This window comes from Ptychodera flava, chromosome 3 (assembly GCF_041260155.1).
Source record: "Ptychodera flava strain L36383 chromosome 3, AS_Pfla_20210202, whole genome shotgun sequence".
Taxonomy (NCBI): domain Eukaryota; kingdom Metazoa; phylum Hemichordata; class Enteropneusta; family Ptychoderidae; genus Ptychodera; species Ptychodera flava.
The window spans coordinates 25,709,890-25,781,978 of record NC_091930.1 but is presented as its reverse complement, the minus strand read 5'-3'; the positions used below and the strand labels follow the sequence as shown (position 1 = coordinate 25,781,978).

Sequence of the window (72,089 nt, the reverse complement as noted above, 5' to 3'; positions counted from 1 at the left end):
ATTTGTTTCCTTTCGCTTCGTCAAATTAGAAAAAAAGGCAAAATATAATATACGACGCAATGAACAGGCGATATTGGGTATAACAAATTTATCATACACCCATGCCCAGAATTATTAATACTTACGATAAAAACTCAAATTTCAAGGCTTTAATTTATTACACCTTGCGCATACATATCGGAATATTTATGTGAACAGGCTTCATTCATAAGTTACACGATGAAGTCAACATCACGCGCAATATTCGCTGCAAGTCCTCCTTATGTCAATGAACCGAAAGAAGAAAGACACCGGGATTCAAAAACTGTCTAACAAGGAGGGGGCGTTTTAAGGTGCTATATGCTATAAGTACGATTGTAACCGCACAAAAACTGCCCTTTGCTCTAAGTATCTCTGGATTTCGATCGCCTTCGTATGGTACGGAAAAGACCGTCATTCTGTATGTTTACACAGCCAGTTACCATGTCAACAGGCGTCGCGCGAGCGACATCGCTGTCAGGCTACCTGTTCGGAGTTAGACCGTGCCATGCGGACATCAGAATGTTTGCTAAAGCTTGTATAAAAAATACAAGAACTTTAACAGACAAACCATGGGAAAACATTACAAGACTCAACATGCTACCTCCGTATTTAGCAACCCGAAATATCCGTGTACCTAACGAGTGTGGCCGCGTCAAGGACAAGGGATTTCCACTGTAGTGGCCGTATCCCTCCGACCTGCAGGCGAGGGAGATATGGCCGCTAAATGAGGAATCGCGAGTTATTTATTATATAAGCAATAACCCCCGCCGCAGGAGGGTATCCTCGAGATTTGGTACAATGCTCGACATATTGCACGAGCCGATGGGCGAGTTATATACGTCGCGGTTAGTAACAAAATTGAGTGAATACACGACTGCGGCGGGGGTTATTGCTATTATTTTATATCAAATTATGTGCCTTGGTGTCTTATTTGGGTATTTTCATCACTTCAAGCCCCAGATGCAGAAAATGGACGTCTGAGAGATCGAAAGTCGGAAATTCTGCACCCGAAACCGAGCATTTTTAAAAGTTAGGATTACGTACAGGCACACGATAGCCTACGATAAGTACGCATTGCGTTCATCAACATTGCATTTTATTCGCATGCAACACGAACACTATACTTGTCAAAATACCTTCTGCAGTCACACAGAAAATGGGTCAACAGTCCAAATCAAATGAAAAAAGTAACAATTTTTTCGTAATTTTACATAAGAACGATAGTCCTGGCCTTTTGGCAAACTAAAAATAGATTTGTCTCATTCTGTATACGGTATACGTCGCCGTCGCGTCGCGACATTAAGAGGTGGTACAGTGAAAGTAAAATATCTATTTTTGATGAATAATTTGGACGTTAATTGTACCAGAAAACAAACAGTTTTGTAATAATCCAGACTTGCGGCGCACAGTAAGTGCGACTACCCACAATTCCCCCTGATTTGTGTGCTCAGACTTATTTGCTAAAGGCTTCTTCATTTTATCAGTTTCTGAACAATTTGAAACTTAAATTTAATTTTAGAATTATTGGTTAAAACTTTGGTCCAAAATTATTGATTATGTTTACAATTCAGGAGTAAATTGAATAAGAATTCCACGTTTGAAGGTGCTAAAATTGTCCACTTGTCAAGGTAAAGTTATCAGCAACTAAGATAGTCTCATCATACCACCTGCCAGACATGCAAATTTCCTTTGTTACAAACATTCAAAAAAATCAATACCCTTTCTTTTGCCAACACAGATGCAACTTATTCCCTTAGTTTCCTTGAAAATATTGCATATGGCTGTCAAAAAACTATGTTGACAAAATCACAAAATTGCTATCTCCTCCGCGGAAAAGGGGTTGCTCTTCACATTATTCACAGTGGGAATTAGAGAATTATGATTATCAAAACTATGGTCCCAGAATTTCGAAATATGGACTAAGCTGTTCTGTGTACAGAAGAAATTTGCTTCAGTTCAGTGAGTGATCTCCGTGTGTACGGATCATAGAGAAATGTGGGTAGCCTCACTTACTGTGCGGCGAGTGTGTTGCCCGATGCAGCGATAGCTGGACGCTGACACTGCTCGTTGCATTTGATGTCAAATTAGTCCTGTTTCATAAGTCAGGTCCATGACATATGTACCGACATCAGTGATTGGTTCATCTGGTAATTTAAGGTCCATTTGCGTTACGCTGATAGGTGGGACCTCATGCGATATGTCTCATTACTATGTATTATTCACTCTACAGCTCCCTGATTGGTTAATGTGTAGGGCCGATCCTCCAGTGTTCACTGCCTCATTATGCAATGTCCCACGTGCTTCCTGGCTACCGCTGAAGTAATACGTTATTCGTGATTTTCAAGGGTAGGCCGAAAGTTACAAAGAAAAATGCCCGACAAATCTTCATGCGTTAAATTTACATGTTTTTACTTATCCCTGTCCCTTTATGCATTACAGGCATGTTGGCTCGTTGTTTTCCAATTGCTGGTTATGTACAAAGGTCACGCTTTTCATTTTCATTTTGATTTGACGGGGGCATTGGCCGCATCGACAACAGTCAGGCCTGTGAATGACGAGAGGAAACAATAATCTAACGTCATTTACAGAAAAAGGTTAATCCCTACACCGTCCTCATAATAAGCTGTTGTGTAATCATATAATATATTGCATTTGTTATTTTTCGTTTTGTGTGTGTGCGTGTGTGTTTGTGTGATTGGGGTGTGTGTGTGTGTGTGTGTGTGTGTGTGTGTGTGTGTGTGTGTTGTTTTTGCATAATTCAAGATCTGTCGATAAGTTTGCCAATTAAACATTCCAGAAGGAACCGGAAAGTAACTTGACATATTTTACATAAAATATTACAGTCTCATGCCAAAGAAATGCAGCTAATTAAACATTTAATCAGTCCGTCGATAAAAAAATATTAGTTTTGTTGGAAATATTTTGAAACCAACTCAGGGCGTGTTTTTCAGAGCGTGTTTTAATAGGGTAATTTTATCAGCATTGATTATAATGTAGCTTTTTCGATATAAAAAATAAACATTGCTTGCTTTTGTTAGAATAACCAAATGCTCTTTCGATTATGGATCATGATGTGTAATAGGCCCGGTCATTGTTCCGAAGAGACCTAATACACTCTGATAGTCGCTTACCGTTTAATAATCTTGCTGTGGACTAATGAAGTAAGAAGCTGATTTTTTGAATTTTTGCTATTTCGTAATTGTTACGTATTTTACGAGATTATTTTTATTCTCCACGGAATGCCTACTATACCGCAATAACATCACGCGAACATTGACCAATCGTTGACCAATAGCATCACGGGGGGACTGACCCTAAGAGTTCACGGGGTTTTATAGATAAAGCAAGTGAGACAGCGACCACTATCGTAGTATGCTGCAATAGTTTTTGGTTAACTAGAGTGTTCTAAAAGGTTGACCGTGCGAACCAAGCTCAATGATTTTCCCGAGAAATAAAATTCATCTTTTTTTTTAAATTTTACTGACAGGTATGCCTTGTGTAAAAATGTTGCAAGAAGATCAAAACAGAGTAAGGCAGTAACTGACCCGTCAAATGCACTATGACATTGTACCATCAGATCGGCGGTGATCGAAGAGTCTCACCGCACTCAGACTTTGGAGCACTTCTGAGAAAATCAACATCATGTGGAGAAATCACTGTGTTGGCCATGTGTTGCTGATGAGGAGTGATATGAAGTCGTTCTGGAAGATAACTTTTGTCACTCAAGGTGTTCTAGTATCGGAAGAGAGATTTGACATCAGTTCTTTATCGTCTCTTTTTATGATACCGCTGATAACGTGTTTCATTCGTCGCATTAGCTTGGCATGGGACTTTTTTAATTTTTTCAGACATGCCAGGTTGCCCTTCGGTTGCCTTCAGTATGCGTCATGAACAAAGTTACTGACAGCTCCTTTTTAGTCCTTGCAAACAAACATAACAACTCAACAGGCAATGCTTACACAACATTTACTATTGGGATGGTGCTGAAATCTACTTTTTGTAAAGGACATTGTTTTGTTTGTTTATTATGGCTGAAAGTGTACACATCTGATAAATGCAGTGACTCTAGCCTTGTAACGCAGCCATGTATATGATGCACACCGTGACTACTTGCCCGTGACGTCATTAAACAGTGAAAGATACAAGGACGGTCTTTCAGCGTGTACTCTTATGATAAATTCATTTTTTCATAGACAGTGCCTTTTACGAGAAAATGCAATTTTTTTGGATAATATTAGTATACCAAAGTTCGCAGACAAAGTAGTTTACAAGAGGTGTGCCAACAGACACACGTTGATTGACACCTATATTGAACACTATTGGAACTATTTAGGGATAATTGGATGGTGAAGTAAAGTTTATGTATTCTACAAATGTGATCTCGTCTGCTTTTCTTTACATTACACACTTGTTTTTAGAAGTAATTTGTATTATTGCAACATAAAACTGTCTGGTTCCTAAAGCTCTTGAGAAATTTAAAGATTATGAAAATCAAATTAATCCAAATGAGTTCCAATCGCGTTATTGAGGTGTACCGCATAAATGTTTTGTAAAAATAATGTTGTCTTCTTTTTCTGCATTTATTTACTGAGTTTCGCGTTGTCTATCATAAATATGAATATTTTTATCATCTTTAAAAGAACTAATATAGATAGGTGCTTGTTGAAAATGTGTTTTGATTCTCGGTTATAAGGCAGGTGGGCATCCTTTGTCTTTAGCAGCTGAGGTTGATAAACGTTGTTTTGGTCTTAAGTCATCATGAAAACGCGAGTACTGGACTATACGTTCATTCATTTGCAAACTGTGAGTTTGTCGACATCCGGCCATGGGCCAATAGAGGGCCGATATTTCACGAGATAGCTTTTAAGAGATCTTGTCAGAAGGAGGTTGTCAGTGAGGCCGCGTGTTGGATCAGTAAGGGAAAACCAGCAAAAATGTGAGGGTTTTTATGAAATTGAGAGGGCAAGAGTGGATCCATTAAAATTTTGTTAAGATATCACAAGGATGCGAATTGTTTAAAAACATCACCTTCACAACCACATGCAATACGTCAGTCATTATGCTGCCCTAGAGGTCTTGGCAATTTTTCTTATTTCTGTACAATCATGGGCTTCTTTATATTTTTTTTCTCGCTAATCCATTGACTGTTCGTCAGGTCGCCGTTTTTTTTGCAAATAAAGTGATGCTACCAATTTTAGGTGTCAAAACCTAAACCACTAACCCACCACCCTACAAGTACAGTTGGACCAAATATTAAGTCATTTCGTCACGTGAATCTACATACACCATCGACAACGTGCACCCTTCTTATTCAGGAGATGGCTGCACAGTTATCGATGTATTCTATGACAGTGTACACGCTACTGGCCATATGGTGTCACACAGCTAAGAGTAGAATGTTAGTCTGTTGTTAATGAAGTCAGTTAATTTATTGGGACGTTCAAACGAATGATTATAATCTCTTTGCCCTTCATCATATTAAACTGACATCTTTACGTGCAAAACATTTGACTATATTTGTACTTATCGATTTTATATTCGATGGGCTTAAATAAACAATATATTGATTTATCTTCTTCTTAGTCATTTTGGCGCAAAGATAGACAGAACTTTTGTTTTTCTCAGGCATCACTAAAGTCTGCTATAGAGCATCTTATTGCTGAACGCTATTTCCAGGATAGGCAACAGGCTCATTTTACAAAGCACAGTATTACAGCACTATTTTGGGCAATGTATATATATATATATATATATATATATATATATATATATATATATATATTATATATATATATATATATATATATAAAATATATAACACCACGATTATTGAAAGATAATCGGATTTATATACATGCAGTTCTAGATTTAATATTTTCAAGGGTAGAACGCCCTCTACGGCGAATAGAGATCCATTCATTAGTGCCTTAGATTGGGGTCACAACAGTGCCTTGCCTCTTTTGAATCACACCGCCAAACATGCAGCTAGCAGTTTGGTTTTATCAACAATTTTATCCTCGTTTTTACATTTTTCAGGCAAGCTCTCCTTTTTACTGAAGGGTCCTACCCTTATATGAGTTCCGGGCATCCAGGCACAGGTTTTTGGCAATCAGTATCAAGCCAAAGGTGTTAATTTTAGGTCATTCTTTCGTAGCGAGGATAAAGGCGTCCATGCCATTACCGCGTAACGCACCTGCTATGCCGAAGTCATTCAAAATGAGCAGTTCTGCAGAAATACAACTACACGGCATCGGAGTACGGCGTTTAGATTTACGTGTCGTCCAGCGTTTTAACCCTTATGTGGTTGTTTTGCAGCTAGGTGCTAATGATTTTTCATCACGTTCAGCAGCAATAGGTCACTTAAGGTCAGGAAAACATCACATTGGAGACCTGAAAAATTCATACAACCCCCCTGTTAATGTTATAGTTTAATAAAGTTTTCAAGACATAAGCCATATTGTTTAATTCTAAACCAAGAGCAACATAATAACAGGCTTGATTTCTAAATAGACATATCCTTTGCAAACATTACTGCTTTCTGTTGCACATTGCTTTGACTTTTATTCATTATTTTTTTCGTTTGTTTCAGTTATTGTTCACTGCTGTGTAAAACGTTGTTCCCCAAAAATTCAAATCGTTTTCCGAAAGCTTGAAAATTACCGACATGTATTCAAACGAACAATTATTTTTACTTATATTTGACAGCCGATAGCTACTTCAGCTATAACGTTATTTAAGTTGGCTATGAGGAAAGAGTTTTGTCATGTCTTGATTCTCAGGAACTTAAGTTAATAATACTTTACTTGAACGATTTCCAGCCAAATGTATATCCATTTTTTCATCTTTTCCTAAACACTGTCGATTATGTGACGATCACCGTATTCATAAGCAAAATGCGTAAGAAACAAACAATATTGTCATCCATGTAAAAAAGCAGACAAGTTTATTAATGTCGAATCATAAGCATTCTGATTTTCCGATTCTGCCTGAATCTTATCTGTAAAACGAAATCATAATCTATTTATCATCACCATTATCATCAGCAGTAACAACAACAACAACAACAACAACAACAACAACAACAACAACGACGACAACGACACTGCTTTATTATCATTTATTATCATGAAAAGTGATCGATGCAAGAAAATCCTTCTATCCATCCATGATCCATCCGTTACTACAATCAACATAAGCGATATCTTTTTTCTGTAAATATGCGGTAGTATTCTGTCACGTGTTACCTTGTGCTTGGAAATATCATACATACCCGCTTTCGTAAAATGCATGTATTTATATTGACTGGCGCTAATCGAGTGTGATGCTTCGCATTTGTATTTACCATGATACTTGACCTAATTAACGACCAGGGAACTTGTACCCTGGAGCCGTGCATCATAAGTGGTTGGATAACAAGGATTCTTTTATTGGACCTGTGATTTCAGCATCGCGCAATTTACACGCAGCTATTGCAAGGACAGGTAGACCAGGCACCGAAACCCGGTCAACGATACCGGCTCTTGCAGAGTCGGCTGACATCTAATCATAATCTGGTTTGAATGAAAGTGATCACACATAAGTAAATGAAGTCACGTGATGCATTATGATCAAGTCTTACGTCGGCGATGACATTTTATTTCTCGTTTGAGTGACGTTTCACACAAACATTATTTAGTGTGACCAATTTGTACCGAGGAATGAACCAAATACATCAGCTCTTCGTTGTCAACGTGCTCTTAGTTGCATCTGAAGGCACATATTCAGTCTGTACTTTGAAACCTGCTGACTACTGAGTTCTTTTAACAACGAATGTATTCGACGTCAGGTCCTGATAACGATCACCAATCTATAAAAACACAGGCATGCATAGATAGTTTTGAATGACAACATTGCCAAATTATCACTTATTACAAAACGTGACTATCTCGAATTCTTTTTGTCTCTTCACTGCCGTCAAAATCGTTGAAGAACTTAATACACATTCTGGCATCTTATCTAAGGGCGTCAACTTTACTGATATTGTCGATTAGCTCGGCCCAAATAATTCCCAACAACAGACAACATCTCCCGCAGAGATCAAAGGTAACCTCCGCGGATTCGGATTCCTCTTGTCTATTCTGCATGGCGACGGATCGAGACTACCTACCCTTCCGCGATATTCGAAATAGGAGTCGTCATCAATACAACTTTGGAAAAGTCTAGAGAAACTGAGCAAGTAATATGAATTCGAGTTAACGTAATTGATTGGTTAAGACGATGTAAGATGGTGATTAATTTATAATTTGATAGACTATGAACAAATGTAACATTTCAACGGAATCTGATGTAAATGTAAAGGAAAACAAATATTTCCGCAGTATAAAATCGGTAGGTACAAATATAGTCAAATGTTTTGCACGTAAAGATGTCAGTTTATTATGATAAAGGGCAAAGAGATTATAATCATTCGCTTGAACATCCTAATAAATTAACTAACTTTATTAACGACAGACTAACATACTCTTAGCTGTGTGACACCATACGGCCAGGAGCGTGTACACTGTCATAGAATACATCGGTAACTGTGCAGCCATCTCCTGAATAAGAACGATGCACGTTGTCGATGGTGTATGTAGATTCACGTGACGAAATGACTCAATATTTGGTCCAACTCTACTTGTAGGGTGGTGGTGGGTTTGAATCGTTTTAACACCTAAAATTGGTAGCATCACTTTATTATCAGGAAAAGGCGACCTGACGAACAGTCAGTGGATCAGAGAAAAAAATGTAAAGAAGCACATGATTATACAGAAATAAGGAAATTGCCAAGATATCTAGGGCAGCACAATGACTGACGTATTGCATGTGGTTGTGAAGGTGATGTTTTTAAACAATTCGCATCCTTGTGATATCTTAAGAACATTTTAATTGATCCACTCTTGCCCTCTCAATTTCATAAAAAAACTCACAGTTTTGCTGGTTTTCCCTTACTGATCCAACAAGCGGTCTCACTGACAACCTCCTTCTGAAAAGAATCTTAAAAGCTATCTCGTGAGATATCGGCCCTCTATTGGCCCATGGCCGGATGTCGACAAACTCACAGTTTGCAAACGAATGAACGTGTAGTCCAGTACTCGGTTTTTAATGATGTCCGGAGACCAAGACAACGTTTATCAGCCTCAGCCGCTAAAGATAAAGAATGCCCACCTGCCTTATAACGAGAATCAAAACACATTTGCAACAGGCACCTATCTATATCAGCCCTTTTATAGATGATAAAAATATTCATACTTATGATAGACAACGCGAAACTCAGTAAATAAATTCAGAAAAAGAAGACAACATTTTTATTACAAACATTTCTGCGGTACATCTCGATAACACGATTGGAACTAATTTTGATTAATTGGATTTTCATAATCTTTAAATTTCTCAAAAGTTTTAGGTACCAAACAGTTTTATGTTGCAATAATACAAATTACTTCTAAAAACAAGTGTGTAATGTAAAACGAAAACCAGACGATATCACATTTGTAGATTAAATAAACTTTACTTCACCATCCAATTATCCCTAAATAGTTTCAATAGCGTTCAATATAGGTGTCAATCAACGTGTGTCTGTTGGCACACCTCTTGTAAAATACTCTGTCTGTGAACTTTAGTATACTGATATTATTTATAAAAAATGCATCTTCTCGTAAAAGGCACTGTCTATGAAAAAAATGAATTTATCATAACAGTACACGCTGAAGGACCGTCCTTGTATCTTTCACTGTTTAATGACGTCACGGGCAAGTAGTCACGGTGTGCATCATATAAATGACTGCGTTACAAGGCTAGAGTCACTGCATTTATCAGATGTCTTCCGCTTTTCAGCCATAATAAACAAACAAAACAATCAATGTCCTTTACAGAAAGTAGATTTCAACACCATCCCAATAGTAAATGTTGTGTAAGCATTGCCTGTAAAGTTGTTATGTTTGTTTGCAAGGACTAAAAAGGAGCTGTCAGCAACTTTGTTAGTGAAACATACTGAACTCTCGTTTTATACTGTTTCCATAGGCCCCACCAGAACTAGTGTCAGGAATTTTCTACTAACTTCTTTGGGTGATATTATGTACGAAATGAATTCTTTTAACGAATGAAAGCCGATCGCTTGTTCTATTACTCGACCCTAGCCTACCACGATGTGAGCGTAAATTATGTTCAACTATATTACAACATAAAAACGTCAATCAATCGAAAGCATGGGTGTTCATTTGAATGATCTCATTCACCTCCCTGACATATTTTGATGTTAGTTCTTGAGTAGAATGTAGGCAATGCACACTTTCTATTGCCAGGTTCAAGATCTTCCCGATTACATTCTATGCCATTAATTTTTTATATGAATTCTACGAACTGTGAAGTGTTGGCACATGGAGTCTAAGTTAAATACCGTATGAGAAGTAACACATGACACAAACCAGGAGCAATCAATGTAATAAAATAATGATTTTAATTAACAACCGTCGCTAAATCTTCAATACACTATCAACAATCGCTCTTTTTGCATCAAAAACCAGTTTCACGTATCTTGCCTGTAGAGGGCGCCGTAAACCATGAAAAGCCAAGCCTGATCAACAGATACAAATTCCAAAATGCACATAAAAATACCCCTGGTAATCATTTCGCATGTCAGAAAGTTAAGTCGGGATTTAACGTCGTGATTTCCTCTTCTAATCAAAACACTGGAACAACCTTTATCAAAGGAGAGGATAGTGTAGCCGTTCCCTGAAAATTTGAATATGTCAGTTCGGCGCCCTCATGGATATTTCATGCAAATTAGTAAGCGAGATAACATTGACATGATTTCATAACTACCGTATAGCAATTATTAGTATTGTAGTCATGTATTTCGTTCACTTTCTATGCAAAGTATATAGCTAAATAGATCAAATTATTGAATTTTATAGAGTTTTTTCGGAGTTATGATGAGATATTATGCCGACCAGTTAATTACTAGTAGGCTAATGTTTTTTCTGTGTGTGAGGAGACAGATTTCGACCTTGGAGTGAAGAGTCGATACAGACTAGATAATATAATCAAAAGTGATACAAAATTCACCTGAATCGTTTTAGGTGCATTCCGTATCACTTTTGATTATATTTAAACTGAATTACATTTCCTTCTATATATATATATATATATATATATATATATATATATATATATATATATATATATATATATATATATATATATATATCAAATGTTTGATACTAGCTAACGCAACACCTGTAGTTAATATTCAATAAAGGTCATGTTTGCATAATAGATCATGACATCTATAAAAAAAATCGCAATGCGCATTGTCAATATCGTCTGTTCTTAAAACGTGTTTGTTGATATTTTAATTTTTCAAGCGAATATCACGCAATTGCGATCAAATACCAAACATCACATAATTGGTCATATATACTGAAAACTAATTTCGTTAGGAGAATAGTTAATACAAGTTAATACAAACATATGTATGTATGTTTTGTATGTATTGTATTGTATGTATGTATGTATGTATGTATTTATGTATGTATGTATGTATGTATGTATGTATGTATGTATGTATGTATGTATGTATGTATGTATGTATGTATGTATGTATGTATGTATGTATGTATGTATGTATGTATGTATGTATGTATGTATGTATGTATGTATTTATGTATGTATGTATGTATGTATGTATGTATGTATGTATGTATGTATGTATGTTTGTATGTATGTATGTATGGCAATTCATGACTGTGCACGTTCGTTCAAATGTCCGACAATACTCTCCCACGTTCGCTTAGCACTGTTAACGTTGTCAGTCTTAACCTCGGTTACAATAATTCCGTTTCGCCGTCAAGATTAAGGCTCTGCTCGATACCCACACTTGTTGTTTTTTGTATTTGTGTATGCATTTAAATTTACACCATACGATAAATCGGCAAAAAAAATGTGCTGTGCCGGACGATGTCTTGTAAATTCGACCTTGGGGCAAACTATGAATATGCGAGAAGGACATTATAATGCTGTCCCCATGGGTTGATTTCAGCAACTTCTTTCGTTTCATCGCAAATATTTCCTTTACGTGACACTTCAACAGTGCCAGTAACACTGTCACTAGTGCAAACGAAGTAATCACCCTAATGGGTATTTAGGATACTTCCTCGTTTCGAGTGCATTCAGATTCTAATGTTGACAAGCCCAACTAGCACAGGAGGATAATAAGGTAATGTAAGTCTTTACTTCTACACTTTTCAGAAGTTGTAATGTGTCGTTGATGGTTTGACATCACAGTTGAGAACAAAGGATTTAGGCTATTTAACAACACTTAAACACTTTTGACCAATGACCTCAAATCACCTGTGTACAACAAAGCCGCCGTTCGCTGAAGACACTTCCCCTTGCATAAATCAAACTACTCCTAAGTTTAACGTACATAACTCGATGTGAAGTCAGTTTAACCATAGCTACTCAACTCGAAGCAATTTTTATGCACGTGGATCACCTAGTGACGTCACGTCATTGTCCCGAGACTTTATAGTTAAGTTCACATTGCAACATATCACGTCGGCACGATTGAACGGCAAGGTAGGCTGATGACACAGAAGGAAGTGTTTATTTACATCTCGGTTAGTAATAATCAGATTCAGCGGGAGCGTACAGTGACTCCTTAAGTTGGTAACAGTGCATTAACTTGATGACTTACAGTAACTTACTCTAGCAACTTTGCATCCTGAATGCCATAAACGAGAAACACATCGTGTCTTCGTGGAAGGATATGAATCAGGCCAACTTACATCCTTCCAGGGACATAGTTCTGCATGTGAGAACCCGAGTACTTTTTCGCACATTTGGAGAAAAATGAGTTTCCGTGGCACGAAGACAATAAGCAGAATAGCCCGCATAGCCTGAAGGACCAATAAAGAGTGCATTTTGGTAAATTCTCCAAGGGATTCGAACACACAACGCTCGGCACCCAGTCGAAGACATCAGAGTCAAAACCGCTCGGCTACATACCTACTCTTAGGAGTTGGTCCTATAGCCGGGCTATTATTTTGCTTGACCCCTTGAAAACCTTGAAATTTTCATTTAATATTTACTTTTATCGAACGTTTATTTGTGTTCTCCACAAAATTACAAAATACACTGTCAAGCCTCTAGTGCGAAATCATACTTTACCGTCCTTATCAAGGCTGTTTGCATGGATGTGTTATTTGGACTGCCGATGTGCCATATTCAATGGGTAGCAAAACAATCAGACCCTTCCATAAAAGCAACGGAAACAACAACAACAAAAAAAGGAAACAAGAAACCCAAACAAGTGCTCTACAGTACAAAACTTGAATGAGTTTTCTGCTTTATATAATTATAAAAGGAACAAATACAAAATACGCCCGTAAAATTTATGCATATAAATATCAATACTGCCGCCAACAAAAAGAAATAAATTTACTTTCGTTTATCATTGGCCTATTTAGATGATTCAACCAAAGGTCAGACAGTGTGCATAGTCCTTCAAACAAAATATGGGGCCAGTTGAGGGTAATATCACCTGGTTGTACTAACGATAGATATGCTTAGGTGTTTGCCTATAGGTAAGGGTAAAATTCGGTAATTTGAAAGATACGTTGTGAATATTTTTTCTCAGTCAAATGGTTAAAGTCGTAACTGTTTTGAGTTCGGAGACGGAAAAGGGATGTTTTTACGGTTTAGAAATTTTGGTCATTAACAAAAACTATACCCTATCTCAAACAGGGGGAAAAAACAGACCCGATTTCGAAGCTGCATTCATTGTACACATCTGGCATTGCGTGATTATCGGTTCAGGAACGAATGTTTACGAGGGACAGCGTACTCTATGACTCGTTATGTGCATGTTATGCGAACGAACAAAAAGCACGTAGTTGTCTTTGAAATTAACCGTAATGTTGCCGGTGAAAATTAAACGTTCTTTTGCTCACTCCTGTAAGGTGAAGAAAGACTTTTTGGTCACTCAAATATGAAATATCGGTACAGTTTGAACAATTGAGTTGTCAATCCAACACGTTTGTATCGCGAGTTCGATTTAATTCCGAATTGAGTAACAGATTATATGCTTGCTTCCTTCAGGAAATCATGAATGTCATGGCTTATTTAAACCGATTTCCGCGTTTGTTACATGACAAACCGTGTAAGCAGACTGGCTTTGAAACGGCTCCGTAAGAAATTATCTAGCAATATTTAAATGCGGAATGCTCTCTTTGCCTCGTTTCCCTATGCGTGGTCAAAAGTATCAAGTTCAAGAAATCCTTCAATTTTATCTGCATAGCAGTCTTGCTAATCGCTAATCGCTGCTACAAACAACAATGGCTGGGGGTTTTTTGTCATAATTGCCTCAAAATTTAGTTCATTCACTTCATAATACATTATGATTTCCCTCAATAAAAATTCGTCGTTACATTGTCAAATAAAATGAACGACAGTACACTGACAGACGCGTAGACAAATGCTCACGAATTTTTGTTTTCATTCAAGGCTTTAGACAGTATTATCGACATTGAGGACTTGCTTGAATACAAAGCTAAGGCTCACGTCCACACAAAGTGTTGTCGATGTGGTGCGTGCTTGTTCTGATTATGTCACCGTGGTGCGTTCTATTGTCGTTTGGAAGTCGTTTTCGACGTGAAATGGCGTTTGGCGTTTGAAAATTTAAGTCTTTATCAGTTTTCTGAAAGCAAAACTATTAAGTCAAATGATTGTGTGAGTCGAGAGTGTGAGCTGGCACGTCTTAATCGGAGCTGTTCAAAACTTTACACGTACGGAATGCGTAAGCTTACGCCACTCTTTCGCGTTTTCTTTACATTGCCAACTGAGAAACGACAGTCGACATAGAAAAAAAACCATTTTATCCGTCTCATATTTATTTATTTATTTACTCATTTACTCATTTATTATTTGTTTTATTTATTTAAAACACGCTGTACGATCCCCCGGGAAATTAAGAGAGCACATTTTATTAAGATTTGAAAAAAAAACAGTAACAACATCAGGCAAGCCTGAGGGTTACAAAACACAATTAAATAGAATAATAGTAAAAAAAAAAGATCAACAACAGTAAGATACAACAGACAACAAAAACAGACAACATAAAAAATGTAATTAAAATGTTAAACTAGACATTACAAGCGAGTGGAAATTAGCGAGATTCGAAAATTCGACAGAATTGTTGCCATTAATCAATTTCTTTAGTTTTAAAGTTCTTATAGATATTCCCTATTAATGTATTTTCCTCACTTTCTCAAAAAATGAAGTTAGTGTAAAGCATTTCGTTCCAAATTTCTCCCGAGTTACAGCGATAAGAAACTCCTGGGGAAATATCTGAGTAGCGTTCATCAACTGGCTATTTGTGATTGCCACAACGAAATCTTGTAAAATTAATTAAGGGGTTAAGGTCATTTTACACAAATATTTTTCGAAGGTGAAGTTATTCTTCAAAATGTGATAATTGCTGCATAATTTGTTTGTATTTACTTCTGTTCGCCAATTTTTCATAAATGTATGTAGGTCTCAATTCTAAACTGTGTTTAAGCCATGAGGATTTAACACGTTCAATTCAAAGTCATTCCATATATTAGAAAATCCCCAGTTGTCATTTATTTTTTTATCTTGAGTATCTACTCTAACTTATATATGTGTGTATACTGCGCGGACTACATATAAGAATGGACAATTTGTTTTTGTTTAAGTAACAAGACGAATCCAAAACGAGGCAATTTTTCTCTTCTACCTTAAAATCTACCGTAAAATCTATATATAATCTTACAGAGACTTTCAACTATATAGTAATCATCACGACTTGTTGTTAATCAGACATTCAACACACAAATGTTCACACTTTGGACCGCCCTTTTGACGTCATATTGCCATCATTTACTCCTAACTTTCTCTATGTGTAGCATTTCATCGACCATGCTATCCAGAAAGATACGCTCAGCCTCGTATTGTAGCTTGTTATTCATTTTTTACATTAAAAGGCAACTACACAAAGGTCAGGCCAGGCTCCACCGAACCATTAAGGAGGCCTGCCAAGGGAAATTCAGTTAGTTTAGCAGCAAATATTTTTCTTTCCTTGTACAGTCGTTAAGGAAAGCCTGGGAAAAACCAGAAATTTACATTAGAATATAATAATTGATGATTTTAATACCTTATAATGAACACAGTGACTCTAACGCGTTTTCTAACCAGGAAGCTGTTCATGTCGTCGCGTTATCTACTGATGTGACTTTCAAGCAAAAGCATATGTCAACCTGTGTCGTTTTGTTCAAACTCAATTCTACTATTATATCAGTCTAGCCTGTTTGTAGGGAACAGTTGAATTGCAGTGTCTTGCATGGCCTCCACCTAACATATACTCTTTGTTTCAGTTATTGAAACACTCGTGCATTGAATATTGTAATCGCTCATTTTTAAAATGGGTGTTCCTACCCATATTCAAAATGCTTATTTGTCGTTAATTTGTGATCTTAAAATACCATTCTTGTTTAACTTTTCCACGGTCCTCTCCAAGAGAGACGGCCATCGATGGCGTGCTACTTCATCACCATATAGGAAGACGACACAAACATTTAAATCTGTCATGCTCTTTTTCTTTCATTCAATGAATCTGAGTCACAAAGCTGGATAATTAGGGAGTCCGATCATATGAAGTGTGTCCAACCTCTTTACAGAAGTTGTGTAAACATAAAAGCCAATTCACTGTACCCCGTCGAAATGTTTTTTGGCTCTCCGACCTGGTTACTTCAAAGGAATACACAATGTGGCACCACGGTCTGAGAGGCGATGTTGAAAATCATACTTTGGAAATTGATCACAACCAACGGAAGCCCCCCAGGACAAAGTTGCGATTAAATCTTCAGACTTTTGTGCCATGCTTTACCAGACCGCAGAACGGTCCAGTTAATTTGTAGTACTGGCTGTTCTAGGCAGATAGTTAGCTGCGGATAGCTGTACTAACGCCAAGAGCAAATATATCTGTGTGAGAATAATTTGCGGTAAAATTACGAAGGTTCTCCATGGAGTCAAAATGAATACAAACTTATTGTAAGCAGCTAGATCGTCCAAATCATATTGACTGGTGATAAGCATGATGCAAAGCTGGGCTCGAAAATAACTTTTTCCCCTGGTAGTCAACTTTGGCTACCATTTTCTGAAGTTGTTAGCCCAGAGACAATGGCTGGTGGCCCATGTATTTTGTAGTTTAGAGATATTTTTATCCCTGAACCATGCAAGAAATGGCTATTTTTCGAGATTCTGCCCATGAAGTGAAGTTTTAACTCATTTGGAGTGGAGACTTCCATACCTTAAATACCCAAAGGAAACCAGTAATAGGGTATGAATTGGACAGCAGTGGCACTCAAAAGTTTGGTGACCTTTTGACAACCACTTTCATACTCAAGAGCTGTATGCAAATTTGATAGTCGCTATGACAACGACTTCCTCTCAGCCGGTGAGACATACACTGTAGCACAGCAGGGCTAAAAATAGAGCAAGAGCTTACCGTGCAGGGGAAGAGATAATAGCCATGTTCACATTGGCAACCCAACTGAAATTTGGGCCGACGCAAAATAATCCTCCTCTGGGGAACAGATATGGTCCGTGTCCGCACTTACCGGTACCTGAATTTGGGGCCGACGTAAATTTGCCGTCCTTTGTGACCTCTGACCTGTCAAGGTTCAAGATGGCGGCTTTGAATAATGGCAAGCTGTTTCTACTCTTCATGATTTTACGGTGTTTTTACGCACAAGAAGGGCATATGTGACTACCACACGTCATTTTACGTCTCCTCCGTGCTCCAGTTAGTCTCACGAACCGCCATATTCTACGCGCCAATGCTTTACTCAAAATTAACATGTGAGGGCGTCAACTTGGACCACGGCCGAGGTAATGTGTCCACACAGGCGATTTGCGTCGGACCAAATTTTGCGTCGGCCCTGCGTCGGCGCTGAACCCCCCCCCCCCTTCTCATCGGGACCAAACTGTGTCGGCCAAAGGCCGACGCAGCGTGTCCACATTGGTTATTTTACGTCGGCCCCGTCCCAGCACTGGTGCTGCACCGACGCAAAGTGGTCAATCTGAACAAGGCACTTAATTTCCGTGTAATCTTGATTGATCCATAATCAGATCATGATCTAAATGTAGTGAAAATGCAGTTTCATTGTCCACCATTTCCTGTGCCTGTCAACCAAGTACATCAGTTCAGATGTTGAAACTTTAATGCAAAGATCCACTGCACCGTCGTCTTTGCATTCTAGCCTTTCTGTATCCATCTAGCTAGCTGGGTAAGGGTTTAATGCATTCAGCTCGTCAAAAGGGAGAAACATCGCATTTAAAGTTCTAGTTCTGACTGAATTTCAGGTCCCAGACTTTGATAGTCCATGTGGGCTACCATTTCATGGCTTTTGGTAGCCCTGGGACAAGTTGGTAATCTGTGGACGCGAGACTACCGCTAATAGACAGGTTTGGCTACAAGTTTTACGTGAACGCGTAGAATCCACGTTGGCGTACACGTTCACTTGCAAATATCCGTTTGGCTATGCGTTACGTGACCCGTTCGTATGGCATGCGCAAGAAATGATTCTGGTCGGCTCGAGTTCCCGTAGTCTGTTTCCGCATCACAAAGACAACTCGAAGGTTACCCGGTGTGCCGCGAATCGCGAAATAATTTCGCATAAAAATAACGAAAATCATGAAGATCTTTGAGGATGTCACCATCATATATCCAACTTACAATGTGCATGAATGATTCAAAGTTTATATCATGTTTTGATACCAAAAGATGAGAATAAATTTACACGTTTACAAATTCCGTGAAAACAGCTGTCTCAACGTAAATACGCGACTCCGGCTCCGTGTACGTGGAGAACGTACGCACAAGTTGATGGCACCATCGATGAAAGTCGTGACGTTACGCGTTCACGTCAAAGTAAAACATATAGCCAAACCTATCAATTATCGAGCCCTGCAAAGAAACGGCAGTTGAGCACGTAACGGATATGTTCACCTTCTATTAGTCTTGTCACGAATTATGTCAGGTAGAACTGCTCAAAGTGTGATCACTCTAGTCAACGGTCTTCACGGCGCGGTAATTTTCGTGGTTTTGATCATGACGTATTGTAGCGATCGAAATTTGTAGTGATTTCAAACTGCCGTATAATATCGGTAAATGGCTAGACGTAAGAAAAACTCAGCACGACTTCAAAGTTTACCATTCCTGTTTGACTTACAAATGTAATTATATGAATGATAACGAGTTATGAGGTCAATTATATTGGTTTAATATTAAATTGGTATTTTTTCTTTACTCTTACAATCGTAGGATAAACTATGGGGTCTACCAGAAACAAACTGCAATGTGTCAAAAGAAATTTACCCTTTGCTGTCTTTTGTTTCCGTTCTGAATTTGTGTGGCAGCAGTTTTTGAATACAAATTGTTGTCATCTCGTAACCTTTACAAGTCTATTTTTACCCTTTTTCCCGCGTTCCTGTCACACTTTATGACGGATATCGATAAAAGTGGGCAACGCTTTAGCACGTATGCCTTATCGCAAATGACGACGTAATTATACAAAACTTGAACTTAAAAACATAACGTGCCCCGACTAATACTTGATAAAGTCAATTAATAAGGTTGTCACTTTCAGCAGAATCATTCGAAGGCCTCAGTATGAGAATTTTGGTGCATTTAGCCGCTGATGTAATACTTACAGGAAAATACTAAACAACACTGATGACTAATTTAATTTTAGTTCACTAACTTGTGAAATTTGTCTTCAATTTAAATGGGTGTACACATGTTTCAGTCATACTAGAGATTTGAACACAAAACACATACAGTCTTAAGTGCAGCACAGATGAAAGTAAATTCATTTTAATGTAAACAAGCATATTCAATGTTTTACAAATGAAATTCCCGTGCCATTTTTCGGTGATTTTTAAAAAAAAAGGCTGATAATAATTCGGACACAACGCAAATTTATGACAGAGGGATCAGTTTTTACAAAGTTCGATAGTTTCATTGATAAATATTGCATGTCGCGGCCATCGATATAAATGCATCACTCGGTTTGTAGATGCACTTTGAAGCAGTGACATAAACGTCGGAACACAAGAACCAGATAGAAGATATTAACATTTTTTCACCTTTTATCAGTCCTCCAAAAATGATGCAAAGTAGAATACCTTACAATGACAGTAGTCATGGGTGAATCGGTGATCAATGCACGATGGTTTTCGATATTTCAGACTTTTGACGTGTTTTAACAAACACAACGAGTCCTGATTTCTAAACGTTTTATAACAGCAATGGCGAGCTGTCCGAATAAATCGACCTGATATCGTAGTCTAACATTCCTCTTTGGCTTTCCAAGGTTACCAAATAAAGGTCAGAGCAGACTATAGCGAAGCAGTGCAAGCGATAAGTTGTATTCCCTCTTTTTACCGAGTTTTAATACACTTTCCGGTTTTGTTCTGAATCATGTGCTGCTGCAAAGTTTTCAGATAAATATTTATTGTCATCTTGTAAACTTAACGACTTATTTTTTTGACCTTTTTTCCGCGTTCCCGTCACACAGAGATATCCTTCGATAAAGGGGTGCAACTTTTGAGTACACTCAAGAAAAAAGCGAAGGCTGACACAATAACATAAAAAATACCGTGTCATGCTCTCCTTGGTACGTTCCTTTGAGGTCGGTCACAAAGGTCGACCCAAGAGCGAGCGACAACATGGATTTATTGACATGTCATATGCCATCTCTCAGAAGCAAAATCACATTCTCTCATAACTCTGCTGTAAGATAAATATGAGCTAATTATAACTTACATTCAGTCAAGAATACTTGCTGTTACATAAATATAAATAACAAGGCTAACCCGTGACCCCTTATGATATGATTGGAAGGAGAGTATACTGATTCTTACACCATTCCCGAGGAAAGTTTGCCAATACTTAGCATGGATAAGTGTCATACTGTTTAACTTATTTTGGTTTAACTGGTGTGCGACAGTTGACAAAAGTTAGATAACCTTTCGACAGAATTTCTGGCGCCCTCAGTATCAGATTTGGTTATATCAGTAGCTGCTGTATCTCGTAATTTTTACGCAGAATAAGTGAAAAAAACAAAAACAAAAAACACATCTTAAATTTCGCCGTTTCGTACAATTAGCCTAGTTCCCTTATTTGGATTTGGTGATCTTTGATCGAAAAAAAGATGTTTTAATGCAATCATCTTAGGACAATCACCAATAATTAATCTTCAACTATTGAAACCATGTTAATAAACGTGAAAATGAAATTTATGTACGTCTATTTCTCCAATGCTATGAATACTTCGAAATAATTGTGTCACAGGGAAAAGGGTGCTGACCAGGGGCTCTCAATAAGCTTTACACTAATACTATGACAAATATCAGAAGCAAAACACAATGAGAAACTAAGGTGGGATGATATTCCGGTCGAAGCCGGAGATACAAAAAAGTACATTACAGTGCCTGGTAACTGATTCGAAGAGGTTGTTTAAAGAAGCAAGACAGCTGTGTCGGAGACGAATCAAGCCACGAGGTTTTAAGATTCTGCAAAATAGCATGCTAACGGACCCTGACTGCATTAATTCTCATTAAATGCATTATTTTGTTTTGCATTATATATTGCTATTCTTAAATGACAGAGGTTGCAAAGACTGATATTCAAAGAAAGCTATTAAATTCATGTAAAGAAAATCTGAAATGACTCAACTGCAAAATATAAGAACTTTATTTGTCAATTTTGACGGTGTTTGATTAATATAGTATGGATATTCTACAAAATTTGACTCTGCCTGAGTCACCTAAAATTCCTTTACAATAATGAAGAAGTTGCGAACAAAATGGGTGATTTGCATATGTTTGAGCAAAACACGCATGTTGTGTACAACAAATGCTAAAAGGCAATTTATCGTCGAATGATGTTTGCTCGATCATAGAAGATAGACCTCTTGACCTACGTGAATGGCAGCATTTAGTGTATAATGCATCTATGGAAGCAAGTCTTTAAATGTTAAACCTCTCATTGCCGATAATATATGGTATGGAATCTGTTTCGTCAAAAACATAGGAATATAATATTGTGTAGAGACTCGTAAAAAGATGAATAGATCTCATTTCAAGCAGTGAATTGCGTATTGTGTTAATGTGGCTTGTAATATAAAAGTTTTATGATGTTAGTAACGTGAATGTTCCGCAAACGCATGCGCAGTTAAAACACACAAAAATGTTTAGTACGCAAATTTATCCTCAGCCGATTATATATTACTTTTCATTTTTTTCTGTATTTTCTAATTCACTTGGCCTCTCCCTTCCGTTTATTATAATATCATGGCGTTATACAAAAGCTATTGCAAATTGCACTGCATATACCCGGGACAAATGGCCCTAATGAATCATTTTTATGTTTGTCGCTGCTGCGACGTATAGTGTGGGTCATGGTTCATACCCTTTGGCCCACCGCACTGCGGCAAATCTGCTAACGTATGAGCCAGTATGGGCGCCGGCCTGCTTGCGCAGGTAGAAATGTGTTGCGATAAATGTTTGCATAAGAGAGACATTCTTGACGCTGAGTGTTCTCTCGAAATTGTTAACAACATTAATGACATGATGTTTTTAGGACCATTTTAGAGAACTTTCCTTCCAAGCTGCGCTCACATACAATCGCATGTCACACTTAGGGCTTACTGTGAGGAGGAAACATTCAGATGACATGTAATTAAGAAAATTTACACTGATCTCTCCATGGTACTCAGGCAATTATGAGTGAATAAAATATGTGGTAAATATGGATATAATAATTTGCACGAGATACAAGTCTTTGTAGGACAAGTTATCTTCTAATTATTATATGAGGCAGCATTATCATTGAGGCTTAACTATTTGCAAAAAAGTAATTTCCCATCAATAAATTGGTTTATACTTTGATGGGTTTTGAGCATTTAAGGTGTCTCAAAATTACTGTTTTGCAAATATTTATTCAATTTCCATTAATTCATTATTAGTTTAAAATAATGGCTGGGTTCTCTTTTAAGAATGCCAAAGGGTCGCATGTTAGACGAAACAAAAGGAGAGTACATGTATGCAAACAAATGTAAATCATACGAGTTCCAGGCTTCTTTCTTCTACTGATTCAACAATTCGAAATTATACATTTAGCTAGGTAAAAATTATGAAATTTTTTTATATTATGTTCTTTAATGTTTTGTAGCAATAGAGTCCTTATAAATTTAAATGTGAGTTATTTCAACTTTTCTCTCGTAATTTCAATAACATTTTGAACTTCATTCTTTCAAGCCTTAACGTCTAAGAGTAAGAATAGACAATGAAAAAAAATCTACATATACACTGGTTTTAAATAAGATGATAGATTTCACACAGTAGTGTCAACGGTTACTACCCCAAACATGTAACTCTTCAACCTTCGAGTAAATTATTGCAGCCATAATGAACGTCTGATTCTATGCGCTGTTTGAAGAATATGTGTTATGAGGACGATTTCATGTCGATTTTGTGAAGAAATATCGCTTTGTAAAATGTGCGTTGGTTAAGTGCAACGCAGCCTTAAATGTCCTTTTAATGTTGATTTTTGTTTATATTATTAAACTTATTTCTGTTCTCAAATTAATATTCATTTTTCATTACATTTTGATTCAAATGTCCGTCCTTATTTTAAAATTTCACCTCGTGATTGTGAGATAATGTATTGCTGACGATTAGAACTATCACGCTTGTTAGTGATCGCGAAACAGCTGAGCCCAGAATTAGGAATAAAAGTATTGCTTGTGTCGGGTCGCACGTGGACACAGCAAGACGTCATGACAGTATGACGAGACACTCAGTAGCTCCGTTAACTGTCAAGCCATGCTTGATAGAAAACTTTGACGACATTCTATGTGCAATTTCAGTGCCATCATTTGGTTTAAATCAAATATATTAAGCAAATTCGGAGGGGGTTGCCGATTTGCCTCTCTGCTGTGGCGTCAGCGACGCTAGAGTTAAACTTGCTCACGAGCTGACCGAGCGAGAGCGAGTGTTGGGTTACGAAATTATCCTTCTACGTTCATTGTACGAGTGAGTCCACAATGACTGGAAGATCTTATATGTAAGGGCGACACATGTTTCACCACTGCACTTACATGAAACTTGCTGCAACAGGCACTTCTACCACATTTCACCCTGTGTTGATTATGGTCAATATGTCGCATGATCTGTTGTTAGGTATACAGAGGGCAGCCCATGTGCATATGACACAGTGGCAGTTCTCTGTTGTATATTTCGAATCCACAGTCCCTCTGCACAACGGCACAATTGACTGTTGTTGAATACAAAAAGCTGAGACCGTCCAAGAAGGACATACAAACTAAATTTAACTAGCCGATGTTTTACTTTCCTACAAATATGTCACATTTAGTGACACAGACATTTCACATAACGTAATGTCTAAAGTTTAAGCCAAAGGACGAATCGAGGACAAATGTGTGACATTCTTACTATTTTTTTCAAAAGTCGTGTTGTCAGACGTTGCCGATGCTGAATGGAAATTCATGATCAGGCCAAATCATAGCCGTTGGCAACGAGCACCATTTCTTGATTTGTTGTAAGTAGCAGTTTTTTCACATAAAATCTGAGTACACAAGTTCTGCCATGATGCTCCTTCAAGAACATTACTGTGGAAGCAGGCAACATGCACAATATAATGGCAAAGAGTATGGTTATTGAAAATATTATATTCTTCATATTAAAATGTTTCAAGTCTATTTAAAGTACTGTTTGAAATAAAAAAAAAACTATAGTGATCAAATGCGACGGGTAACAATTGATTTATGGGTAATTCTTATTTTACAATTGTCTTAAAATTAAGTACATCCGCTTTTTCAGTCATTTTAACTTCCATCATCAAATATTTGTCGTTCTTCGAGAGTAAACACCTCCAACATCGTGACATTAATAAACTTCCATGTAGACAAATTGCCTAAGATTATAATTTAATACATGAACTTGTTGAAATGCATATTTACTGATTTTGACAGGACTTAACCGGCAGTGGTAGAAACAGAAACATGAATGACATTGCTGATTTGTTTGTCTATTGGCAAGAAGCCGATATATGGCTTTTGGTAGGCGGAGGATTTTCTATACCATTAACTTTAAAATATAGTAATACCAAGCCTGTTGTGCTATCACCCCATTAAGAACAGCCCAGTGTATAATACAGTTCTTCACATCTGTCCGTCGACCAGCAGAGATCATTAAACCGGTGATTCAAAAGCAACATTGAAGAAACCGTAAGACTCCGCTCAAATCGAAAATGTAAAGGTTTACAACTACACTACTTGTGTCCAAGATATCGTTTTAGCAGAGAAAACAACAAAATAAACTATTCTAATTATAATAGTCGTTGATGGTGTCAGCCAAAAGCAGTGGAAAAAGTGAGGGATCATTACACTCGAGTGTTAAACTCTTACTAAATAATCATAAAATATCACCATCTGCTGTTAGCAGACATATTTCGGGTCGCATCGAAGGGTGATCAACAGGTCTGAGATGCGCGCCCTTTAACGGAACTTAAACGGATACGTCGCCACTTTAAGGCTCTTATCATATTCTGATGACGTCACGCGTTCTCTTGTCGTTTTGCAGTCGTTTTTAACGTGAGCTGGCGTTTGTCTGATCACTATAGTGTGCAGTTGTACGCAGGCACATAACATTTTTGAAAATTCAAGGTTTTTCACTCTTCTCTGACTGATATTACGCAAAATCATCTAGTCAATGCGATTATCAGAGTTCGATGTGTGAGTTGGCACGTCTTACAAAAGCCGTTCAAAATTTAACTTAATGCACTCTCTACGTGTAACCAGGTAACCAGCCTTTGATACGCTCGACCTGTTATCGCAGCTTGTCCTTGTTTACTTCATCAGAAAGTTACACAAAGCTTTGAAAAGGCTCCAATGGACCAGTTAAGGGGGCCTGCCAAAGGAATTCAGTCACCTTAAGTTCAGTTCAGTTCATTCAGTTCAGTGCATTTCAAGGCCCCTGCCCAAATGCAAGTAGGAGATTACATGTAAGTGTTATAGAGAATAAAAAGAACAAGTCTAGGAACGTTAACAAAGTTATATGTGTGTACACATACATACACGTTTAACAGTAGAGTCATACACACACATGAGGATTATAATTGAAAAAAAATAGTCTTAAATAAACACCCTGACGGCTGATCATAACCTGTTCATGTCGTCGACAAATATAAAACATAAGCATGTTTTGTGCAGTCACAGTCTATTTAATTACTGAAGTGATTTTCAAATCAAAATGTAATTTTTAAAGCTTGCTTTCTTTGAACATATATTCTAGTTTTATATCAGCTTAGGAAAGCCAACATGCTTATATATAGGGTAAATCGCTGTTTGCGTGTCCTCCACCTAACATGCCCTCTTTATTAAAGTTATTGAAAAACCACGAGTATTGAATATACTTTTCGTTTGTGATACTTCGCGTTGGGATTTGCTGCAATGTTTGAAAAGCTTATTTGCCGACATCTTAGTGACCTTAAAGATACGGGCAACAATCATGAATGCGAGCTATTACGCATGTGAATAAAAGGGAAGGCGACACGGTTATTATATGAATGTGTGTCATGCTCTGTTTCTTCCTTCCCTTGAAGGCGAGCCAAAAACACTAAAAAGTACGATCACATAAATTGTGCCTCTCTCAATAGATTCAATATAAACATTAAGGCTGTAAGCAGCGTTGCCGGGGCCCAATTAGTTAAGTAGTGATTACTATAGACAAAAGAGCACATACTCATGACGATATACGTAAGATTTTAGTTACACTATGGTGGATCGATTTTGTAGAAGACGATGTTTGAACATTATTTCTTGGTTATCATATGTTTTTGGAAAAAGGCAATATGGCCGTCAAACCACTGGTATGATCCTAACTCCTTTCGCGGACTTTCAATTATTTACAACAATGGTGATATGAATGAAATTTTAATTATATTATATTATATCATGCTACAATGCGCCATTCTGATTGGACGCAAAGAGTTAATTCTACTGATGCTAAAATAGTGTTTTAGTACTAATAGCAGCAATAAAACGGGCCCCTAAACCAACACGTTCGAAAAATTGTCCAGTCAGTGCATTTGAACGTACCTAACCACCGATCCTCCAGAAAAACCGAAACTGTCCGCTGTGTTTCAAAGACCGAAGTCCGAATTTTGATACACAGATAAAGTATGGGTCTGTAAATCACCTCTTGGTGAAAATAAGTTTTGATCGATGATGGCAGACACATCTCTGAAACTGCACATTTGGCTGTGATGTACACAAATTATTGAATTAAGGCAAAAGAGCACCGTGCACTTTGCTTCACTTTGCTTCAGCAGGACTTCAGCAGCGAGACGCGATATAATTCCTACCGCTCTTTAAAATGAAACAAGTATTCGTTCATACAGAAATAAATTGACACTTCCTCACAGTAATGGTATATTAATATTCTCTCCCCGAAGTTTGGACTGTGGACCAGGATGTTTTAACGATGTAGACCAAGAAGTTTAAATAACAATGGTATGACTCCTGACGACTGCGACGGAAGTTGACATCAAATGCAACGAGCAGTGTCAGAGTCCAGCTCTCGCTGCATCGGCGAACTGTTCATCACAGTTGCAGTTAATCGCACGTCTGGATTTTGTTCAAAACTGCTTGTTTTCTTGTAAAAGTGACGTCCAAATTATTCATCAAAATAGATCCTGTAACTTCACTGTAACAGAATGAGACAACTTTATTTTAGTACATCCGCCAAAAAAGCCAGGACTATCATTCTTATGTAAATTTACGAAACAAATGTTACTTTTTCTTTTGATTTGAACACTTGACCCGTTTTATGTGTCTGCAACATGCAGCAGGCAGTTTTAACAAGAATAGTTTTCGCGAATGAATTGCATGCCAATAAAATGCACTGTTGCTAATGCGTATTTATCGCAGGATACCATGTGCCTACACCAACGTAATCCAAACTTATACAAATGCTCGGTCTCGGGCGCTGAATTTCCTACGTTCGATCTCTCAGACGTCCGTTTTCTGCATTTTGGGCATTAAGGGATGAAAATACCGAAGTAAGACAAGAAAGACACACAAGATGGCATAATATAATAGCAATAACCCCCTCCGCAGTCGGGTATTCACTCGACTTTGGTACAATTCGCGACATATAGCACTCGCCTATCGGCTAATTCTATATGTCGCGCATTGTATCAACATCTCATGTATACTCTCCTGCGGCTGGGGTTATTGCTTAATTCGTATAGTGCGTCGATTTTTGAGAAGATGATTTTGAACAGTATTGCCTCATAATCATTGGTTTTTCACAAAATCGAATATGACTGCTAAACCATGGGACCCGTCCCCATCCAATTAGCAATCTAGAAATTATGTTCTCCCTCGTTATCATAGATTTTTAGCAAAAACCAATATGGTCGCCAAACTACGTGATTGATCCTAATGCTGTTTGCAAACTAAAGAGAACAAATACTTATGATGATATTGGTAAAATTTAAGTTCAGTAATTCTATTGGTTTAGAAATATAATATTTTTAAATATTTTCCACGGTTGTGATTGTTCGTGATTATCCTAATTGCTATATGGCGACAAACCACGTGACCGATCCAAATGGCATTTGCAAACTTGATAGCACACACACTGTTGATAATAAGGGTACAATCTCACTTCATTTATTGGTTGTTGTGGAGTTTAAGATTTCTATAGATTAAACAAGATTTTTTTTTGCAAAATTCAATATTACAGCCATGGTCATGTATCGTTAACGATTTTATTATTAAATTTGAAAGATAGGATTTCGTGCTTGTTATACACCCAATTTCAAATTGACCAGACCCCTAAGTTATGAGGATAAGCTACCTTTATGTTTGGGGAAAATCTAATATTGCCGTCAGGTCATGTGATTAATTGAAAACTTTAAGGTTATGTGAAACACTTCTTACTGGCTCTGATCACTGTGCAAAGTTTGAGAAGTGTATATGCAATGGTTTTCAAGATCTAGGCAGGCAAGAACATTACGGACGAAGAAAAAGAAAGAATGGAGAAAGAAAAAAAAGAAATATTCCAACGAAGCCAATAGGGGCCCAGCAGATAGGCTTGGGCCCATAATAAAGACCAATTCAGTATACGTCGTCGAAACGTTTGTGGCATTCCGACACCATTACTTCAAATGGACATATACGATGAGATTGTGGTCATATAGACAATAACGAGAATAGATTTTGAATTGATAAAAGCCTTCGGAAGCCTCTGGACCAATAACATTTCTATCAAATTATCAAGCGTGTGTTATGCTTTACCAGACGCCCGGTATAGCCAAATTAGATTGTGGTACTGGTCGTTCAAGGTCCAGTTTTGGATAGTTGCACAAGAAAGAAGAAAGAGAAAATATCTGTGCAAGAATAATTTGATGGTAAATAAAAAATAATCCATGACTCGAAAAAATACGCACTTATAGTGATCAGATCTTTAGTCCATGTCATATCAGCTGATATTTGACAAGAACACCCGAATGATTATCCGGAACACATGATGCACTGAATGTTTGTGCTTACATGCAATAGGTTTTTTAAAGGATTGAAAATGATTTTCGAGATACAGTTCATCGTGACACTTTATATCCTCTTTCCTCCTCAATAATTAACTAAGCACAATTTGTTACTTTTTGATTGGATATATCTTTGTTATTAATAATCCTAATTATTTGCTATCTGAATATTTTATGTCGATAAATGATATCGTTTTCCTTTTATTAAAAAAAAACACTAAAAATTCTCTTTCTTGCTCTGAACTACTTTTGCTGCACTATTTTTTGAAAGCAAAGTTGTTATGATCTCTTAATCTTTACGCCTTATTTTTCTTTACTTTTTCCGCGTTCCAGTCAGACGTTAACGGCTATTGATAAAGGTGGGCAATCTTTAAGTAGGTACATATATAAACGCAAAGAGGACATTCCTTTCTGGTGGGTCACAAAGGTTAGCCTTGCCTGAAAGTCTGATTACAAGGTTTGTAGGCATCTTTTTATACAGTCTGCGTGAGAAGGAAAATGAATTCTCTTAACCGACTGCTTGAAAATTAAAAAGAGAGCCGTTTAAGTACCTACTTTGGTTTCACTCTTTGAAACAATTGTGGCATTACGTCCTCGTTATTTCAAATGGACGTGCACCATGACATCAAGCATATTATCAGGGAGACAATTTCACAAATTTTGTATAATGACGGCGCCAATGTGTAGCTGGACGAGAAGCTTGGCTTTATACCGCAGTTTACAATTAATGCATGATTTCAAAACGATACCACAGTAGACCTTCTATCTGATTCGAACTCGTAACGTACGGCACCAAGTCAACGAGCAAAATAGTATCACAAATGGGCCGCCCAAATCCCCAACCCTAAAAAGAGTGGTTCAATAACTGAGCTAAGTTGTTACACTTTTATCTGACTGCAACCCCTCCACACTGCTGTAGAGTTCAGGAAGAACTCGCACTCACATGCCAGATATTACATCGCAAATAATTCTGTCCATCGGGAGGATTATCAAGGTCAGAGCAGACTCCGGCGAACAAAATAAGGGGAGAAATAATAGGAAGTACAGTCGAGCAGCTGATAAAATAGTACAGGCATTATGGAAAAATTGGAGCAAAAAGAGAAATGAATGTACGACAAGAAAATGATTGTAAAATTTTAAAATTATAATGACAAAGTAACATTCTTGACCTCGTCCAAATCTCTGTGACTGTGAGCTCCGTCGAGTTAAGCTAGTAAAAACTGACATGACGTTTGAATTTCTTCTTTAACCACGCAAATTAATTTGACACAAAAATAATATATAAAAAAAACGCTCCCACAAAAGCTCGCTTCGTTTGGAAATTCTGTCGCTCTCTCAGCTTATTAGACGATCGGTACTCTACGCAGGAATAGACGGTGTATAGTGTCGCTCGGTCGACATAAAATTAGTGGTGACATATTCAATGTTATTGAGGTTCCAACTTGCAAGGTGCATTTTTCGCATTTCTTCAAAATCCATTGTTTAGTAGGCACAATTTGGTCATTTTATGCTCAGAAACCTAGACATACGCTGTGTTACCTGGGATTTTGTCTCTTCCGGAATGTTTTTTTCGTCTTTTTGGTAAACACGAATATACTTCTCAGTCTATTTGTGAATCAGGTGCGGCACCAATGTTGTCGTCACCTTATAACCTTAACGACTTATTTTTTGACCTTATTTCCGTGTTCCAGTCACACAGTGCGTCTTTAAGAAAAGTGTGCTACTTTTAAGTACGTTCACGAATAAAAGTGTTTGGTGACACAAACAAAATTTAAATGTGTCATGCTATCCTTGAGTCATTCCTTTACGGTTGATGGCAAAGGTGAACCTTTAAAACGACCGACAACCGTGGTATGAGAAATGTAATGTACAGTAGAAACAAGATATACGTAATCTGTCTTACAGCTGCTTTCAAATTAAATAAGATTTATTTGTAGTGTTTTACAATGTAATGTGAACATTTTCCTTTGAAGATGTCTGTCTGTCTCTCTGTCTGTCTCTCTGTCTGTCTTTCAGTCTGTCTCTGTCTCTGGCTTTGTTTTTTTGTCTGTCTGTCTGTCTGTCTGTCTGTCTGTCTGTCTGTCTGTCTGTCTGTCTGTCTGTCTGTCTGTCTGTCTGTCTGTCTGTCTGTCGCCTATCTGTCTGTCTGCCTGCCTGTCTGTCTCTTTGTCTCTCTCTGTCTCTCTCTGTCACTCTATTTATCGTTAGTTGCCAATGTTTCTATTATCGACGACGTCAAAAATGCCATAAATAAGATATCATCCAGCTCACCATAATTAATTTTTTGGCATATATGAATAATTTTCAAATTCCAACTTATAAATACACTCTTGTTTTGTCAATGTACGTGTTAATACAGGCATACAGCAAAAAGAGCTATACAGAGTAAAATCAAGAAGAAACACAGTGTAATTATAAATTTTTACCTGTTCTGATGATCGCAAAAATGTAAATGGTCAGTTTGTCATTTGCGCAGCACTGCTTGTTAAATTAAAGGTTTATGATAGAGTTCACGCTTTGTTCCTTAAAAGTGAGAAAACACGCCCAATAGTTTAACTTAAATCTACTCAAAACCAATTATGCTAGTTATTTTTCATTCAAATTGTCTATCGGAAATTCCCCCTCTTTTCACATCTTGCCTTTGACTTTATTTTAATATCATGGCATACAACAAATACAATCATAGCAAATTGGACTACCTGAAACTGACACCAGTGATCCTATTTTGCCCCTGCTGCAGCTTACGGCTCGTACGGGTCAAGGTTCATGTCCTTTGGATGACAGCATCGTGTGTTAGTTGTGAATGCATCGCAGGCGTAAAATCTACACAAGTATGAAGCGGTATTGGTGTCGACTTGTTTGCTCTGAATGTGTTATCGGCATTAAAAAAATCTAACAGGTGCTCTGATAAATGTGTGCACAAACTAGAAATTCTCAACGGTGAACGTTTGTTTAAAACGTCAGTGATTCTAAACTCTCTGTGGGAATTCACAGACTTTTCCATTTTATCTGGGCTTGTGTGTTATTGGACAATCGCACATGTATTCAGGTGATATGTAATTTCATCTTTCGAAGATTTACGCTGGTCTTCCTATTTCCCCATCTCAATCTTATTATCACAAATTATCTTAGGCGATGAAGGTGACAGAGCAATTTAATCAGACGGTAAAAGATCGGTCACTCATCCCACTTTGTGTTTTGCGCGAACTATATCCAAAACTCAAATATGCCAAGATAGCCCCTGCTACGAAGACTGCTGTCAAGAAGATTGGCAGTTGTATTACTGCGCGTATGCGTGAGCGCACTTTCAAAAAGATAGCTGAATCCCAGAACATAAAACAATGAAGAAAATCAACTTTTATCCTACCGCTCCTTCCGAATATTTACTGTCCTTGGATTTCGATGTGATATCAGTCCGATATTGATTATAGTTACATAAAAATAATTGATTGAAGCCTAAAAATCGATAAGTATCCGTTAAATAAAACTTCTCATTTCCCCTTCCCACCGTATCCAAGACCCTTAGTCCGACGAATAGCTCAGAGGTCAACAAGAAACTATAGCTGACGTTCACATTGTAAAGTAGTAGCGTACTTTCAGATTATACATCAGTAAATATAATATTTATTTCCAAACTTAATTTATTTTTCTTTCCGATTTGCAAATCAAAATTGCCAAATGTGAATTTCAATTTTCCTTTATCCACATTTGATCCTTAATCTTGCAATTTCCGGATGGTATAATTTGACCGATTGGAAGTGCGGTGTACGTAAGTATGAGATTATCTTCCCTGCTCTGAATTGCTGCATTTGTTGTGATCCCTTATTCTTTTGACTTATTTTTCTTTACTTTTTTTCCGCGTTTCAGTCACACGTTAACGGCTATTGATAAAGGAGGGTAGTTTTTTAGTAGGTACATATAAACGCAAAAAGGACGCTCCTTTATGATGGGTCACAAAGGTTAGCCTTGCCTTAATGTCTGGTCACAAGTTGTTTATGTGTCAATTTATACAATCTGCTTGAGAAGGAAAATAAAATATTCTCTTACCAAACTGCTTGAAAATTAAAAACAGAGCCGTTTAAGTGTCTACTTTGGTTTCATTTCTTGAAACAATTATGGCATTGCGTCCTCGTTATTTCAAATGGACATACACCATGACATCAGGCATATCACCGGAGAGACAATTTCACGAATTTTGTATAATAACGGCGCCAATGTTTAGCTGCATGAGAAGCTCGGCTTTATATCATAGTTTACTATAAATACAAGACGTCCAAACGTTACCACAGTAGACTTTCGATCGGATTCGAACTCATTATGTAAGGCACCCAGTCATCTAGCGAAAATATTACAAACCGGTCGTTCACATCCCCAGCCCTAAAACCTGACGTGGTTCAATAACTGAGCTAAGTTGTTACACTTGTATCTGACTGCAACCCTCCACACTGCTGTAGAGTTCAGGAAGAGCTGGCACTCACATACTAGATATTACACATCGCTCAGAATGCGTCCATCGGTATAGCTGTCAAGGTCAGAGCAGACTTCGGCGCACAAGATCAGGGTAGAAATAATCGGGAGTTCAGTCGAACGGGTGATAAAATTGTACAGGCATTATGGAAATATTAGAGAAAAAAATTAATGTATAACAAGAAAAATGTTTGATAATGTTTTAATTAAAATGGCTAAGTAACATTCTTGGCCTCGTCCAAATCGCCGTTACTGTGGGCTTCGTCGACTTAAAGCTAGTGAAAACCGACTGGTATGACGTTCCGTAGTTTTTCTTTATCCACTTAAATGAATTTGACGAAAAAATAATAAATCAATATAACGCTCCGACTACAGCTAGCTTCATTTGGCAATTCCATCAGTGTTTCAGCTTATTAGAAGGTCAGAATCCTAGGCCGGAATGGGCGATGTTCCAACTTGCAATGTGCATTTTTGCATTTCTTCATCCATGGTCTAGTCGGCGCAATTTGGCTCTTTTATACTCAGAAACCTACACATACGCTATGTGACCTGGGATTTTTGTCTCTTACAGAATGCTTTTTCCGTCTTTTTACTAAACATCAATATACTTCTCAGTCTATTTGTGAACTGGGTGCGGCTCCAGTGTTGTCGTCACCTTGTAACCTTAACGACTTATTTTTTTGACCTTATTTCCGCGTTCCAGTAACACACAGATCGCCTTTGAGAAAAGCGCGCAACTGTTTACGACGTTCACGAATAAAGAGTTGTGTGATGACACAAACAAAATTAAAATGTGTCCTGCTCTTCCTGAGTCATACCTTAACAGTTGGTGACAAAGGTGAACCTGACCGACAACCGTGGTATAAGGGATTTTTAAATGCCATCTACAGTAGAGGCAAAATGCACATTATCTCTCCTACAGCTGCTTTGAAATTAATTAAATGTTATTGGCTGTGTATTACAACGTATTGTGGCTTTTCCTTTGAAGAACTCTCTCTCCCCTCCCCCTCCCCCATCTCTCTCTCTCTCTCTCTCTCTCTCTCTCTCTCTCTCTCTCTCTCTCTCTCTCTCTCCTCTCTCTCTCTCTCTCTCTCTCTCTCTCTCTCTCACTTACAATGATCATGAACCAAGAAGTTGTATCATTGCATCTATGAAGGTCAAGTCTTTACATGCTTAACCTGTCATAGTTAAATATATTAGGTAGCCCATCGATGCAAACGAAATTTTCTACTATGCATACTATAGGCTGACAACATGGCGGGTTAAAGGTCAGGCCAGGCAGCCCACACTACGAAGACTGTTGTCAAGGAGATTGGCAAATTTCAATTTTCGTCCTGCCAATCCTTCGGAATATTTACTGCCCTTGGCTTTCGATGCCGTATCAGTAGGATATTGATTATAGTTACATAAAATAAATGATTGAAGCATAAAAATCGATAACTACTATCCGTAAAATAAAACTTCTCATTTCCCCTTGCCACCGTATCCAAGACCCTAAGAAGTCTCTGGTGTGCAGCTTATATGGAAGGTTATATCTGATTGGTCGATTGTCACTATTCATAGCAACTTAGGGAGTCTGTTTACATTATTTAATTATTAATGTAAGATTCAGCCACCCTATTTGATAACAGCTTCCGAGACACTGCACATTAGCCCTAAGCATGACGAATTGCTCAGATAAAGTAGAAGGTCAACAAGAAACAACCGCTGACTTTCACATTGTTCATTAAGAGTAGCTGACTTGCACATTACACATTAGTAAATATAATCTTTATTTCCAAACTTAATTTATTTGTCTTTCCTATTTGCAATTCAAAATCGATAGCCGGTTCTGCTGTGAGTTCAGCGACGCTAAATTTAAATTAATTCTTGCTTACGTGCTCTTTGAGTTAAAGTGTGAAGATACGCAATGACTCTTGTACATTGAGAGTCCGTTCTAATGGCTGGAAGATTATGTTATCTAGAACAGTGAGGGGACACCTAATTGAACCAACTGCATTTAATCCCAACTTGCGTCAACCGTTCTGTTGATAAGGGCCAACACAAATTGTGATTAGGTAGAAAGAAGACATTTATCCGGTGAAGAACACTTTATAATCAAGTTTCTGAGATATTGTAAAGAGAGTGCATTTAGTGTCCATGTCATTGTGTTGTTATTCTGGAGCTTATTTGCATGCTCATCACATTATCTCAGTTTGTATCGTGTAGATTGAGGTAGCTGCTGTAATTATTGCCTTTGGGCTGTGCGCTGGCTTTTTCTGTCGTGTCAGCTGTGTAACTCCGCCCAGTAGAGATACAATGTCTGACCATTGAAAGTGCCGAAATCGTGTGCAGCACATCTGCTGGACATAGAAACGGTCGTATGGGCAACTGATCGTCCTTAATGGAAGTTTGTCACACTATTGTTTCTTGGTCATTAGCGATTCAATCTTCGCTAACGAAATGGATGATGGCGATACTAGTTACGTAGGCTGAACAATTATAGTTACGTTTAATAAATCTTAGCGACCTTTCCTTCATATCTACCACTATCTTGCATCTTGCCATTATTTCGCCAAATGTGACCTTTAACCCGCCATGTTGTCAGCCTATAGTATGCATAGTAGAAAATTTCGTTTGCATCGATGGCAGCGCCTATGACTAGCAAATACGTATATTGTGAAATATCCAAGACGTCTGAGATGTTAGGTCCCCCGGTGACTATAAATGCAGCTGGTATCGAGGAAGCATTATGAAATGCAACCATCTTAATTTATAGATGTGTGTTAGAGCAGACAAAAGTTTAATGAAAGCGGGCAATTTATCGGTTATTTGCAAGCTGTAACCATAGATAATTCAGCCGCTTTCCAATTCAGGTGCTCTGACAATACTGTAAAGTTTATGCCTGCACATTTTCCCCAAGATAACAACATCCGAAAATGTCTGCCAGGGGTGAGAGGTGAAGACGTAATTCGTCAGCAATGTTCTAGGTTTGTCAAGTCACCACCGAATAATTAGATTAATTGACAACAGAATGGGTCAGAACACGCGGAAGAGTTCCCCTTGTCAAATATTTTAAAGCATAATTTGTGTTTTTTTTACATGTTAAATATATGAGCAGACATTAGCAAGGCTAAGAGCAAATAATGTATGTTTGATAGTAGTGAAAATTGAATCTAGGTCAGCTGCTGTACAAGACCAGAGACCAGTCTAAAATTAGCCAGGAACGCGATCGAATCAAGCTATGGCGAAAACGAGGAAGAATTACTCAAAAGAGGAAGTTACATGAAATAACAGCTATATATCATGATATATCTTATGAACATGCAGTGTTTATTCACAAAAATCACATATTCAAAAGGGGTCCATCGCCTTCGCTGTTCTACTGTTAATTCTTATGAAAACGATAAATCATCCATTTGACAGTATAAAATGAGCAACACATATTCCGAGAACAATGGCGTAAACGCTCATACTTCAGCACAGCTCAATTGTACACATTGCATTTTATAACATCGAGAGAGGCTGATTAGACTGCGATAAGTTAATCTTGTATAAAATTTCTTCCTGGCCTCATATTCAAAGTTCTATGTCTAATGCGTCTTCTGTTGTTATCAACCGGATGCAAATTGAGAATGCGGTTGACAATGCTAGTTTCCGCATTCCGTTTAAAAATGAGAACCGACAACAGCCCATTTCCGTCTATAACACAGATTATTTAACACAACGCCGTCTACATAAAAACTCTGATGAGATGACTGGCTTTTCAATTCCGTTATAAAGTAAAAAAAAATCAGTCAATCCTGTCGACTTAACCTTGAAAAATTAAACTAAGTATGATCGATGGAGGTCTTACTTGGAGCAGTAGTAACTATCAACATTCCCTGCTTGATAGCACACCAGTATTGAAGTGATATGTTACTACTGCTGCGAGATATTTTGATATACAGGACACAAAATTTGAGAAAAACATTAAAAATAAAACGCACTTGTGGATAACAATCATCATTACAAATAAAAGACGGTGACAATATTCTGCTCCTTATATTTACAAGTCTTATACATTTTGTACATTATAAAGTGCGGCAAATCCTCATGAAGCCGGACTACAACTTTAAAACGCGAGTGAATAAAAATGAAATAAAACAAATATAATTGTAAATTTTGTGTCTCATAAAATATCGGTATCAGTGATACTTATATGATGAGCAATAAAATCAGAAATGAATCAAAAAGTAATCAACTACACAATGAAATTTTACGACTAACATTCGAACTATAATAGAATTATCCTGTATACACTGCTACTGCAATTGGATTTTTTACAATGAAAAAATCTCTGTGCCCAATGTGCTTTTCTAATGTAGCTTGTCAAACACCCCTAACCGGTCGGATACATGAGTGTACAGTGCGTAGAGGGATGTAACGTATCAAAGACTGAGCTTTCCATTTGATGACAGACTAAACTCTCAATCTCTGAGACAACCATTAAGTAAAAAAATGGGGGTTTTCCTAGAAATGTTTTGATATTTTGCTAAAGGAGTATATACATAGATATCGCCCTATTTTGTAAAAAGGTGGTGACGCATCTGATCATTCTCAATATCAGTACGTATCATGTAGAAAAAAGTGTCATTGTTGTAAATGTCATACGCACATAAAAACACAAAAAAATAGGGTGATGTTTAGAATGCATAGCTTTAAAATTTTGACATTACCTTTTGATTGACAAATAGCTCGTGTCAGTGAATTAATACATTGTTCGACGAATCAGTGAGGTAATTTACAATTCAAAGAAACAGCTAGATAGGAAAATATTTTTAAGAGGAAGGAAAATAGGCGGTGACTCACACGCAACATGATAAATGTCAAAGACGCTTCCTTTGCCATGCATTTACCGTTCAGACCAAACAATCAAAGTGAGCTTACACTATTTTTTAAACGTTCCTCTTGGTTAATTTGTAATGTCACGGCAGTTCAATGAGTTTGACAAATGATTACAGTACTGTTTTAAAATCATCACAAAATGTGCAAAACGTGGCGACACTGCAAGGAGAATCACAATCCACATAGTTTGAGTTGCTTCCAATGACACTTTTTACTACATGATAGCATGTTGCCGTAACGCATTCGCTCCTACAACTGTTCTCGGGTAGGCTGTATATCGGCATAAATAGTCTTCTCTCCTGATGTCGGTCTGTAAGGATGCTGCGGCGATCCTGTTGTCAAATCCAAATCCGCATAATTAAGTTCATCCTGTTGATTGAAGAAAATACACATAAAATATAAGGAACAATTTTGTCAGTCGGACTACACAAGAGGCAATATCTTAATATATTTGACGCGTGCTAATGGGACCTAGCGTTTGCATTTGCGGTCTATCTAGAAAAGACAGACCTGGGATAAAATCTAATGTACATTTGAAAAGTAAAAACAATTTCATTACATTTTTTAATATATTACTATGCTACTCATTACCAAGTGATCAAGAAGATCATCAAGGTCTCGATCTCCATTGAGTGAAGGTATTTTTGAGTACACTCACTTTCTTCTTTTTGCGATTTTTGTCAGGCATTGCGTAGAGCACTAGTTCAGTGCCATCCTTTGTCGTCTTATCGGCTGCCTTTGTACCTGGTCCATATTTCTTGTGTTTTGTTGATATAGCGTACAGTCCTTGTATATCCTGCGAGGGGTTTTCATTGCTTCTCTCATCCTCTTGATCTATAGCGGCAGCCGATATCCCTTCGTTTGGAGTCACTGCCTGTGACTTGAATAATGTCTTTAGGTCTACAGACTCTAAGGCATGAAATACGTCTATGACATTTTATTCCTTGTCTCGGCTACGTTGATCAATGACATCAGGTGTTACCATTGTCAGTGTTAAGGTCCAACCGAGACTCAATAGACCGTATTACAACGGAAACATTTAATACGATTGGTAATGATACGGTAAGGTGACATATAATTTTTATTGTGATTGTAGTTTTGTGCATATCGAATCGATATATCAAACATTTAAAGTGGTTCAGTCAGACAAGTGTCGCGGTAATGCTATATTTCCTTAGGTAAAATACTAAATATATCGCACCGATGTCAGCTACAAACTCTCAATCGAAACTTTATTGACCTTCCTTATGGTAGGAATCTTTGTCCTTTTATTTTTACCTGAATAAGGGTTTATGTCGTCACATTCGTGCGAGACTCCTATGGGTTCAGGTCTGTTATCCGTTGTGCTTTGATCGTTGGCAGCAAGGTTACTTCAATGGAAGCGAGAGAACATTTTCGTTATCTTCCGTTAAAAATATACAAACAAAGAATGCAAGAGCTTGTCACGTGATTCATGAAGTTCTAACTCACCTGTCTCTGTTGTGATCTGTTGAAAAGTTAAGAAAACAAAACGTTAGTATAACAATATTTTATTTTGTTTCATTCCTGTATTTCAAAGTAAAAACACCATAAAAGTTTTACGAATAAGTGTTCCTTTCCGGATATTTCTACAACGTACCTTTATCCCTTATTTCTTTCTTTGCGCTGCATTTTCGATGACATGCACAGGTTACCACAGTTACTACTAGTAGGAAAACGAGGCCACCGGCAGTAGATCCTGCGATGACTGCCACTGAAATTGCACCTGACGAAACAATTAAAACCGATTTGGTTCATGTCTCTTTAAGAAATGTACACATGCTGCAGATATATTCAATTCCCAAAGTGAGTGTGACAAAAATAATAAAGAAAACACATTTAAGGTATTATTCGCATTCAACAGTTCTATCAAAATAACGGTGAACATAAGGTACACCTTGGCGTATTTTCCTTTTCAGGGCACACACTTTTGGAATTCAATAATTCCATTTCTGATATCTCAATGACACCATTTTCTTAGGATGATTGATTTACCTGGAATAACTATCTCTATCGTTACACGAACGCCTGATTGAACGTCATTAGATGCCTCACACGTGTATATCCCATAATATGATTCATCTGCAACAGTGACCTTCAGTGTACTAGAGAATTGCTTCTCGCTGTCGTGGTCGATTATAATCTGTATATTCTCTTCATTTCCAAAATAACGTCATCGTTAGCGTCATACCACAAGAGTTTTGGCGTGGGAATCCATCAACGTCACATTGCATGTTGACAACATCACCGATGTTAGCTTCAAATGTATCGCCATCAGGAGTGATTGTCGGTGAATCTTAATGAAAGGGAAAGAAAGTGCGTCTATGTATTTGCAAAAACAGTGTACGTAAAGGAATAACGTTTTTAATGGGTTGAATAGACTTTGTATTTTACTTCAAGATTTATTTTTCAATGTACGATGATACGAAATATCACACAATTAGGTTAAAATCAACCTCCCGTTAAATATATTATGTGATATTACTGTGTCACATTTTTAGCTCGATCTATACAGATACATCTTTTTTTTTAATAATTCTAAGAGTAACGAGTAAAATTGTCTGAAAATTGAGTACATGTCAAAGCGTTTATGACTATAGATTCGTCTGATTTGTATTATTTCGTTGATATACTCGAAGCGTCGAGTAAAGGTTTTTAAAAATCATAGCCCGATAACCAGTCCACAATGTTCACTCAAGCAATGATACATACAGTAAACGATTATTATCTGCTCATCCGATGATGATTGAAGACTTCCATGGTGGAATTCACTATTGGCAATGCATTTGTAGGTACCAGCATGCGAGGCACTGATACTTGATATTGTATACAACAAGTCTGGTGAATCCTCTTGGAAGATAATATGATCTTCTTGGAACGACAAAGTCATCCTAGATGCCTCTGGATTTCCATTAATTGAACTACAGTTAACTTCTAATTCAGTGCCTTCGGTGGCATTAAGGACTGGGGTAATGGAAATTATAACTTTCGGCAAATCTATCGCCCCATCCCCATCGTCCCATCGAGATCAAAAAAGAAAGAAAGAAAATATTATGTAAACATTACGGCAATGTTGGCATTCATAAAGATACAGTAAAGGGATATTCATGACTTGAAACTATATCTTTTACTGATAATGTCACTTGCGTATTATGATCACCAATAAAGCATCGATGGCAGTAGACAACCAGAGATTTCACTTACATTGAACATCAATATATACAACGTCAGTGCCGTTACCGAGGTTCCCATTGTAAAACTCATTTGACATTATGCATGTATATTCACCACGTTGATATCGTGTGACATTTTCAAAAACCAATATGTCTTCCTCGGAAAATCTACTGCCATTAGGAGCTATCCAGTATGACGCTACTATTGTTAAAGGATTGCCACCGTATGATCGACATAATGCTCGGAAATCTCCTCCTTCAATGATCGGGTTAGAGGTTTTGATGTCAATGACCACGCTGGGAGGGTCTATTGAAAGACAAAATTTAATAACAGATTTGCATCATGTTTTTGCATCAAATACTTCAAAATAGATATTTTACTTAAAGATAAAGACGCATCGTGATCGCCAACAGTAGTCTCCCTGGTCAAGTAGTTGTGGACAAATTGGATACGTTTAATGAATATAGTAATACACTTGCACACATGCGTATTCTCCTCAGAGTGCGCACTTGCGTGCGAATGTGTGTAAATCATTTCAATAGCTCTTGATCACCTTTTCCTGAATGAGTCAATTTGAATGCACATGATACCCAAAAGAATCAAGATAAAAAATCAAACTAAGTACTGAGATTTGGTAAACCCAAACTGAAAAAATATTAGAAGTTACGTCATTTGACCCCTATATGTCACTAGGTAAACGCGTATAATTTGTCGGCCTGTTAAATTATTTTCCTGGCAGTATTGTACAGCCGAAACTATTTGCATGAAATTCAACGGCTGAAAGTTTCTTGTCCAATCATCACTGTACTGAATAAAACGTAAATTACACCCATAGAAACTTACATTGCACATCCATGACGATTTTACTATCGCATGATATCATCGACCATTTCGCTGGAGATAGGGTCTTATGCTGCAGTTGACAGTCAAATGTTGCATTTTGATCCCACTTATCTAAATTTGTGATCAAAATATTTGTGTGGTTTTTCAACACGATTAATTTCTTCCCCATTTTTTAACCAAACAAGCTCGCCTGGAGCATCCTCTGTTAAGTCTAACTGGCAAGTATAGATAACCTCTTCGTCATTTGTCACCTGGTAACCTGGTGACACACCACATACTGGTAGATGTTCTAGAAATCGTAAAAAAGATATAAAACTTATTTTTAGCTCACGTGTTCATACGTGGGCTAATGTCATAGCGATGTCTGTCTGTCTGTCCGTGTATGTGTGTGTGTGTGTGTGTGTGTCTGTCTGTCTGTTTACACGATAACTCAAAAACGCCTGGACAGATTCAAGTCAGATATGGTACACATGTACGATTTGCTACTTGCAAGAACTCATTAGATTTGGTCAGTGTGTCTTGCATATTAATGAAGTTATGCAATATCATTTCTTTCTGTACAATGGTTTCCCTATGGAGACGGTAATGACAGTGTAGACATATATCAAGAAATACTGCACAAAATTTCATAAAAACTTTTCACAGATGACAATCTCAACACATTATGATGATACTGTGAGCGTCATGTCAATTATCGGCTCATTTGCATATTTAATGAACTTTTGTTATTAGAGACATAACTCTGAAATTTCTGTACCAAACTTGATGATATGTGCACAAAATATTGATCTGATATATATCTAATTATACCAAGAAGCATTATGCAGTGTCAAGTTAATAAATAGCTCATTTGCACATTTATGAAGTTTTATAATTAGTCATATAACATCGATATAACTGCACCAAATTTGATGAATTCTGCTGCAGACACTGATCTGACTGATATCTAACTGTGGTGTAAAGTACTTAGATATGTGGAGTTGATGAATGGTTCATTTGCATATTCAATGAACTTTGTAATTAGGTATATAACTCTGAAATGCGGCATCCAAGTCAGTGAAATCTGGTACAGATATTGATCTGATAAATATCTAATTGTACTGACAATCATTTGGAAGTGTCAAGTTAACAAGTAACACATTTGCATATTTTAATGAAGTTTTGTAATTACTCATATAACTCTGAAATAACTGCACCATGATGAAATCTGCTGCAGATACTGCTCTGATGGATATCTTACTGTGGTGTAAAGGATTTAGTTATGTAGAGTTAATTAAGGGTCATTTGCATATTACTGAATTTTGTAGTTCGTGATATTACTCCAAAATTACAGCATTACATTTTATGAAACTTGATACAGATATTCATCTGATAAATATTTAACTGTACGGAGAAGCATTGGGTGTGTCAAGTTAATAATTGGCTTATTTACATATTAAATAAATTTTTGTAATTAGTGATTTAACTCTGAGACTACTGTGCGAAAGTTGATGAAACCTGCTACATATAATGATATAACAGATATCTGATTGTTCTTATTACACGCCTCACACGGGTGTCGATTATATTGGTATGAATTGGGTTTATTGACAGGAATATTGAAAAACATAATACAATAAATCCTCGTCAGAGATAGTTACTCTGGCAGTAGACCGTATACACGGCTAGTCTTATCAGAAGTCTGTCTTCCACTCCGCGTCGTGTGCTCAATTGAACTGCTGTCAGAATATACAATGTCTGTCTTTGTTCTTGTGTTTGGCTAGTGATTATCCTGAGGTCTGCAAATGTTGCGTAACATATCCTTGCTCGTTGTTTGTCAGTACACTTTACTATGAGACAGGTCAAAGGTACAATTGTTTTACACAACTTGATAACACTGAAAAGTATGCAGTAATTCATGTCATACTGTATTATTTTATGCGTCCAGTAGTGTCTGATAAATGTCAATACATGTCGAGTCATCAGCAGTCAATTTCAATGCTTGATAACTAAGTTTGTAATTTTGTCAAACTCAAAGTCATTCCTTCAATCAGGGGTCAACTTAGTAGCTCGAGTTGTTCTTTTGAGGAAATGCTAAAATTTTCTAATATGTGTACTGGATATCCAACATTCTGTGAAGCGTACTACTATTAATGAATCTGTTGTAAAACACGTGAGCACATTCAGTTCATTTCTGGTTTCATATATCTTTTGTGTACTTGTGCCCAACAAAGCTTGGCTTTTTCAAACTATCTCTCTCAAATGGTCTCTGCAACACCCGGACATGTATTTTTCGCCTGTTACGTTTTTGCTGAGTCATTTAACGTAAATTTGCATTAAAATTACAAAACAAACAATGTAATGTAACGTTTTGCAAAGGTAAATTGCTTTCATTGGTAGGTGCACCATGCAGCGATATATATTTTTATTCTTTTCTTCTAATAATCAATTTTTGAATGTGATGACTCAGCAAAAACTAAATGAAAGAAACCAAAATAGACGAGCGGGTGTTATTTGTACAGTTACACATTCGTATTGCTTACCAATAACATACAAATGTGCAAGCGCGATTTTCTTTCGTTCCCCTACGTCAGCACAGTCATATAATTTCTCTTCGTCTTTGGTTGCATTATAGATACGAAGGTTGTACACATTTCCGTCTCCAATAATTTCGTAATCTCCTGTGACTTTGTCTCGTTGAATCTCATCATTGAGTGCTACGATTGTGTCAACTTGCTCAATAATATACCATCCCTTAAGATTGACATCTGGCACCAAATCAAAGGTGCAATTCAATTGTGTTGTATCTCCTTCGATAACGAGTGTGTCCTCAGGAGTTATGATATAAGGTTGTGCAAAACTGAAAACTGAAATATTGGGATAATGGCATGATAGCATTTACGTTTAAGATAAAATGTGTTGTATTGTGTTGTGTTATAGTCTCCTTCGGTACAAGTGTGTTCTCAGGAGTTACGATGTAAATTGTGCAAAACAGGAAATCTGAAATATTTGGACGACGGTATGGCATTTAGGACGGTATTTTTTTGAGTACGGTTGTTATGATAACAATCTTATTTGTGATACGTATTACAGAAAGGAGCAATATTATAGGGGTGTACAGGATTGCAAAGTCATTCCTTTTATTTTCATTGCATATATTTTTAAAGGAATTCATGGCTTAGCTTATATCTGAAGTGTATCATTACTTCTTCTTATCAGATAAATAGCATGGAAATGTTTAGTTTTATACTTGTGCATCGTAATGTTATATTTGCCTAGACAAAACAACACACAATTACCGAGGAGATCCGTTTAGCTGAATCAACACATAGGAATATACTCACTGTTCGTCATTATCAGCAGGATGAATACGTGTATACTGTCCATTACTCAGTGAGTTATGTTTCTTTGTGGTTACAAACGAAAACGTTTGATGAAGTGCTGCTGACAAGGAAACACAATAATTATGGTGTAATCATGTCTGCCTATATCCTGACGTCACCAACTTTCCTTTTTCCCCAACGACAGAGGGCGGTGAATAACATAAGTGAGGTTAAGGTGGTGACTCTATGACGGAAATGTTTATACAGTGTCTGTCTTCATGTTTAATTTTCTTTGTGATCTCCATCTTAATCTCAACATTACTTAATTCGGTTATTGAATCATTCTGTTCAAGAGAGACTTTTGGTCGAGCGCGTTTAACTGATGTCTTCACTCGGTGACTGCATGCCTCGCACTGTGAGTTCAAACCCAATCGAAAATCTACTAGGCTGAATTTACACAACTCGTGCCTTTTAAAAATGAAATAAAAGTACCACGAGTAAGAGAGAGAGAGAGAGAGAGAGAGAGAGAGAGAGAGAGAGAGAGAGAGAGAGAGAGAGAGAGAGAGAGAGAGAGAGGAGAGAGAGAGAGAGAGAGAGACCAATTTATGGAATAGAGAGCTGGATAAATATATTGATTGTGGTTTACCGCCATGTATGTATAAATCATCGTAGGTGGAGGACTGTGTATAAATCCAAAGAAAATCTAGAAAGGCAGTTTGTTAGCGACCGAGAGCTTGAACAAATTAAACATGACTGAAAGTTTTCTCGCGCTCGTTCTTCGGCTTCTCACCTTAAACTGAGAATGTACATATTGGCAAAAAAGCTGTAACGCTTTTTATCATTGTTTGCAGTTTGGGAAAATACTGAACCTCATTTCTGTTCAATACTTCAAAGAATTGAAGTTGTTGAGACCTTTTGTTCAAATTATAGTCCATGCCTTTCTTTGATTTGTACCATTCCCTTTCGCAAAACATATTCAAAATTAACTCACACGAAAAGCTACGCGAGATTTGTTAATACTGACATAAAGTATTCTCATACTGCTTCTGACATCAAGAAAACGCGAAGGCGAAGTGCTTTGGCCACTCTTCATATATCTGTTACCGATAGGGAGTGCACGAAGCTATTCAGTAGTTAAGGTGTGTCATCTGTCCGCACGATAGTTCCTATTTTATAGTACGCTACAGCCCATTTTCTTAGGCTTACGGCTTTTGCCAGGCGGGGGGGGGGGGGGGGGGAGAGGGAGCAAATCATAAAATGAGCATTTGCCTAACGAAGATATACTGCCTACGCGACAGTACAGAAGGTGAGTTAACAAACCGATCACACACTCGTGTTCTCACACTCTCTGCTTACCTGGGACGTGATAATTAAATGTTATAACCTGGCAAGTTTCCGAGTGGGTAAAAGTTGAAATGTTTCCGATGATTTCAAGAAATGCCTTCGGAGGCAAATTGTTTTTCTTCTATCATCACATGAACTGGCCCGAATCTCCACCTTTGTGATGTAGAACATGACAGATAAAAAACCGAATTATCCCTGTCGTACGTTATCAACCGGAACTTTTTTCGTGCATGGTACCGTTAATACATGTACATGCAGGCGTCGCGACACAAACAGATTTGTTGTGATCTATGCCATGCTAGCTCTCACGTTATCTTTACAAAAAATGGTGCCCCGATAAATCCAGACATGGAAGCATAAACGGCATGTTTGTCCAACGAAATTTCGAGTCGCTAAAACTATAGCTTTTCTCGAGAATCGAATGGAGATACCGTCGATCGTTTTATTTTAATGGCTCAGTAACGTCGCTGCTACAGTCAAGTCGTGTAGGCTCAAGTCAATGTGGACGTCGTATCATGCGATGCCGGTTGGCGATAAAACCGAAACCTACACCTCAACGTAAGTTCAACTGAATAAATAAGTAAAGTATAATCTTCGGGAAAGCGACATAGGAGGCCTAAGCATAAAGTCATTTGAGTAACAACGATAAATTTCCTTCATCGAGCAAAAATTCCGTAAACTCTCGCTTGGAATCAAACTTGCAGCGCGGCGTAAGGCTGTAGCGAAGACACAAGCTATCGAACTGTGTGCAGCGCTGTGGAATCCGAAGTACTTCGAAAGTTGACTAAGAAAACACTTAACACAGAGTTTCCGTCAAGTAACAAAATTAGGATGTATCCACGGGCGAGATATGTGTCACTGCAAACATCAAAGTCCGTAGGACGAAAACATTGACGACCGAGATCGGGATTGACGAGTTGACACCGGCAGAGACCGGTGACGGCAGCGTTGTGTGCGCACAACTTGAACATGTTAAATGAGTGTGTCATCGAACGGGATCTTTCGCGCTCGCCAAGGTCGTAAACTTGTGTGATATTTTGAAAGCCACGGCATCTCTGAGAATAACAATTACTGTTTCGATCGTGTCGTTGCATTTAATTCATAATATATTTATAAATATTCTAAATCACTCTGAATACTATGGCTATCCGTCGCTAGCACGGTGAAAGTTGCCTCCGCCGAAGGCCGACTTACCTTGGCATCGGTACAGCGCGAGATAATGATTGACACATTCACGTGACCGAATCCGTATGTCTGATTGGTAGAATACCTTTCGGTATATCAAATTTCAGCTTGATGGGATTTATGAAAGAAAGTGTCTCCTGGGTGACGGGCCGCTTACTCATTAAATGAAAGTAATCCGCGTAAGTAAAACACAAATCGCGACGAAATTCATGCAATTTGTTACAATAATTTTGATCCATCTACGTCAAAAGAAAAATAAGAAGACTGTTCATGTGATAAATATATAATCCCGTGGTATTTTTCTCTTTTTGACGTCATCGTATACGAGTGTTTTTCGCGGAGCCGTACAGCTTCGAGCCGAAGGCGAGAAGTTGTGCGGCCCCGCTAAAAACACGAGTATACGATGTCGTCAAATACAGAAAAATACCATGGGATTATATATAATAATTAAAAAGAAAATACATGTTTGCAAATGCAAGTGAATGCCACTCTACGTCTTGTGGAGTTAGATCACAGAATAATTTTGCGACAGCGAATATAAGTGAAGCAGCAAGTTGATTTTGAGCATTACAATATACCGCTACGCATACGTGCAAACAAATGTCCAAAAATTGTTTCATATCCCGCGTTATCAATGTAACCTTTTTTTTAAGATGTCAAGTCTACAACAAGTATAACAAAATATGTCAATGCATTTTGTAGTGCTCTGTACGAACTTACTGCATCTATTGCAGCTTCAGTTTTTTTGCATTACAAATGGCGTTTATCGTGTTTCATTCAGATTCTTGCATCATCCTTCCCCGTGGCCAAGCATCTAGTGCGACTCCATTGTCGGTCACGGTGTCAACCGGACTCGCTTACTAGAGGCTGGGTGTCTAGTATCCATCACCTAGCCCCTGGTCACGCTTGCAAGACCACGTCCTAAGCTCCCCATGCTCGTATTGGCCGTACCTTTAAATTGCTGTTATTTTTCAAATTGACAACAATCGCTACCATCCGGCCTCGATGTGGAATCGTTCAACCTCTCCCAATTTATCTCCTATCTTTACTTAATGGAGTACTTTGGTCTTGTCTACGGCACAGTAATCCCTTAAGATTTGACATAGGACACATCCCGCCCCCATTTCATTCATTTCCTTTACTTAAGGCGCTTTTCTCTTCCCGACGCTCGGTCAAAGTTGCAAGCAATACTGCAGGTGCGTCTTATCCCAATGCATATCATTTGTATTTTATGTTCACAGTTTCTTACTTCAAATATATTATCCAATTCTTGAAAATACAACCGCTTCAAGTATTCTGCTCGTTTGTAACCGAAAAAGGAGAAGATATACCAGCGCTATCGTCATTTTTCCGCAAACAATTCAAAAATTCTTACAGATGTACAAAACTATTACAAAAAATTAGTTTAAACTTCGACGATGCAAGTATAACATTGTAACTGGCTCGTATTAATTGATAAGGCGAAGATGTTAAAAAATCCGACAAACACGAACCCTTTATCTTCCCACTGATATTGCAGTTTGACTTATTTTGAAGTCGGTATTGTTATGTTTCGAAATTGACAGGTCAGTACCAATATTTTGTAGGAACTGTTTTAATCGTACTTTGTTGCAAAAATGATTTCAAACAATATACAACCATTTTAAGTATTAGACAGCGAAGCCACAGCAGTGTTTATGTTTAAAGTAAGTCAATACGTCGATTTTATCACAACTGTACCTACCTTCAAATGGGGGAACTATATATCATTGAAGTGTTTAAACTCTGAAATTTAGCTTGATTGAGTATTGAGTCTTTTTATTTAAGCAGGATATTTATCATTCTAATAATTGCTTTATACAACTCCAAAGGAAATTTATCAGCGAAAATAACGGATTATAAAGATGAAGATATGCATGGAAGCTTTCCCTCTTGGAGGCGAGTTTTTGTGGTTACTTATCAATTCAGGTATGACAATTAAAATGTATACGGCGACTTCCTCTGTATGTCTTTCTGCCAAAGTCTGTCTATCTGTGTCCGTCTGTCTCTGTCTGTCTCTCTTTTTTGTCTGTCTGTCTGTTGTCTGTGCATGTGTCTGTCTGTCTGTCTGTCTGACTGTCTGTCTGTCTGTCTGTGCATGTGTCTGTCTGTTCTCTCTGTCTGACTGTCTGTCTCTGTCTGTCTGTCTGTCTGTCTGTCTGTCTGTCTGTCTGTCCTCTCTCTCTCTCTCTCTCTCTCTCTCTCCTCTCTCTCTCTCTCTCTCTCTCTCTCTCTCTCTCTCTCTCTCTCTCTCTCTCTCTCTCTCCTCTCTCTCTCTCTCTCTCTCTCTCTCTCTCTCCATATTCCAGAACTGGTACAGTTGATAAATATCACTTTTAGAGTGAAACTATTACTCCGAAATGAAAAGAACAGAAATGAAAAGTCACATGTGCCACTTTTCAATTATTTCATTATGAATGTATGCAAACCCAGAGCTAACCAGTCTATGAACTGTTCAGCGTGAGCACTTACGTCCGGGAGATGTCACATTACAAATATAGACTGTGGAAAGTCGTCTCAGCAACAGTTACTGTAAAATGCTTTTTTTGTTTAATCACTTTACAGATTTAATAAAAATAAGTAATATGCAAAATTTGCTCACTGCCAATGAGAAATGCTACGGCCAAAGTACTCTCTATTTTGGCTACTTTCTGGGATTGCTTTCATTTTTCTTTCCTTCGGCCAATATGTACATAATGGCCGAAGAAAACATGAAAGCAATCTCAGCTAGTAGTGTCAGTCAAAATGTGTGTCACAAAGATGATATCTCTGTTTTCTTTTTTCAAATTTGATTGAAAATAACGCGTATAATGCAAAAAATATTTGCTTTTTCAAGCAAAGCAATTCTTCAACAGTTTCTCCACTGGGATATTCCTCATCTAAGATGACAAGTAATCCCCATCATACTATATATTTTCAAAAAACAGAGAATGTATAGTTTAGTGTGGTAATTATAGTTTACACAAAGGATAAAGGGGTGTGTAATTTCGAAAGACCTCGGTTTTTGTAATAATAATAAAAATTAATTTAAGCCAAAAAATTTGAACTATTTTCTGGAATTTAATATTTCAATTAAAACTAGAGTAAATGAAGCAAAAAAAGACTATTATTTTGTATTATTTTTTCCGCTTTCTAGAATGGCATGGATTGAAAGACTGACACTCAAAAAAATGGTAAAAACATGACTAGCAATACTAATATTCCTCTAATTTAAAATGTAATAAAATGATTGCCAAACAAATGAGCGGTTTAAATTTGTTATGTAGCATTGGTAGAACATAGTGTAAAAATTTCAGAAAATTCGATCCAGCCAGAGTGGATCTAAGTTCTCAGGATATCTTAAATTTAGAGAAAAAAGAGGCCAGGAAATCGGGCGATTGGCATACATTTGCATAAAATAACACGATTTTATCACGAAACTTACGACAGCCTAACAAGCTAAAAGGTGAACTCAACCAATATTTTAATCTTGAGTTAACGAATATTAATTAAAAGTGAATGAATATTTGAAAAAAAAGTGATTTTGAGCAAAATACGCTATGTTTGATGCAGCAACTAATCAGTTAATCAGATTGCAACTCTTACCACGTGACCATGTTACACTCATTTTGACTATCATCCTCTTAAGTGATTGTAATAAGCGAACATCGTTGAGGAGGAATTGTATAAAATATCTATTGGTAGCGAAAATTGGCAAAAAGAGGCCAGGGTATTTCTTGTTTGCGGGAAGTTATATGATAACTTCAATCCTCTTCGTAAGATTAATTCTAACTCCTGAGGACACACTTGTTATCGAAGGAGATAAAACACACCTGGGTTGTAAATTAATCGTAATTGTAATGCCGTCATCCCAATATTTCAGTTTTCAGTTTTGCACAACCTTATATCATAACTCCTGAGGACACACTCGTTATCGAAGGAGATACAGCACAATTGAATTGCACCTTCAACGTGATACCAAATATCAAGGGATGGTTTACTGATGAGATGCTTAGCATACTCGTATCACTCAATGATGAGATTCAACGGGACAAAGTTACAGGAGATTACCAAATCATTGGCGCCGATAACGAGTACAACCTTCGTATCTATAATACATCTAAGAACGAAGAGAATTTATTACGACTGTGACGACGTCGGACAACGAAGGAGAGTTGCTATTGCACACTTGTATGTCATTGGTAAGTCCTAATACAAGGGTGTCCATGTAAACAACAAAAGTTAGAGCTTGAAAATTTAGTGAAACCAAACCGTTTGATATTTCCTAATCCTATTATAATCAGAGAATAGTGAGAACAGTTGAGTGAAAGAATTGTGGAGGAACCTATAGCTAGGAACACCAAATAAGGGGATACTCGGAAAGAATATCAGGGTGCATATGTAAATTAAACTGTGTAAGTGCCCGGTCATTGAACTGGCGAACGCGATAGATGAAAGACTGCCGCTTGAAACCGATAAGGGTTCAGAACACATTGCAGGTAATCAGAAAAATGACAACAACCATGAGGAAACAACACAGACAATATCATTGCTCACAAAAACCTGCATATACACTTCGCTCTTGTTTAAGGTGTTAGAGGCAATGTGTTATGAGAGGTGATATTTTTGCAATTTTGCAGACCATTTGCCTGAGTGTCGAGTGTCACCGGGTTACACGGTGACAACTTATGAAGACGTGACATTTATTTGTGAAATAGAATTAACTGAAGGTGCTCCAGGCGAACTTGTTTGGTTAAAAAATGGAGAAGAAATTAATCGCGTTGAAAACCACACAAACATCTTAGTCACAAGTTTAGATAAATCGTCAAAAAATGCAAATTTTAATTGTCAACTGCATCATGAGACCCTTCCTCCAGCGAAATGGCCGATTTTATCATGTGAGAGTAAAATCGTCATGGATGTACAGTGTAAGTTTTTTTGATCGTATTTTAGGTAACTATATCAGGTGACAGGTAACAAAAATCGGTTTTCCCTATGTTTTGTCTCAATACTTCAAAATATCAGACTCAAACTTGCCGGAGTGCAAACTGTAACATCGCTCTTCCAAAGTTTGTCTCTGATTTATTTATATCTTGCTTCTTTTTCATTTCAGCACAATTTTAAAGAAATCAACTAGGGTTAAATTCACCAGTCTGGAAGTTTTTCTGGCATAAAAATTGTTTGAGAAGTTTTACGAAAATTCTGATACACACTTTGAAAGATCTTTTAGACAGCTTGCACTCTTACAGATTGCAGCCTCATATCTCAAAGCATTGAAACAAAACATAGAGAAAACCGATTGTTTTCAAAGGTTATGCAAATTACATGTCAAGTGATAGTTATATAAACAATGGTGACATTATTGTAACCAAATGTTCCCCTATATCTAGGCTTTCCGAAAATATATTATTTACAGGGGTTCTGAGCTTCAAAATACAAGAAAATCGTTTAAAAGGTAAATTTCTTGTCTTGAAACATTAAGTTGTACAATACCACCAGAGGAAAATATTTATACCATAGATTACGTATGCCTACCCGGTGACAGGCGTGGAGTGATGACCTTTCTTGGTATTTGCTTGGTTTTATTACATTTGTGTTATATATTTTATTTTAATCCTAATTGTTTAGGTATCCTGTGCAGTTTATTGAGAACATACCCAGAAAAGCGATCACAGAGTTATGAAAATCGTTTACCGACATCTTTACACACACAATTTCACGCTTGTGCGCAACAAAAGAGAAACACTCTTATTCAAATGTGTTAATGTTTCCACTTTGTCTACACTACTTATTGGCAATCACAGTGTGTATTACTCATATGCAAGATGTACATTGTCAAATAGGCGATACAAAGATATGACGTATTTCTGTATTTTTCGTCTTCCAATAGACCCTCCCAGCGTCGTCATTGACATCAAAACGTCTAACCCGATCATTGAAGGAAGAGATTTCGTAGCATTATGTCGCTCATACGGTGGCAATCCTTCAATGATAGTGGCGTCACACTGGATAGCTCCAAATGGCAGTAGATTATCAAATGAAGACATATTGGTTTTTGAAAATGTCACACGAAATCAACGTGGTGAATATACATGCATAATGTCGAATGAATTTTACAACGGAAAGATCGGTAACGGCACCGAAGTCGTATATCTTGATGTTCAATGTAAGTGCAATTTCTTGTTTACTGTTGCCACTGAATGAAACCCTATTAGTGACTCTTATATTACAAGCCTATTGCTTTATCATGATAAGCTGTGAAAATTCCCTAAAAATAAAAAGGCATAACAGCGTTACCGTAATATTTCCGTATATAATATTTTCTCTGTTGTTCGTAGATATGCCGAAAGTTATCATTTATGTTGCCCCGGTCCCAAACTTAACCGAAGGCATGATGTAGAAGTTCGCTGTAGCTCCGTGAATGGCAATCCAGAGGCATCAAGGATGACTTTGTCTTTTGAAGAAGAGATTATTGTCGAAGAGGATTCGTCAGACTTATTGCATACAGTATCTAGTATTAGAGCCACGCATGCTGGTATATACAAATGCACTGGTACCATTGAATTCTATGATGGAAGTCTTCAATCTGCATCGGATGAGCAGAAAATCATTATTTACTGTGAGTTTCTCATCCCGTTGAACACTGTATAATAATCATAAAATAACTCAAATAATTAATCATATAAAAGGTTATTCACAAAATATAGGGATTTATGTCCGAGTACATCGTGTAGAGGAGGACAATACCCTAGCGTACGATGTATTTGTGAATAACCTTATTATTATACACCTTTTTAGTCCAACTTTACGTGAAAAAAGTCGAAATTTAGGCGTTTTTTGGATGCTGCTCGTGCACTACACTGAGTGATCACGAGCAGTAAATGTAAATGTAAAATCTTCTCTTGTTTTTCCCAGATGATCGACAAAGGTGTTATGAGGTCCAAGGTCAAATGGAGTCAAATAACGCTTAAAGTTATTGTACTCGGCGTCATAGTTATTGGACTCCGCGTCCTGACACCGAAACTTACTGTATGACGAAACTCCATAGGTTACACACGCAGGTGTATCATAACATTTTTTTATTTTATCGGATACAAACAACATACAAAGACTGTCATTTAGCAATCCTACAAAATGTTATTATGATTTACAGACACATAATTTCATTACAATTAATTTCACGTTCAATTCAGATTCACCAAGAATTGCCTCTATTGGAGAAATATTTGAAGCCGAAATTGGTGATGTTATCATCATCTCATGTAAAGCTAATGGATTCCCCTCTCCAAAAGTCTTGTGGTATGACGTGGCAAATGACATAATTCTGGGCAATGAACAGAACAGGGTAATCATGATAGAGCGGGAAAGCGAGCAACAGTTGACTACTACCCTGATAATCACCGTTGCGGATGAAACATATTATGGAACATATACATGTGAGGCTTCTAATACCGTTCAGTCAGGCGTTCTTGTAACGATGAAGATAGTTACCCCAGGTATAAAACCGTCCCAAGAAATAGTATAATTAGTGCATCGTAAATAGGTTTCGAGGAACTGATTGAAAATCCCGGTCAATTTCGAGACAAACAAGAGCTCTCGATTGTCGCATACATGCGTACTTGCTTTTGTCATACTGTTTATCTCAATATCTCAATGATGAGCATCAATATTTTGATAATATTCCATAATATTTTTTGTTACGCGAAGGAAAATACTCGTGTCACAACGAGTCGAATAATATACTTATCACATACACAAGCCAAGAATTCGTTATTTTTTTGCAAAGAACAAGAAGTTTTTCGCAACGATTCCGAGTCTAAACTTTTGAACTGCTGTAGTAATAATATTAATACGCCGTGGGCAAGTTGCCGTCGGTCTCTTGTCGTCATCCGTCGCGTGAACGAGGAACACGGGGTTCACGGTCGTGTATCGAGAAATGCCAGACCACCTTTCAGTCTGCACTTAGCTTCCACAAAGTTATATACTATTTTAAAGATAGCATATAAATTTACGATATTTTTCGAGAGCAAAAATCGACTGAATCTCAACGGCGCTAACACTTTGTAACGTTGCGCTTGATCCAGGTTACAGTGCTTACTGAACCCCGTTGTAACGCAATCAGCTTAGAGTTTGTTGTTTCTGGAAATTACTGTAATACGTAATTCCTTAGAATATACAAGTGATACGTAAGATTATTATTGTCTCAGTTTAAGAAAATATCGATTTCATTATACGTCTTTTGGAGGCATAAACACCACACTTGACTCTCTTGTTGCAATGTAAACCGTATGTCTACCGCATGGCAGTCACGGTGCGTTGAAAGTTGAGGCGTCGGCGGGGTCTACACGAACACGAGCCTCCCATATTGAAGACACAACTAAAACACGAGGACTTACTAAAAATTTGCCAATTGTATGCATTTTGTCAGACTGTAATAATCATATCTAATTTTTACAAATGAATATATTTTCACTTCAGACACTCTTGAACAATGGAGAAATACTGCCCGCCATGTTGTTTTTTATATAGACGAGTTACGACCAAATTTATTCCCAAAGAACTTCCATTATGATCATAAATAATAGTGTACTTATCGTAAAAAACATTGGATTATTTGTTTTATCTCTTTGCTAGTTTTCGTGTTGTATATCGAGTATATATATATATATATATATATATATATATATATATATATATATATATATATATATATATATATATAATGTATACGCATGTACACGTATGTATGTCTGTCTGTCTGTATGTATGTATGTATGTATGTATGTATGTATGTATGTATGTATGTGAGTATGTATGTATGTATGTATGTATGTATGTATGTATGTATGTATGTATGTATGTATGTATGTATGAATGAATGAATGAATGAATGAATGAATGAATGAATGCATGCATGCATGAGAAATTAGCATGGATCGCATTTATTTCCTTTGTTCACAGCTTCATGCAATGAATTTCTCACTTAAATATTAATTTAGCACTGTTTTGTTTTCTTTTTTTCAGAATCAAACATAGCGATAATTGCTTCTGTTTCGACCATAGTTGTGGTCATCGCACTTGCACTTATCGGAATTTTATTTGTTTTCTGGTATCGCAAAAGTTATAAACAGAATATCAGTAATACTAAAGGTAAGACATGCAATTTCTTGAATCTATACTGCAGGGCACTTATCGCCTACTTGGAAATTAGAAATACCGATAGGGTTCGATTTGGTTTAAAAATTTTAACAATCAATAAACTGAAAATTTTAAAATGAAGTAAATTTTAGCTACATAGTTTTACATAAGGGTGACTTTCTTCAACATTTATTCCTGGTTAAATGTTAATCGTGACCCGATTTATTGTTTTATGTCGTCTCAATTTGCATAGCATGATTTTTTTAGACGTTATCGAAATGGAATATGCCACTTTTTGATCACTTCAAAGTACTAGTAATTCATTAGCACGATCAAAGAAGTTTATGACAATCATAAATTGACATGTCAACTTGTTTTTTAAAGATATCGTCAGCCTTTCCCTGTTTTTAGCATTCCTCTCTCCGTACAATACCAGCATTTTCTATCGAAGTTTAAAGATATAGTTACGACCATAATGGCTGATTACTAACTTATTAGAATCTTACAAAATATTATTTGCACTAAAATTAAGCGGAAAAACTCCAGAGTTTACATTGTGTCCAAATAAATCATGACAATTTTGTCACAAATATGATATGCAATAATCTTTTGTTATACGTGACAAACTAATTCAAATTTCAATACTGTAGCATGGAACTATACAACTAATATATAATCTTTGTGCTTTAATAATTCTGGCCTGAACATTGAAACCTAAGTCTGTTAACATAGCATTCGGAAGACAAAAAACAACTATCGAATTGCGACAAAGATATCGTACAATCTGGTTTTGGTTTCTACGCGCAGACTCGCTGAATGATTATGACAAAGTCAATCTGAGTATCACCTCTGTCTACGCTGAACGATAAATGTTTCATTATCGAATAGTTTAGTTAACAGGTAAATAGCAGGATCACATTTCACACCCCCAATTGACGTAAACTAAGCGTTTTCATATTTTGAAGTCCTCATTTCGTATTAAAGTTTGTATTCGCTCGTTAATTTCTTTATTTATTCATTCATTTACAGGAAATTCTGACCTAAGGTAAGCTGAGTTTTATAATTTTATTGGAGACTAGTACAAAAGGTATAATAAGTTATTTAAGTTGCACTCCCACTTGGTAACATTTTTAAAACTTTTATTTAATGCCCACGGTCGACAGTTGACGGGGCGACTGCGCGCGGATCGAGAGATATCGATAAAAACTTGCAATAACGGAAATCATATCTCTAAAATGCATGGTGAAATTATCAACCGAAAATCGTTATAAAATAAAGCACTTTTAGTTTCACAGTTGACAGTGACTATATCAGAATGGAACACTATCATTAATGCTACTGTTTGGTAAACGTGAAGTAAAACTTTTATCCAAAATGGTCTGTTGCACAGATGTGTCAGTCAAAATGGATTCATCGAATCTTATACAACTTGATTGGTTTGTGTTTAATCGCAAATACAAAAAAGTCACATAAATGTTGTTTTAAATATGTAGAGATTTATGATGGATACAATGTAAAATGTACTTTGATTTATGAATGAATCTATCCATTTGCATAACATTCATGACGATATATTTGCATCATACATACTGATACAGACTTGACCCGAAAGGACCCTTGCAGGAGCGAGACATTGAGCCATACGCAGGTATGAACATATTATGACATTTGCATCATTGAAAAGAGAAAGTACTGCAATACGTCTACATGTATTTTTTAGTAATTTTGTCCTTCTTACTTTTTAAAAAATCTTCGGTTTTTTTTACGTGAATGTACGTATTGAAGTTTTAGCTGTATCACGTTTTGTATTTACAGAGTGTACATCCTTTGAGATTTCGGACGAGTCGTCGCAGAGATCGCAGGGAGATACAAAGAGCGACGAGGTTGGGCACTTTACAGCCAGGGACCACGGTAGAGGGAAAGACGAAAACAAATTCAAGGCGGATGACCAGGGGAAATATTATGAAGTACCTGTGAACAAGAAGCGCAAGGTAATTTAATTTTTTTCGTGAACATGGAATGTTTTATACTGTAAATAAACATTAGCTACAAACATTGATCGCAGTAGCTTTATACACGATTGTCTAAAAATGATGCATTTGTAATGTATGTATGTATGTATGTATGTATGTATGTATGTATGTATGTATGTATGTATGTATGTATGTATGTATGTATGTATGTATGTATGTATGTATGTATGTATGTATGTATGTATGTCTGTCTGTCTGTATGTATGTATGTATGTATGTATGTATGTATGTATGTATGTATGTATGTATGTATGTATGTATGTATGTATGTATGTATGTATGTATGTATGTATGTATGTATGTATGTATGTATGTATGTATGTATGTATGTATGTATGTATGTGTGTGTGTGTATGTATGTATGTATGTATCTATGTATCTATGTATCTATGTATCTATGTATGTATCTATGTATGTATCTATGTATCTATGTATCTATGTAATACACATACATAGATACATACATGTATCTATGTATGTATCTATGAATGTATCTATCTATCTATGTATGTTTGTAGGTAGGTAGGTAGGTAGGTAGGTAGGTAGGTAGGTGGGTGGGTTGTTTGAGTGGGTGGGTGGGTGGGTGGGTGGGTGTGTGTATGGGTTGGTTGGTAGGTAGGTAGGTAAGTAGGTTTAATACTATTTCATCCTCGTCACATTATGACTCAAAATTTACAACTTCGCGTAGACGATCATTGTAATGTGTCTTGTATAGTCGGAAGAACTAGTGTTATCGTCTATGTTTCCACATTGTTCGTTAGTTGTGCATCAACGCCACTCAGCGACTAGAAGGTTTGAAAATTTACATGTACCAGTGGCAATATCGGTGACGTTCAACTCGGACCGGGACCAGCAACCGTCATCAAAGCGCTTCTAAACATTCCAAGTCGGCCTACTGGCATTATTGTTTTTTTACAATCACAATCTCGCATCAGAATAAGATTATAAAATCAAGCGTAAGTTTTCAATATCCGAAGTCATAGGCAGCATTTGATGAATATGATATATGACGATATTTTATGGCGACAGACTGTGTCGGCCTACTTGGAATTCAGTTATAAATGTTGCATTTACCTTGTGTCTTTGACCATTTGACGTAAGCTATAAAACGTTACATCTTCTGCTGTAACTACAATTCGTTAAGTATTTCCTTGACTGTGAACTTTATGCAGGATGACGATCAGCATTACACGTCGCTTTCACCGCAAAAGAAAGACGAAAGAATCTACCAACATTTATGGAAAACAGAACATCTTGAGGTCTCGCGAGAATTTCTTAGCATTCGAGATGAGTTACATGAGGGCGCATTCTGTAGGGTTGTTAAAGCTGAGGCTTGGAATATTGCTGGAAAGGATGGAACAACAATCGTTGCTATAAAGACACCAAAAGGTATGTACAGTGGCATTAAGTGAATTCTGGCTACGTAGAAAACCTCGATTTTTACAATAACTTAGGAACTAAATCCAGGGGAAAACTATCTTTCAATTGTTCAAATATATTCAAATGTTGTATGCCCCATAGCTGAAATTTAGTTTCAATATTAAAAATTACCTATGAAACAGGTGAATTGTAAAAAGTAAAAGGAGATGAGCTTACATTTGCTGTTCCACCAACATTACTGCGATATCATATTCTCCAAAATTAGGTCAGGTCCATTTTTTAAATTTTGATCAAATTCACTGCTATTTGTTTAACTGTTTGAAAATATTTAAATAATCATGATATTGTTAATAATTAGAACTTCACAGTAATCACAGAAACAAATTTACGAAATAACCATCTGTTTATATGGACGGATAAATATTAATGCTGAGTGGTTCGTATACCGCAAGTCATCTTAAATTTCCTTAGCAATGAACTTGTCAATAGAATTCGAAGGAGATTGATATTAAATTATGTTGTTAAAGACATTTTTTACATTAGAACTGAAGAACTCATTTCAACAACAATACTGAAAATTGTCGTCTGCTTTTTCTATTTTAGAAAAAAAACTGTCTATAAAATAGTTTTCGAATTAGCATAGTAAGAATAATGAAATAAAAAGAAAGCGGAATAAAACATATTTACAAATATTATGAACAATTGGAATCTTTGCCATTCATAAGTAAATTTCAGTGCATCACAAATTCAAGGAAGAAGCATTACGAATTTATGTGATTCTTTGACAAATATTAGCGAGCGCTGATCCTGCAATTAGGAAGATGTTCCTCAAAGAACTGGATCTGTTGAAATCCATTGGCTCTCATCAACATGTCATCACTTTGCTCGTTGTTGTGGTTGAGTCTGGTAAGGATTTGAATCTTCTTCCATCATTGTTGCAGTTGCAGAAACAGTAACAAATCTAAAACTTACCGAATCAATTGATTTATTGATGTATTGCTTGATTAAATGACTGATTGATTGATTTATTGACTTAATATTATTTGATTGATTATTGTTTATCAAATTATGTATTGATTGATTGATTACTGATTGGCTGTTCGGTACACTAAACAAATGTGTATGTTTATAAAAATAACAACATCGAATCACCTATTGCTAAAGGGTGCATGATGTATCGAATTAAGTGACAGTTTGCAGTATCTAATTTAGTCATTTTCTTTACAATTTCTACACTCCCGGTAGCTTGAAAAAAGACAAAAAAAAATTTTGAGTTTATTTATGTGGTAAAACAGGTGAAACATTGTAACAAAGCCGTTAAAAAAACTTTGTTGCAGAACCGCACTACATCATTTTAGAGTACATGGGACTTGGCAACCTACAAAACTATCTGCGAGAAAGTAGATCTGTCAAGGATGACACATTGAAAGTAGATGGTAAACGTGCACAAAAGGGCTCTGACCTCATGCTTCATCTTCGTGAATTGTCAGTGGAATGACATTTATTTCGAATCAGGTACAATATTTTTATTGCCCGAGATTAAGTCTGTTAATGGAAATATATGAATGTATGGTTTTTAATAATAAATTTGTGTATTCCTATTACATACTGTAAACTTGCATGGGTAGCATTATTGTCTACTTCCGAGAAAAATATACAGATCTTCAATTATATTGATGGTTTTTTTTAATATCACTTTTCCGCAGTGCGTACATCGAGACCTATCAGCTCGCAATGTTCTCGTTAACGAACAAAAGTTTGCAAAATCTCCAGCTTTGGGTTAGCAAGTAAAGTTGTGAATGAAAATCAATACAAGCGTATTATGAAGGTTAGTACTACTGAAAGCGAATGTCACCGAGTGGTATGGTCCCCTTTATTATAATTCACATGGTGAAGAACGAGACAAAGTATGATTCGACAGCATCGATGAGTCCAATATATTACATTAATAATAACATCTGCACTTGCCTTGAAATGTATTTAGTTCATCATCATTAACGAAAACAATAATGATTTACGACTTCGTGTCAAAAATTTATAACAAGGTAAATTTTTGCAGGATTTGTTTCATTTAGATTTGACACATCACATTACCAGGACAGTCCATAGATGTAACCGACAGTAAATTTGTGTCAGAAAAACATCTGCTAGGAGACACACAGCGATTAAGAGAAAGTGACTGTAACTTTTTATGGCTTGTATTTCTATTTCTGGTGTACAAATTAACATGCCATTTCAAATAATATTGACACTGTGTTAACAAACTTAAGCTTCGTAGCTGTTTGTTTTGTCGACACGCTCTTCGGGTAGGGAGTGATACGACATACAACATATAACCTTGCTAAAAATGATTAAGAGATACAGGTACTTGACCTTTAAAGTTAGGTAATAAGACTATACTAGGCCGAGGCTACAACGATAATGTCCAAAAATGTATAGATGGTACTAGAACATTCATAACTTGCGCAAACTTTTTGTAAATGGATGAGCGTAAATTATAGACCACATGCGTCACATAATAAATGTTATATACAACACATTCGATTATTATAGAAACGATTTATATTTCAGATGTTAAAAGTAATTTTACAATACACATTATTATTATTTTTCCATTATGAAAATCATTACAATTGGTTTCAAGTTTTTATATAATTTTGAGACACGTACTTTATTTCTCGAAAAACGGATTGTCCTGCTTCCCTGTGTTGGCCCTTTTAATTAGTCAAGACTCTTTTGCCATTACTGTCAAAATACTATCTTATTTTTTGTTAGTCTCCCCTCTCTCTCTCTCTCTCCTCTCTCTCTCTCTCTCTCTCTCTCTCTCTCTCTCTCTCTCTCATATTGAGATTAGTGGCACTTTGCGTTTGAATACAGTAAACTAATATCTTATTAATCCATGCTGTACATGACAAACAGATTGATAATTTTTACCACTGATTATGTAATATCAATACTGCTTATCATGTAAATTATCGTAAATTGGATATTGCCCCACAAAAGAAAATAATATACCCGCAGAAATTTATACATCTGTAAGCTTTTGACGAGCAGATACTAGTTTTTGTGAGAACACTCACTTCAATGGAAAAAGTTCTTCCTCTCTCTTTAAGGGTCGATTGCCAATTCGCTGGATGGCTGTAGAAACAATGAACGTGTCTGCTTTTACCACAAAAAGTGACGTTTGGTCATTTGGTATTTCGGCATGGGAATCGTAACTATGGGTATGGTAACATTTCTATTTGCTCCCTTGATTGGACATTTTTAAAATCACATAGCATAGTGCGGTGTATTACTTATGTTCCATAATGATATGACTTTTTCTGTATAGATTAATAGTATTTGAATTATTTAATTTATTTGAATTTTAATTTAGTATGTGTTTAATCAGATAGACACAGGGTACGTTATCAATGCTGCACTATTTTGTCACGTCAGAGACATTTTTGTATTCATACAGGGGGTAAACCCTATTCCGGGATGTCCACTGAGGAAGTGATTTCATCTGTAAGAGAAGGTTATCGAATGCCAAAGCCGCCGCAATGCAGCGAAGAATTGTGAGTGTCACCAGTCATCCAGAATATTTTTTTTTCAGAGTGACAAACCATACTCAATGAAATGCGTTTATGGCCTTTTACGCGTACAAGTTACGTTATCGCAAAGATACATGTATTACATCATCACATATGATACATAATTAAATCAGGTAGACGTCTACTGATGAGAAGTAGTGCCTTAGCGAATTCAATGACTTGCATGAAGAACAAAATCACCGTATTGTCACTCTCATGACAGTTCACAAAACAGCTGTGTCTTAGCAAAATTCCGAAAAATAAATATCGAGATAAGTGTTTCTAAAAGTGCTGACTTAGCGACTCCTTGTACTTCTTAAAGTATACAACGCACATGTATTTCAACAGAAACATATAACTTTCTTCCTACCTCCTGGAGTGACTTTCAACGGAACTACACTGAATAGAAATGACGGAGCTTCTCTTTAGCTTTATGCTTTTAGGAATGTTTAGCCTGATATTTTTTTTCGAAGTGAACATAAGCTATATAAAAGCGAAAAGTATAATGATGCGTTTCTAGAAAATGTGTCACACAAAAATTGTAACACACATTTACTGATCAAATTTCTTTCATACTCATTATTACCTGCAACACTTGCAAATATACAGAAAACGACGATACTGTCTCATCGATAGATCGATTTAACTCACTGACAACAACACCTGCCGTAGATAAATACATTGATCCAACGACCACAATGAAATAGTCGAAACCTAGAGATTCCATGCTCAAAGCCTTAAGATATGCTTGTGCACGGGCGTTTCCTGTTTCGAGGAAGCCGTCACTTGAACTTGGCTCGATGATCTTTCACAGGTACACCATTATGTTGAGTTGTTGGAATGCGGAGCCGAAGAAGAGACCTGATTTCACTGAGTTAGCAGCGAAGCTTGATAAACTTGTCGGCGATGGAAAAGTGAGTGCCTCAATACGCAGTCAGTTAAATATTCTTGAAGTCGGTAACACAAATGAATTTCTTAAAGTTTGACTATGTAAAATCCATCTATTGTGAAAATTATGCCAAGGAAGAGTATTTGATCAAGTGCAGAAAAATGTTTCACCAGAGAGTTCTTTGCTTTTGGACTCCTTGTTTTACTGTATCTAAAATCATGTTTAATACTCGTTGTTTGTGTCGTCACCGCAATGTCCTGCTAGACGGACGGTTATACAGTACCTTTTGAAATAATTCAACTTGTTCACGTTTTTCTCATAGATTCACATCGACGTGGACGCAGTTGAACAAATCGACATACACGCACTTCAAAGCGATGGAGGAGAAACATGTTGATTATTTTTGAAGATCAACTGAACGTGAACGTCAAGGGAAGCATAATTGGATCCAATAGTGTTAAAATCCATCAAATTTCAATCAGTATGCCAATTTACTACGAGGGGAATACATTTCTACCATACCTCTTAGAAGCATTTAATAGACACCCTCGTTCAATATTTACCACTTGTACGTGTTATATGCTACTCTAGAATAATAATAGGTCAAGTCATATTTCAAATAAATGCCAAAAGAAGGCAAGAGGTAGCCAAGCGGTTTTCGAAATTTTCGATTTTTCGGCGATTTACCATCATATTTGCGCAAACGAGTTGTAAATTTAAAGAGAGGTATATGACAATATGCGTTAATATTATATTCCGTAGAATTCACATTTGAGACAAAAAATTGGTTAAGTTTATATGCAAATATATTGAACCGTCTTATTACTCGATAATGATATAATGTGTCAGATGAAATATATTTCCTTAGTGATTGTATACATATGTACTACAGAATTGCCCATTTAGAATTGTCAATTTTATACGTAACTGATTTTGCCTTTTTATCGTGTATTTTTCACACATTATTTAGTTCCTGTGAATAATCTTCAATTAATGCGATGAGAAAATGTTAAATAATGTCAGTCCAACGTACTTACAACAGTTCTGCAAGTTTTTCATCGACCAACTTTGATGATGTTGCTGATCAATAACGGTTCTTACGGGATGACTAATGTTTCAACGGTGCAAATCCATTCGTGTGCCATTGGAAGTATGCAAATGATGATGTTTATATTGCCGCATACGTAGTCAGTACCGATTTTCTTTTTAAAGGAAAATGAATTCCTGGTACGACTATAGTTAATCATCAAAATTCAGTATTATTTTTTAATCCACAAATGTATGGTACATCAACTACTCAGTGTCTGGCGGCTTAGCAGCGATAGCAAATAACGCCAGCCTTTGATGACCTTGTTAATTAGTTCTATATTGTATGTCAATGGCGAGTCAATCTTATAATCCTTATAATCTTTATAGTCGTCCACTGTTTAGCTTGTCAAGATAGCGACTACATGTAAAAAATGTACTGTTATTCTTTGGATCTGGGTTCTCGTTTGAACCAGAATGCACTCTATAACAATAATAAGACGTGTACAGGCAAAGTTGACATGATGTGCATGTCAACATGCCTTCGAGTGTAATCGAGAAACTGTAGTTGACGCTTACATCAGTACAACTAGAAAATTCATAGATGATTTGAGTTACTAGCCCGTTAGCTAAACAACAACAGAAACAAAACAAACAAAAAGGTGTACTAACACATTAAAAATTGCTGGAGTATTATCATTGAAATATTTGGTATTTAGCTGATGACCTACGTAAAGTATTTCCTAAATTAGCATGAAATATGTAAAAAAAATCAATACGAGGACACTAGGGAATGTATCACTCTGTTAAATACCTTTGTATTGTAACGCCTTTGGTAAGCCATAACCGCAATAAATACGCGAGAAACAAATGACATATAGTGCTGCCCCCATCCTTTGGTTTCAGTTATTCTTTCGTTTTGCAGCTATTATGACATGCGTAAAGTACCTCGACCTACGTATGACCTTGCTCCAGTTATATTTAACATGCAGGTAAACTACTACCCCGTATGATACTTTCTTGAGAGCAATTGTTTTCCCATACTGGCGAAACGAACTTTATAGCTGGATGGTAAAGTAATGAAAATCTTTGTCCTATGTTGTGATTTGTCTTTGATGGCTTGACCTCAAAATTCCTAGATAAAGATATAAGGACACAGAGCGACACCATAATGCTTGGCCAATGATTTCAACGCACATTTGCAAAAACAAATAGTCGTTGACTCGGGAAACATTCCCTAACACACGTTCCAACTCATTTGAGTTTCAAGAATTATTGCCCAACATAAATTCGGGTAAACAAAGTTGCTCAATTTACGCATCAAGCCCGACCTATGTATAGCTAGTAGGTGACGCACCTTACCATAACCAGACAATAGTTATTGTGTTACATATATTGTCAACAGGTTTGAACTACAAGGCACGCCGACAAGGCACATTGAAATGTTTATTTGCATGCTAACAAAAATCCGAAAGAGTCGGAGTCGTGCAGACAATTTAACCTTAGCAAAGATAACTGATACTTTCCATGATTTACAGTCGCCTATTATTAACATCTATGTCATAAATCTAAAAAAGATACACATCCAACAGTGAATATTTCGTGGTGGACATGGACAAAGCTCTGCATGAGCAGAGCCTGATAAATAGTACTATTTTCATATTCCCAAACGTTAAGAATACATAGCGCTGTGTAGCCATGTAGTAACTTGTTTTTGCACTCACACATATGCTTTGTGAAATGTGAATATGTCTTGAAGGTTTTGTAGGTTAACAAAACAGCCATGTTAACAATAGCCCGCACATATGTTTGCATTGTGTTTGAGCTATGTGAACATATTCTTTAGTAGTCAACAGTAAACAAAGTTTTGTAGATTGGAAAGCTACAGAACAACAATGGTTGCTTAGATAACAGTCCGTCCGCTCATGGGAGAGACTGATGGATAAATTTGCACTCAGAGTTATAATTCATTTCATCACAACGATTATGAGTACCTCTCTAGAGGATTGAATTTGTAATGAGAAATGTGAATTTGGGTTTTGCACATTGAGTATGTAGCCGACATTCCAACGAAAACCGTAATTCAAAATACATTATTGTTTGCACACCAAAGCTAAATAGTTATAATTTCAAATTGTCGACAAAGAATTTTGAATTTACATTAAAAAATATGCGGAGATGTCACCCTCGACAATTCGTTTTCTGTGATCCTCCTTATAAATTTTGAAGTTTTACGTTAGGAGATGCTCTGTGTAGTAGTGTCTTATTAGTATTTCATGTAGGAGCGGATGAAAATTTGAATTTCGCAATGACCTCTATAATCTATTTGGTTTTGAAATTATTTTCTCCTGCGGAGTACCAACTTATGTTCTTTACAAATGTTTGGAGCCTCTTATAAATCAAAGATATAATTAAAATAGCTGTTTCGAATGCGGGGTTGACTTTGCGATACTATGAAGGGGTTAACGTAGCTTGTCTTATTTTAAAAGAGGGCTTATCAGCAGCGCAGGGAAAGTATCCAGCTGCAGTTAAATGATTGTTTTGTTTTTCACAATTTGAGTTTCGATGATGTAAACATCCGTAGGGACACAATGTATGATATGCCATTCAATTAGGGGAAGGCATGAAAGTCTGAATCCATGGTACACTGTAGAAGGAGTCTTTATTTGCAGCAGTACGTTCTACAGTTACGAGGCAAGAACAAGGCCACTTGCAAGTCTACACTTAGCTTTCTAGTGCAGGTCTACATCCTCCCAGTTTCAGGGTCTGGTTCATCTTCGGATTATCTGCTTAGGTATACAAGTACCAAAAGCTTCCTTCGCTCTAATTACGCTCTAAACTGTCTTCTTAACTTCCATTGAAACAACTCGCATCGGGAGATATCCTTGTTTTTGTTTTTTTATGAAAATGGTCTTCCCTCTGTGACAGACACTCTCATTGTGTTTCAGCTTAAAGGTATACTGTCACCTGTTCCACTTTTTGCCAGTTACCATGGAAAGAGAAAATCTAAACTATCACAGATTTTAAGCGGGTGGCCGCCTATTAAAAACAACGGCCTCCAAGGGGCATTTTGACTACCAAGGAACGCCCCTTTGTTCATATATGTGCATATTTAGATTACAGGTGACTGTATACCTTTAAGGAGGACTTTTCAAAAATAACACCTACCACCGGTAAATTGCAGTTTGTAAGCGATGTTAAAGGAACCGACGCAGTCCTCGATTCTAGCGTTTATGCTAGCATAATGTTTATCTAATTTGTCGGAAATGCCCTTGATAATAATTTTGCCCCAGTGTTGAAATCTGATATTACGATATTTTGTTTCTCACTGTCCTATACGGTACACTAACTGATTTTAGCACAAAATGTGTTGAATTTTGTACTCAAATCTCAGAACTTCTCGAATCTATGGAATGAGCGTTTGAACATCACTTTTTTTTTCAAGTTGCTCAAACACAGCAATGTTCTCAGCCTCACAGAAACTAGCTACAGTCATGTCAGGAGCCACAATAAATTCCCTGCAGTTCTGGTAACAGCGACTAGCCGTTCTATATTCGCCAATACGGTCCTCAAATGTTGCTGGGCGTCACAAGGCGATAACGCCACACTTGTGGAAAATTCCAGACTAAACGTCATGGTTAATTGCAAACGATGACCAGCTTCTCTGTCAACTCTATCAAATCATTGATAGCCATGAAAAAGCATATTTTTACGTTCTGCGACAGAACGATTGGATTTCTTCTCGCAATCTGTTAAACTGCAATATCGCTTTTAGTTAGCTGCCTTCAAACATAACTTTTAGTGCTTATCATGTAAACATTTACCTTTTCATATCGAGTACAGCCAAAAAACGATGTTCTTTTCGTTCAGGACACGTTGCAAAGATACGGCTAAGATAAATAATATGAGGTCATATATGCAAAATAGATTCAATAGCTAGTTTTTCCTTTGACATGATAATTCAAAATGCGCATTGTTTACATTGTTTGTTCTGAAAATATATGTTTTTATTTTATTTTTCAAATAAATGTCAAACAAGGACGATTGAGATCAAATACCAATTATGTAAATATGCGCTGTCTGTCGTATTTTAATTGATCAAATTGAACCAAGTGACTGACAAAAAACACACGGTAAAGGTTTGTTTACATAGCGTGTATATGAATAACAATAGTGACAGCTCGCAGGATCGTATATCGTAACTTTACAGCTAAAACGTAAATTGTGATTTATACAAAGATCATAATCAATCACAAAATAAAATGGAGCACGTTTTGGCCCAAGTTTGGACACTTACTCCGGAAAAATATACCGATATGCACATTTTCTACAGTGCAAGCATAGCAGGTCACTAAGTGAATACAATGGGCCCCGTTGACTTTCGCTTGGGAAATTTCCGTTAATTTTGACGGGTTTTCCGAGGTTTGTTGATAATATAATGGAAATAAAAGACTCCGCCCTAACCATTAACGTTTATTTGTGGGCAGGGCGAGAGGGAAGTCAAAATGAGCCTTGCCCGTTAAATTTTGCTTTCCTTTCGCCGTCGTTTTCCCCTCGTCAGAGCGTCGCGCATTGTTTATATAATAGCCCTTAAAAAACTCATGGAGTTAAAAGCAGTGGAAATCTCGATTTTTCAACTTGAACAATTGCAATGTAGTGTTTTAGATTGCTCTTTTCCTGATGCGTGGATGCTACTTTGTTAGCCTTCCTAATGGTGGCACATTGAAACAGAGACAAACTTTTTCCTGAAAAAGAACACCTTGTTCACCACTGACAGAATAGGCATTTGGTTTTCTATTACATTTGAAAATGTTAGGAGATTTTTGGAACGGTTTACATGTAAAGTGTACCTGCGCAATATTACGGTCGTCTTTGCTCTGTAAGCTTGTCATAGTAAGCTTGTCATTGTCATTTACAGTCCATGGCTGCGCACGTCCGTTCAAATGCCAGACAATACTGTCTCGGCGGTGTCCCCATTTCCGAGGAAAAGTTGTAAACACTTTGCCAGTTTCTCGTGCTGGTGCAAAGAGGAAAAAATAAACCTGAAGTGACGTAGTATATACCCGATGTTTTGAAGATAGTCCTGGAAGAGTTGCATTGACTACAACCGACTTAATCGGATTCGGGCTGTATTGAACTAATTGGTCATAGACAGTA

General features: G+C 36.9%; 2 protein-coding genes and 2 long non-coding RNA genes across 4 annotated transcripts; 2 read left to right on the top strand and 2 right to left on the bottom strand.

Annotated features, from left to right (window-relative positions):
* Positions 1 to 37,456: 37,456 nt before the first annotated feature.
* LOC139129794 (uncharacterized) lies at positions 37,457 to 40,427 on the bottom strand. Its single transcript, XR_011551679.1, has 3 exons — positions 40,310 to 40,427; positions 39,690 to 39,940; positions 37,457 to 39,400 (listed from the first exon to the last, which is right to left on the bottom strand). It is a non-coding gene; the product is annotated as an uncharacterized lncRNA (long non-coding RNA).
* A 74-nt stretch (positions 40,428 to 40,501) lies between these two features.
* LOC139129795 (uncharacterized) lies at positions 40,502 to 41,316 on the bottom strand. Its single transcript, XR_011551680.1, has 3 exons — positions 41,045 to 41,316; positions 40,650 to 40,775; positions 40,502 to 40,517 (listed from the first exon to the last, which is right to left on the bottom strand). It is a non-coding gene; the product is annotated as an uncharacterized lncRNA (long non-coding RNA).
* Positions 41,317 to 54,993: 13,677 nt separating this feature from the next.
* On the top strand, positions 54,994 to 63,268 carry LOC139128688 (macrophage colony-stimulating factor 1 receptor-like). The gene is made up of 7 exons (XM_070694425.1): positions 54,994 to 55,060; positions 56,088 to 56,390; positions 59,848 to 60,023; positions 61,238 to 61,454; positions 62,241 to 62,351; positions 62,783 to 62,960; positions 63,152 to 63,268. Exons 1-6 carry the CDS (start codon positions 54,994 to 54,996, stop codon positions 62,941 to 62,943), a joined length of 1,035 nt encoding a protein of 344 aa, XP_070550526.1. The 3' UTR covers positions 62,944 to 62,960; positions 63,152 to 63,268.
* Positions 63,269 to 64,661: 1,393 nt separating this feature from the next.
* Positions 64,662 to 66,558, top strand: LOC139125862 (tyrosine-protein kinase FRK-like). Its single transcript, XM_070691960.1, has 4 exons — positions 64,662 to 64,669; positions 64,906 to 65,002; positions 65,832 to 65,931; positions 66,229 to 66,558. The coding sequence occupies exons 1-4, from the start codon at positions 64,666 to 64,668 to the stop codon at positions 66,301 to 66,303; spliced, it is 276 nt and encodes a 91-aa protein (XP_070548061.1). The 5' UTR covers positions 64,662 to 64,665; the 3' UTR covers positions 66,304 to 66,558.
* Positions 66,559 to 72,089: the final 5,531 nt, after the last annotated feature.

Coding starts and splice junctions, on each gene's coding strand:
- LOC139128688 (XM_070694425.1), top strand. CDS start 54,994: ATGTCGAATGAATTTTACAACGGAAAGATCGGTAACGGCACCGAAGTC. Junction 55,061..56,087: donor CGTATATCTTGATGTTCAAT/GTAAGTGCAATT, acceptor CGTTCAATTCAG/ATTCACCAAGAATTGCCTCT. Junction 56,391..59,847: donor GATGAAGATAGTTACCCCAG/GTATAAAACCGT, acceptor TTGTATTTACAG/AGTGTACATCCTTTGAGATT.
- LOC139125862 (XM_070691960.1), top strand. Junction 65,003..65,831: donor CCGCAATGCAGCGAAGAATT/GTGAGTGTCACC, acceptor GATCTTTCACAG/GTACACCATTATGTTGAGTT. Junction 65,932..66,228: donor AACTTGTCGGCGATGGAAAA/GTGAGTGCCTCA, acceptor TTTTTCTCATAG/ATTCACATCGACGTGGACGC.